This window comes from Papaver somniferum, chromosome 11, assembly GCF_003573695.1.
Source record: "Papaver somniferum cultivar HN1 chromosome 11, ASM357369v1, whole genome shotgun sequence".
Lineage (NCBI taxonomy): Eukaryota > Viridiplantae > Streptophyta > Magnoliopsida > Ranunculales > Papaveraceae > Papaver > Papaver somniferum.
The window spans coordinates 48,566,962-48,639,050 of NC_039368.1; the positions used below are offsets into that span (position 1 = coordinate 48,566,962).

The following is a 72,089-nucleotide window of genomic DNA, read 5'->3' on the forward strand; positions in this document are numbered from 1 at the left end:
GCTTTTAGTTGCAATTAGGGCTGCACATGGGTCGGTTTGGGTCGGTTTTGGCCTCACCCACCACCCGACCCACTGATGGCGGGTAACAGAAGTTGTCACCCGCAACCGACCCAACAACACAATGGGTCGGTTGTCACCCGACCCATTGTGACGGCGGGTTTGGTCGGGTGGGTGGTGGGTTACCCACCATAAAATAAAATGACATTAGTATACATTACATTAACAAGGAACAGAGTTATTGAGTATAAGTGTATAACTGTATAACAGTATAAGTGTATAACAAAGTTGATAAAGCTAACAATAAAAAGGAACAGAGTTCAATTGTTCAAAGCTCAAAAGATAAAAGAGTGCATTACTATTGAGTATTGCGTACTATACTAAAGCCTAATATCATATAAAGCAACCAACCGCGAGTCGCTGCAAGCCTGCAAGTTTGTGGATGTTTTACCTCCGAATGGCTGAAAGCCTGAAATAAAACGAAGTCTGTAAATTAGTTACAGTAACAAAGATGAACTCAGAAATATCAAGCTACTGACAATGACCCTTGGGCCTTGGCGTCATTACCTTGTCTATGAGTCTATGACGATAGAAGAAGAAGCAAGGTCACTGAAACTGAATAGCTCTGCAAGCGAAATGATTCAAATGAACAATTAAACTGAATAACTCAGCTTCATCATAATCTCAACATCCAAATTCAACTATAAGAACATATAAAATATCCTAATACTAAGAACATCAAGATAACAGACAATATACAGATCAAAGCAAAATTTGAAAAGCCAAATTTCAAGATTCTCAAACCATAGAAAACAGTATAACAAACATCAAACAGATAACTGAATTTAAGAAATCCAATTGATATGAGGTACACGACATTGTGACAATGCCTCTGACATGTTGATATAGAGATAACTATGAGTGATCTTCGGATTTCAAAAGATTTTTGTTATAGATTACTAACATAACAGGGCAGTTAACATAACAGGGCAGTTAATCTATTCACATAGCATGCATTATGTTTAATAAACCATGTACTTTCATGTAATAAACATGCTGCAGTAAAACTCACAGTGTCATGAACAACAATAGAGCCAAGGAAAATTTAGACATACCAGACTCAGCAATATCAATCTCCTCCTCCTCGACTCCAAGGGTAGATGAATCCATGTCTATTGGTGTTCGTAACCAATTTTGTAACAAAATTAAGGCCTCAAGTGTCTTGGGCTTTAAGGAGCTTCGAAAAGGATCCAAAATTCTTTTTCCGGTACTAAATGCTGATTCTGAAGCAACGGAAGAAACGGGAATAGCAAATATATCTTTAGCCATAAGTGGCAAAATGTCAAACCTCGCAGCATTTACCTTCCACCATTGTAATATATATCAAAAGTAGCATTTTCATTTGTGGGTGTGTAGATCGGTTCAGCCAAGTACCTTTCTACCTCAGATCTCCCAATGTCCTCCACATTACTCAAGTGATGTATGATACTTCTTCATACCGTCCTTCACAACAAGTGCAAGTACGTGAGCCGCACATCGAACATGTAAATGTTTAGCTCCGAGTAATGCAGAACCCCAACTCTGAACTCTCTTCCTCAAATAGTCAACAGCAACTTTATTTGCAGACGCATTATCAAGCGTCACAGTGAAAACCTTTTCAAGTCCCCAGTCTAGCAAACATTTCGCCAAAGCCTCTCCAATATTTGTACCTTCATGGCTATCAATCAAGCAAAAACAGATAATTCTTTTATGTAGTTTCCAATGATGATCAATGAAATGCGCAGTCACTACCATATAATTGTAATTCTGCGATGACGTCCAAGTGTCAGTAGTAAGGCACACTCTTATCTTGTTTGCTTTGAAATAACTTTTCAGATTAGCCTTCTCTGTCAAAAACAGCTTGCACACATCACGGTATATTGTCATACGACTTGGAAGCTTAAATCGAGGCTCAAGATACTTACAAAAAGCTATAAAACCTTCACCTTCAACAATTCTAAAAGCCATTTCATCGGTAACGATAAATCTAATCAGCGCTCTCCTGCACGCATCTTGAGAAAAAGACACCCCAACCAACTGTGGTTCCTCTCCAAGCTTGCAAGGCTGGAATTCAAGTGTTTGTTGTCCGTCAGCTCTAGCCTCATTCATTTCATTCTTATACTTCTGACACTTATCCAAATGATGTTGGAGATTAGAAGTCCCATGTTTCTTACCATCCAAATTTTTCTTACCAATCTTGTAATTAGCCTTTTTGCAATATTTACATTTCGCTCTCTCACCATTTTCATAAATATCATAGTGATCCCATACCTTTGATCTCTTCACACCAGCATTAGGATTATTATCTAATGTTTCACCTGCGCCACAAGCATGTGAAGGTTCAGAAGCTGGTGTAGATGAGCCAGCGGTACTCCCTGTCCCTGCTGATGGTCCATGCACTTGTCCAGAACGCGGTGGACGTGGAGGGGGAGGTCCCATTTGTGATGCCACTCCATGTATAATTGGAAGATTAGAAGCAGAATCATCTTCTGAGATTTCAACCATGGTAACCTGCACAAAAGAAACAATTGAAAGTACTAACACCATACTGAATTGAACAAAATACTCGTGACTTAGTTCAAATACCAAATAAATTAACTAGGTTGTACTAAAGAACTGAGATTGATTTAAAAAATCAATTAGAACTTGCTAGGTAATCAAATCAGTCCATATAAACTAGGTAATTCTAACATGTAGCTTCAACTGAGTCCTAGCGGTAGGGTTGCCGAAGGCCTTATGTTAACGACAGAAACATCCTCTCAACAAAGAGAGAATGAGCTACAAGTAGCTTTTGCGATTCACCGCTAGGACCATTTTTATCATGCTCAATGAGATTCTATCAAACTTCACCTAAACAATATAAAAGGAACCAAAATAAGCAAAACAGTTGGATATACCTTCTTAGTTTTCCTAAACCAACTCTGATTAGTTGAATTTGTTACATAAGTCACTACCCCACCGACACCTTACAGCATAGATACACAATACAAAAATTCTTAAGTTCAGACCATACAACTTATAAAAACTTCTAAGTTAAGAGATTATACAAAATTTATTGAAGTACACCAATTTAATTCTAACATGTAGCTTCAACTGAGTCCTAGCGGTAGGGTTGCCGAAGGCCTTATGTTAACGACAGAAACATCCTCTCAACAAAGAGAGAATGAGCTACAAGTAGCTTTTGCGATTCACCGCTAGGACCATTTTTATCATGCTCAATGAGATTCTATCAAACTTCACCTAAACAATATAAAAGGAACCAAAATAAGCAAAACAGTTGGATATACCTTCTTAGTTTTCCTAAACCAACTCTGATTAGTTCTTCTTCAAACTCTAATGAACTGAACTTCAGTTCTTCAATCTTGACAAACCCTACCATGGAATAAAAAAAAACATTAGATTCAGATAAACAACAAAGTGAACAAACCATAAAATGGAAAGGACATATAAAAGGAACCTAAATAATCAAAACAATTTCATAGTTGGATATACCTTCTTAGTTCTTCTTAAACCAACTCTGAGTCTCTGACCAGTTCTTCTTCAAGCTCCAATGAACTGAACTTCAGTTCTTCAATCTTGACAAACCCTAACATGGAAAAATAAAATAAAGGGTATTAGATTCAGATTCAGTTCTTCAATCTTGACAAACCCTACCATGGAATAAAAAAAAACATTAGATTCAGATAAACAACAAAGTGAACAAACCATAAAATGGAAAGGACATATAAAAGGAACCTAAATAATCAAAACAGTAAAAATGTTTTCACCTATTATCAAAGAGGAAGTGGTAAATTGATCATCAAAGGTAAAATTAATAGTGAAATTACCTGTAAGTAGGAGAAGATTCTGGCAATGACTGTAATGTGGATGCAGTTTGAGAGGTAAAGAATGATTTATTTACCAACTGAAACAAAGAAATTCAAACTTCATCAGTTGACACTTGACAGTAAATTTGAAATAATTTATCTCAGTGGTTTGGTTTCATTTCCTCAAGTAAGTCCTACTTGTCAAAAAAATGAAAAACACATTTTTAGAAAACAGAGTAAATGATCAACCTATAAATCTAAACCCTGAAATTTCCTCAAATTGCTTAAAACGGAAAGATATTTTGTGAATTTGGGGTTTTGGAAGCAAATAAAATGGATGCATGCCTATGCAAAACAAAGAAAACAAATTCTGAAAAATGATAAAGAGGAACAAACCTGGGTAAAAGAAGATAGCTGGGTTCTGTTCTTCAATCTTGACACATAAACATTCAAGAATAAAATAAAGGGTATTAGATTCAGATTCAGTTCTTCAATCTTGACAAACCCTAAACACATAAACATTCAAGAATCCTTTGAATCTACTGATTAAACTCTTCATTACTGAGTTCTAACATAGTAACATCATACCAATTCATTCCAAACTGAAATTAAAAAACAACACCCTAAACAGATAAACCCTAAATTGAAAATTACTGAGTTCCTAATCTTACCTTCCGTTATTGGTTTGCTTCTGGTGATGCCGATGATCCACAAAGAGAATCTGAGACTGAGAGAAGAAAAAAGAATGGAGTTGGAGACTTGGATGGAGATGAGTCTGTCTGAGAAGGAGAGAAGACTCAGAAGAGGGAGAGGCCGCAGAAGAGAAGAGAAGGAGATTGCGATTAGGTTAGGTTAAGTTAGGTCTTTTATACATAAATTCAACGGCTCTGATAATCCATCCTAGGTTAGATCTAAGGGTCAGGATCCTACGTTAGTTTTGGACGGGTGGGTGGGTCGGTTCGGGTGACGGAAGTTTCTACCCGCAACCGACCCAAAATAGGTGGGTTCTGGCGTGCCTCACCCATAGTCGACCCATGCCTCGGCGGGTTGGGTCGGGTGCGGGTATTTTTGGTCGGGTGCGGGTTGGGTCGGCGGGTTGGGTCGGGTATGTGCAGCCCTAGTTGCAATAAATAAACTCCAGAGCCTAGAAATTTATTCTTATTAAGGTTGGCACTAACCAATCTAAGTGGATGGGAACATCTTGGTTGTAGGAGTTGAGGAACCAATATGATTAGATGGAAACATCTAAAGAGTCTATTCATAAAAGCACAGAGCTCAGGTGTTAGAATTAAAAAAAACATGGTAGTTTCGCCATATCTTGTTGAATCCTAATCCTTATATCTTTATTTTTTTAAGTGATTTGGTGGGGCACACGATTCAAGTTGTTACCTTTGCTAGGGTGGAATAGAGTGATTGAGATACACACAAAAAAAAAGAGACCAGACCATTAGACCAACCGGAATAAATTCAATAAAGTCGACCACTGGTGCCCTTGTATATGCCAGTTGTGTTGACCTAGAGTTAGGTTTATCGACCACTGGTCCCCTTATATATGCCAGTTGTGTTGATATTAGTCAGACCGGTATCTCAGTCCATTAGGATAGGTTCACCTTGGGATAGGCCTTCAGACAGATATGGGAAACACCGTTCACTTTTAACCATCTCTTTATCCATCTTCTTAATCTTTCCATGTGATTGGTTGACTCCGGTTATGATGTACAGAAACTATCTGAGTAGAGCTCTGTCACTTATATATGAATTTTAGTATGCTGAGTGCAAACTCGTGTACATCAACTGGAATTTCGCAACAGGGTACTTCCTCCTGTAGTCAATGAGAGTATGCCAACCAATGAGATTCTTTAGTGCCTTCCAAGGTTCTGCGTAGATATCTAGGGTCTGGAGTAAAGGTTTTGTGGGTACACCTCTGGTGAACCCTCCGGAGACAACACTCCGCCACTAGGGCCACCTAGTGGTTTAACGGCTTGTTGCACGTGCTAAGTGTAGTCATTTTTGTTTTCTAGATTAGATTTGCTTGAGGACTAGCAAATAATAAGTTTGGGGGTATTTGATAGACGCATTTATGTGTCTAATTTGTCCTCAATGTTTCGTATTGTTAGTACTCGATTTCGTACTTATTATGGTGTTTTGTGTGTTTGTAAGTTTTTTTTGGAAATAAATATTGTTGAAAAATTCGGCTCGAAAAGTTGCTCATAGCACCCCGGAGGACAATTGTTATTCGTACTCTCACTATTGGTTAAGGGGTACCTCAGTTGGACACCTGCTATTCACACCCAAGTTCAGGATAGGGGGACACCCCTTCTTCTTCAGTTTGAAAACGTGTTTTGGCGGGAAATATTGGCAGTGAAGAACATAATTTTGATTCGATTTCTAGACATCTTAGGAAGAGATTCAATGGCTGTTATTCATGGGGATGACTTTATGGAGCGTAACAGACATGGTATGATTGATATTTTCGGTTAAAATTGGCTACAATCTCGTGTGGAAGAAAACAGAGGAGTGAACAAAACACGGTTTTTCTGGTGGATGTGGCGTGAAGATATCAGCCCTGCACGGGTATACAGCCTTGTAAACATATTTTGGAGCGTGTAAGGAGTGCGTTTGGATCAAATCAAGGCTCGGAAGTTAAAAAAAAAAGTAAGAAAATATTCCCGAGAATATTTTCATTCAGACAACCTAAACTCTGTACAATCTCTGACATTGTCACGCTGAACCCTGCTTCTGGCTGCAATGTTAAGTTGCCACACATACAGAAGACATCCATTCTGTTCAGTAGTCAGTACTGATTCAAGCAAGAAAGAATACAGACAGCAAAGACTATTGACATGAGGAGGAGCTCAATGGAATCATAAATTGGGAGGGTCAGGGTCATTTTTCTCAGCAAATCGAATTCCTCCCAGAGTAAAAATAGAAGAAGACAACTCTCTCACGATGTTTTGTATCTTCTAGAATGTACAAAAAGCACAACGAAGTTCCTCTTATAGATCATGTTCATGTTAACGTTTATGTATAAAAATCTGCGAGATTTGATAAACTGTACCTGAATACAAAGAGTGACTATATCAGCAAACTGAGAGAGAACCTTAGAAGACAAGTCACAGACAATTCTGGAATCAACCATCTCTACCAAATCTTCTTGTGCATACGACACGATGCCCATCTCACCAGATACTGTTCCCTTTTTGTTCTTGTACTACATCATAACAAACACAGCAAAACACCCTAAGTCATGCCACAGAAGGTGAGAAGGAAATGTAAAGAGGAAGAAAAGAAAGGAGTAAGTTCTTGGTCTTCACCTGTCAAAAGGTTTCCTTCCAGTCAGAAGTTCCAAAAGAATCACCCCAAAGGCAAAGATGTCACCCTTCGGGTTATCCACCCTCCCTGGACCGTTGTCTGGAGTACTATAGCCCAAGTAACTAATTGCCAGTTCAGAGGCCTATATTTGATGCAAACACATTCCTGATCAATGCCATATCTATCATAATAATAGAAGTATGAAAACTTGGATTTTCTTAAAATTAGGTACTTGCCTTAAGCTTAGTATTATTGCCAGTAAAGGGCTTTAAAACAGCCAGACCAGAGTCACATAGACGAGGCATGAATTCATTATCAAGAAAGACATTTGCAGCCTTCAAGTTGTTGTGAGCAACAGGAGGGGAACTTGTAGAGTGTAAGTAACTGGTTCCAGCACATCAAAGGAAAAACCATCAAAACCTACAACATAATACTTGAGGAAAGACTACTTTATCGAAACAAACAAGCTGAAGGGAATACTTACTCCAGGGCCAGGCAATACCAAGTGCAATATTCAAGCGAACATGCCATGGAAGCCGATGTTGGTCATTGTAGTGAAGCTCATTCTCAAGTGACTAATTTTTGACATACTCATAAACAAGAATATGTTGCCCGTTTTCAATACAATAGCCAGTGAGCGTTACAATATTTGGGTGTCTAAGACGGGCAACATTCTGAATAATATTGAAGAAATGTTCCTCCTCGTGAAGAGATAATGCTACTGTATCAACAACCCTTGCAGCAAAAATCTGTGGAAAACCAGCAATGATGTCTCATCATTTGTGTAAACACATAAGAACCTGTGAGTATCACCTTATCCTAAAATATTATAAATCTGTAAAATTTACCTCGCCATCAGTGAACTGGGCCTTGTAGACAGAACCAACTGAGCCCTCTCCTAGAAGATTATCTTTGCAGAAGCTGTTTGTAGCCAACTGTAGCTCTGACAAAGTGTACGTTTTAGCAACTGGTTGATTTCTGCTTTGTCTTCTTCTGTTAAAATCTTCTGTCTGGTTAAAATGAACAGATGCCGCACGCCTTAGATAGGGAACATGAGGAGATGCAACCATCATCAAGCTTGGGTGCTCTTCTGATTCAGCGAAGGAAGATTCTGGATAGAATTGCATAAAGAAGAGACTAAGTGAGTATAGATGAAGTGGAATGCTGAAGGTAACTCAGTGAAGTGAACTAATTTCCCTGCTGGTCAGGGTGAGGGTGAGTTTCCTCGATCCTCCATTATGCCTAGCAACAGTCATTGGATTCTATTACCACTAAATTTAATATTTTTGATTTGTTGCATAGTACAAGCCATCACAAGACTAGCTAAAAACGATTAACTACAAGCAAGGCAAGAATAATGAACTTAGAAAATCCAGAGACAAGGTCAAACACACTGAAGATTTTCTAAGGAATGGTGCACGTCATTCTATTCGTGTATATATATACTTCTAGTTGTACACATTTATATTATGCATGGGTTGTAGACAAGGAAAGTATAAAATATTAAAAATGCATAAGAATAAAAGCTGAAAGTAAGACCTCGCCTATTATCGTGGCTGTACTGACTGGGGTATGATATCCGTTATGGTTGTTCTCCGTTTTCAAGCTTGCAAAGATGAGATCTTTTGATTTGGATTGCCAGGAGGGATGCTGCAAAGGTTGCCACTAGAGCTACTCCACCGACTGTAAATGCTATTGCTGCAGGAGTCAAATTTTTTTGCTTCTGTTTACCTTCTCTGGGAGCAGGATAGTTCTCAGTGGCATTTGACTGAGCTTTTGGGAAGTTCCCGACATTCTGATCAGTTGGGATAGTGTCAGTTGGGAAGCTCCATGGAGGGTAGTCAGCTCCTATTTGGAATGCATTTTCGCTAATCCTGGTAAAAATAAAGGGCACCGAGTACATACTAAGTTTGTATATAGCTATGCTATGTTGTTTAGTAGAGTGCTAAAAGACATACAAAAAGAGATAGAATTTAAAATTCGTAAATCTTACCATAAATTTGGTATTTTTTCAAATTGCTTAGGAATAACACCACTGAAGTGATTATTTCGAATGTCCCTGAAATTCAACAGATAAAAAATTTAAATTAAAATTGCTATGAGAAAAGAAAATGCTTAAGAAGAGGTAAAAGATTAAGTAACAGCAACTGTGATTGTCACGTACAGATCAGTGAGTGGGAGATAAGCTAGAAAGACTACTGATCCTGTGAATTGGTTATTCTGTAGGAATCTGCAAGCATACAACAACTCTCTTATAAGAGTGGAAAATGAAGACAATCAGAAAAAAGTGAATTAAATTAAGTTTGATTATTTGCTACTTACAATCCAGTAAGATTCTTCAAACTTCCAAAGGAGCTTGGGAGATCTCCAGTGAAGTTGTTATATGATAGATCCCTGTAATTACAGCACAGTGAAAATTTAGGTCAAGGGTATATCACTAAGCTCAAATATGTTGTTGTATAAAGAACACTACAAATTTAGGACCACGCACACAGGTCTTTTGTTCAGTTTCATATAAGCACCAAAATAACAAGGTTAAGAGACTGTACATTTCTTTTAGATTCGGAAGACCCATAAACACATTGCCTACTGGCCCCGATAAGGAATTGTGAGATAGATTCCTGCACACAGAAACAGCAATTAGGACTGTCATATGGGTAAACTTAAATGTTGAAGCAATAATAGGTCAACAACTTACAAATGCCACAGATATTTCATTGACGTCAGGGAGAAAGGAATAGTCTGATTGAAATTGTTGAACGACAAGTCTCTGCGATTTTAGTAAACGGATGAGTCAACTATGAAGAAAAGCTGGATATTCAAGAAATGAGAGGTAAAAAGTCTTACATATGTGTGGCATTTGGAGGTAAAGATGAAGGAATTTCTCCCTCTATGTGATTGAAGCTAACATCCCTGTAGGAAAAAACCCAGATAAAAGAAGTATGTAAGCTTACATGGAGGTTAATACAACTCAAAGACAGCTTTCATTTTATATTCTATGAAAACTACTCACAGCTGCTTCAAATTAAAGAGGCTGAAGAGATTTCCTCCTAGACTCCCATTTAGCTCTAGCCCATTTATTTCACTGCTTGACAGTAGCCAGGAAAATGTTATTTTCAACCAAAAAGATACCAAAAGCTACAGGGGCATACAATTAAAATGAAAGAGCCAGGAAAATGTTAGCTTCAAACAAAAAAAAGATTACAAAAGCTACGAAAGGGCATACAATTAAAATGAAAAAATTGTTAGCATTACATGAACATAACGGAGGATCCAGAGCATGAGATCCCTTTCCATGACTCCTCACAGGGATCCCCTCCATTCAGTTTCCATCCATCCAACTGTGGTGGTTGGTTCAGTGATTTATACAGATCTTGGAGAATGGTGACTGAAAATTGTAACAGCAGTTTAAAACAGTGAGTTTCTTCAACAAAATTATAGGGCCAGTTTTTGGTAGACACCAAACCAATCTTCCACTATGAATTCTAAGCAACTATAAGCATATAAACTGTATGTTTCTCACAAATTTCACCAAGAAAACTAATGAACCAAAAATTGCTACATGAACCTTGTTTTTTGACATCATACAAGAAAAGGAATCTTCCCCTCCAAAAAAAAATTATCACAAAGAAACATTTGAAAAAGGCATGAAAGATCGAAGAGTATAAAACGAAAATAGGAGATGAAAGTATCAATTACCGTCAGATGGATCAGTTAATGCAGAAGCTTGAAGTATCAGAACTGTCGAGAAGAGAATTGTAGCAAGTAAAACCCACAAATAGTGTTTAGCCATCTTCAACATTCAGAATGACAGGGTAAGTAACTCAAGAAACTGCAAGAACAAACAAGAAAACAAGAGTGCAATCCATTAATTACAAATACTTGAAGAATCAAACGGAGACCTAGAATTACACACAAAATTGAAGTGGTAATTAACTAAGAATCTTTAAAGCAGTAACTGAGAATTCAGAGAAAATGCAACCAATAAAAATAAAAACGAATCAAAAACACCCAAAATTACATAAAAGATTTCTTGTAAATTCGTACCTGAGTTTTCTAATTGAACCAGACTTGAAGTTCTTCAAGAAACCATGGCGTACACGAGAAACTTCTTCAACTAAAGAAACTTACAATCTAGGGTTTCACCTCGAGAGTTGGGAGAGGGAGAGAAAGAGAGAGAGACGGAGACGGTGAGATGCAATGTTGGTTCAGAGAGTAGGGTTAAGAAAGAGAGAGAGAGATGGAGAGTTGAGAGAAGGAAGAGTTTACAAAGGTGAGTGGTAGTGTAACAGAATTAGTAATTGTCTGCGCTCCATTGCCCGAAACGGTTAGTTGTTCCAAGTGCTTTCCACTATAACTGCTGTAATACTCAAATGTGCATTACTTCCAATGAAATGACGCCACGTCGAAGTCCAAGCCAGAGGATTCCAATCCAACGGTTGGCATCGAATTAATTGCGAGAATGAATAACAGGTCCCAGAAAGTTCACATTATCTCGGAGTTCAGTTTTTATCGGATATATATGCTATATAGGGGAAATGTTTTCAAGAAAATTGGAATGTCGATGGCTTGGAAGGAATTAATCATTGAATTATGTGCCCGAGTTGTCCTCTAAGTAATAATTTCAATGTAATTATAAATCCAACTTACAATTATACTATCACACCCACAGAGATTGGGTGTTTTATTCAACTCATGCGTTCGTTGTTACATTTTGAACTCTTGTTTGAGAACGTGTGATCAAATATGTGCTGTTATAACCGTGCTTTTAATATAATCATCAGACTAATCTGTAAAAGCGCAATCCACTCCAAAAATCAGGAGCATCGGAGTTGATTGGGCTTTTTGATAGATAGATTTTTATGTTTGAATTGTCCTCAGTGTCTCTATTGCTAGTGCTTGATTTTGTACTTATTATGGTATTTTTATGTTTGTGTAGGTGTTTTTGGAGAACTACACTTGTGTGGAAAAAGTTGTTCAAAAAGTGTTATTTGGACCCGGAGGACATTTGCTATACGGACCCCAGATTTGGCTAAGGGGCACCCAAGGTTATGCGTAGCCCAAATTCATTCTCAGCACCCAAATTCATCCTTAACACCCATCTTCTTCTTTTGAATTTCATTTTGGTGGGAAATGAAGAACAGAACTGTGTAATTTTCGATTGAAGTTTGAAGGAGTTCTGAGTAGATTAAAGGGCCGAAATTTGTTGGGTAGTTGTGATATGTCCCAACAAAACTATCATGAGTGATTTAATCGGCTAAATTTGGCTTGATAACTCGCGAGAAGAAAACAGGGGAGTTTATTCTCGGAAGAGGTTATCACAGGATTTGCGCGAGCAGCAGAGGAGTTTGCACGTGTTTGGAAGACCCTAACAACTATTTGGAGTGTGAAGGAGTTAAATATGGCAATTTAGAAGCTTCGAAACGCGTGTAGAGATCAAAAATATGAATCATTTCCTAAACTGGCCGTAAAGAATAATGGAGAATTATATGAAGTTATTACGTGAGATTTTGTTGTTGCTGGGTTATAAATGGGTGTTGGGATATCATAGAAGGTTTACTGAGAGTTTGGGAGAGTTTTGGAGAAGACAGAGGCGATAATCAGTACCACCAGAAATACTTTTCTGATGCTGCTCATCTGAAGAACGCGAAGAACAGACCGTCCAAGACAGTCGTTTTTCAACAGTGGAAACGACACACAGGCGTGGGTCGAGAGCTACAGAATCAGCGACAGTACTGTTCTATCGTTCTTTTCAGTTTGTAACACATATAACTGTTACAAACCCGGTTTTATCATTGTTTCTCCCATTTCATCATTTGTACACCACCTTTGAGCAATAAAAAAAAATGAATTTTGAGCGTGTTTTCCTAATGATGAGCTAAACCCAATCCTTGGGTCGACGGAGGAAGCCATTCTTTCAAGAATTATGTGGTAATATTTATTTTAAAAATTTATGCAATATTTTTATATGATTAATTGCATTGATAAAAAATAAATTAAATGATTCTTATTAATCAAATGTGTTTTCTCTTGATGATGCATGCTTAGTTTTAGACTCTTGATGCGTTATACTTGCGTCTAACATTTGATATTTTGGGAATCTGATTTTGGCAATACTTTAGAATTGAATCAATTGTTTAAACTGCATGATATAAATTAATTTAGAACCACATAAGTATTGATGAATGGTGAAATCCTAGCTCCAGCCTCTCCATAATTTCACAACATATCAACATTTATTTACTTTCTTTGCTTTAAAATTAATTCTAAAATCTATTGCTTTCACAAGTCTCAACGAACCTATTACTACAAAACAACTTGAAATCACATCAATCTTTGGCGCCGCCGACGCGGACTTGTCTTTAGGCTAGAGTTTTTAGATTTTTTTTTTTAGGTTTTTATTTGTTTTTCATTTTTATTTTATTTGTTCATCTTTACGTTTTTGGGTTTTTGTCTTTTCCTTACAGATTTTGGAATTTGGAGCGAAAGAAAAATTTGCCAAAGCTTTTGGTGAATACTTAAAGATTTGAGTAAAAGCAAAGCGAAAGGAGTGAAATAAAAGGAGAATAAAAATTAATTAAAAAAAGAGAGAGAGAGAGACAATTTTTTTTTTAGAATTTCTTTTAGATTATTTTATTTTTTTTCTTTTGCACTTTATTTTTGGACTTTGGACTGTGGACTTTGGGACTTTATTTTTTTAACCCTACGGAAGGGAAGTTTAGATACAAATTGTTTGCAGAGAAGGACGGCGATTACGATATCGCCTCGGACCCTCGGGTTCGTACATGACATAGGAGTCGTGGCCCGAGTCAACTTCAGCGGTTCATCCCCCGTCTGGTACGGGAGGTAAGTTTGTCGAAATACTCGCGAATCCCCTGTCAGCGAGTTATTGTATTCCTTCGTTTGCATATATGCTGAGGATTTGAAAACGGCTGCTTTAATTTCCTAGTAAAGGGCAAGGACTGGCCATACAAGATAAGGTTTCAGATTTAATCACCGTTTCCTTCTTGCCCGCCTTAGGAAAACGAAACCAAACGCGAACCTAAGCCTAAAATTTGACTAGAACGAGACCTATAGGGTAACGAGCTTAATAAGAAAGTCATTCGAAAAATATTGGTTACTCTTTTAAGCATGCTTCAAAGTTCATGATGGTTTCTGTGAGTTGAATACGCCGCCTTGTAACGCCGGTGAGGCCTTGGGTATCAAATCTCCACTGAGTTTCCCTCGTCTTGATTCAACTTACTTTAACTCGGATTGATTCCAGAGGGGTTTGCTTAAATTGTAACGAATTCCCTTTCGAAGGATTAGAAGCTGGTCTAGAAACAATCTAAGTGGAGCCATCATGCTTTTTGTTTGCTAGAAATATTTAGGTTTGCTTTGGTGGAGTCAGCCTGCTTTGTGTTTGCTTAGAACCTCCCTTCCTTTAGGATTATTTTATTTGTTTTTCTAATGTATGCCCGAGGTCATTAGAAAACGGGCTTCGAAAAGAGATAATCTAGGTCGCTTGATTAGTGAAAAACCTAGTAGTTCTTCTTGTGGAAGCGGGGAGCTTGAAGACTCTTCTTTTGAGAGCCATGTTTTTGAAAACTTCAGTTTTGAGAATGTGTCTCTTTGTGAGGAAAATACCCCTAGTACTTCAGTTGTGCCAGCGATGGCAACTTTGAAAGATTACATGTTCCAAACTAGGTCTACTCGAGCCTCGTGCATTAAATTGCCAGCCACTACGGCTAATTTCGAGATAAAACCTAGTATTCTTCAGATGATATATTCTTAGGGAAAGATGATGAGAACCCTTATTTTCATATTAGGTACTTTGAGGAAATTTGTGGGACAATTAGAATAAAAGACCTTACTGATGAAATCTTGAAACTTAAGATGTTTCCCTTTTTCTTGAGAGATAAATCCAAGACCTGGCTGAACAACCTACCATCTGAATCCATTGAAACATGGCAGGAACTTATTGCTGCTTTCTATATGAAATTCTACCCTAAGCATAAAACTGCGTCTGTTAGGCAGAAAATTAGTGCTAGTGTGCAACAAGAGGGAGAGTCTCTTTATAGGTTTTTAGAGAGATTCAATGATCTCCTATCCCAATGTCTTCACCATGGATTTGGTAAGATGAAACTCGTAGAGATTATTTATGATGGTTTAGACTATTCAATCAAAGCCATGGTTGAGTCTATGTGCGCTGGTGAGTTCACTAGTAAAAGTGTTGATGATGCTTTTACCTTCTTAGGAGCTGTCGCTGAAAAATCCCAACAGTGGGAGTCTTGTGTTGAACCCCCCAAAAGACTCTTGGTCAATAGAAGTATCACCAATGTGGTAGATACAAGCTTCGGGTCTGATGCTAAGTTTGCTGCTTTGTCTAGAAGGTTAGAAGCTTTGGAATTGAATCATCTTAAACATAGGTTTCTTGTTGAACCCGATGACAGGTTTAGAGCCTCTCAAGTTTCTAGTTGTGGAGTAGAACCCAATAACTCGTTTTGGGAAGGTCAGGTTAGTGAAGAGCAAGCCCACGTTGTCTATAACAATGCTAGGTTTGAGAACCGTCAGAAGTTTGACCCATACTCAGAGACTTAAAACCCTGGTTGGAGAAACCATCCTAACTTTTATTGGTCTAAGGGTCAGAATCAAGGACAATCTAGTAATTCTCAGCCTTCCCCAGGTTTTGGTTATGTTAAGAACTCTTAGGTCAACCCAGTTTCAGAATGAGAAAAAGATCTCCACCTTAGAAGAAACCCTTACTATGTTAGCAAAGAACCATGAGATGTTATCAAAGAACCACTATGGTTTTCAAGAAGAAACCAGGCAGAATTTTAAGAATAATTCCCAGTCTCTTGCTAACTTAGAACTTCAAGTAGGCCAAATAGATAAGTTTCTTAGTGAAAGAGAAGATGGAAGGTTCCTTAGTCAAACTGATCCTAACCCTAAAGGATATAAATCGTACAATCATGTGAATTCTGTTACAACCCTTAGGAGTGGAAAAAAAGTTGACAATAAGGTTGCCATGCCTGATAGTGAACATATTGTAGTTCACCTTTTTTAGCCAGAGAATGAGGAGACTGATAGAGTCTCCAAAGAGACCAATGAGGGTCCTGTTGTGCCCGGCTTTGTTCCCAGAGCCCCGTTCCCCCAGCTGCTAGTTCCAACTAAGAGGGAGTCCAACTTTAATGATATATTGGAGATTTTTAAGCAGGTTACTATAAATCTCCCATTGTTAGATGCGATTAAGAAGATTCCCGCTTATGCCAAGTTTCTTAAGGATATGTATACGCGAAAGCGAAAACTTAGTGTCCAGAAGAAAGCCTTCCTAGCTAGTCATGTGAGTTCTATTATTCATAATACCACTACTCCTAAGTATAAAGACCCAGGGTCCCCTACTATTTCTTTCACAATAGGTGAATACCGTGTCGAGAAAGCTTTGCTTGACTTAGGAGCCAGTGTGAACTTACTGCCATACCATGTGAACCTTAAGCTAGGACTTGGTGAGATGAAACCTACCCAGATGACACTTCAGTTAGCTGATAGGTCCGTTAAAATTCCTCGTGGTGTGATCGAGGACGTTCTTATTGAGGTCTACAAGTTTATTTATCCAGTGGATTTTGTTATCTTAGATACCCAACCTGTCCCTGACTCAGAGAACCAAATACCGGTGATTTTAGGTCGCCTGTTTTTAGCTACATCCAATGCGATCATTAACTGTCGAAATGGTATTATGAATTTGTATTTTGGTAACATGACTATTGAGCTGAACATTTTTAATATTAGTAAGCTACCCTCTGAACTTGATGACTCGAGCATAGAAGAGGTGAACATGATAGGAACATTAGTCGAGGAGTCATTACCAAACACTTTGTTAGAAGATCCATTAGAGAAATGCTTAGCCCACTTTGGGATTGATTTTGATGATGACGATGTGATTAATGAGGTGAATGCTTTGTTATATTCAACCCCTTTGATAGACACTAGTAGTGGCTGTAAACCTAAGTTCGAACCTCTACCCGTTTCTAAATCTACCCTAGTTCCTTCGTTAGAAAAGCCTCCTAAGTTGGACCTTAAACCATTACCAGATTCCCTGAAATTGGTGTTTTTAGGCCCATCTGAAACTTTACCTGTGATTATAGCATCGACTTGGATAGTGATCGGGAAAGTAGGCTAGTGACCGTCCTTCAAAATAACAAGGAAGCTTTAGGGTGGACCATAGCAGACATTAAGGGTATAAGTCATACTGATTGTATGCATCATATATATTTAGAGAGTGACACCAAACCTTCTAGGGATATGCAACGTCGACTGAATCCTAATATGAAAGAAGAAGTTCGAACCGAGGTTCTTCAGCTGTTAGATGCAGGCATTATCTACACCATTTCAGACAGTAAGTGGGTCAGCCCCGTTCAGGTTGTTCCCAAGAAATCCGGCATTACTGTAGTCCAGAATAATAACAATGAGTTAATCCCAACCCAGGTGACCACGGGTTTGCGTGTCTGTATTGATTATAGGAAATCGAACAAGGTCACTAGGAAGGACCACTTTCCCCTTCCCTTCATCGACCAAATGCTAGAGAGATTAGATGGACGTAGCCATTATTGCTTTTTAGATGGATACTGCGGTTATAATCAGATTGTCATAGCCACAGAAGACCAAGATAAAACCACTTTTACCTGTCCCTTTGATACCTTTGCGTATAGACGCATGCCTTTCGGGCTATGTAATGCCCTTGCGACCTTTCATCGTTGTATGTTGAGCATATTTTCTGACATGGTAGAACGGTTCTTAGAGGTCTTTATGGATGATTTTTCAGTATTTGGTTCGTCTTTCGATGAGTGCTTGCGTAATTTATCATTAGCTTTGACTAGGTGTAAGGAAAAGAATTTAGTGCTTAATTGGGAGAAATGTCACTTCATGGTTCGTTCAGGAATTGTTCTGGGGCATATCGTATATTCGAAGGGTATAGAGGTAGATAGAGCCAAAGTTTACCTTATTAAAACTTTACAGGTCCCAAAAACCGTAAGAGATATTAGGTCATTCTTAGGGCATGCAGGTTTTTATCGTCGATTCATTAAGGATTTTAGCTTGATTTCTAGACCTCTTTGCAATTTGCTTGCAAAAGACGTTAAGTTTGTCTTTGATGATGCTTGTTTAGAGGCTTTTGAGAAGCTTAAGAATTTAATCACTACCTCCCCCATAGTCCAGGAACCCAACTGGAACTTACCCTTTGAGATCATGTGTGATGCTTCAGACTATGCTATAGGTGTTGTGCTAGGTCAGCGAGAAAATAAGTTACTTCATGTGATTTACTATGCTAGCAAAACTCTGAATGATGCCCAGTTGAACTATACCACTACGGAGAAGGAACTATTAGCTATTGTGTTTGCCTTAGACAAGTTTAGATCCTCTCTTAGGTTCTAAGGTCTTTACTGATCATGCTGCTTTGAAGTATCTTTTTCCAAGAAGGATACTAAACCTAGATTGATTAGATGGATCCTATTGTTGCAGGAATTTTCCTTAGACATTAGAAAAAAAAGGTGCAGAAAATGTAGTAGCAGACCACTTGTCTAGGCTTGTTGTGGATACCCTTAATGATTCCTCCTTAGGGATAGTTTTCCTGATGAACAACTGTTCTTTGTTACCCAAGCACCTTGGTATGCGAATATAGTGAATTATCTTGTTACTGGTCGAATGCCCCAACATTGGGGTAAACAAGATCGTTCTAGGTTTTTAGCCGAGGTGAAGCACTTTTTGGGATGATCCTTATTTGTTTAAGTATTGTCCAGACCAGATTATTAGGAGATGTATACCTGAGAGTGACCAGTCCAGTATTATTTCCTTTTGTCATGATCATGCTTGTGGGGGTCACTTTAGTGCTAAGAAGACTGCTGCTAAGATATTGCAGTGTGGATTCTTGGCCTTCGTTGTTTAAAGACTCATAGTATTGTGTTACTTGTGAGCGTTGCCAGAAATTAGGAACCATTTCCCGTAGGAACATGATGCCCTTGAACCCTATTTTAGTTGTTGAGGTCTTTGATGTGTGGGGTATTTTTATGGGTCCGTTTCCTAATTTTTTGGTAACCTTTACATCCTTGTCGCTGTAGACTATGTATCTAAGTGGATTGAGGCGGTTGCGTGTAAACCAATGACCATAGGGTTTTGATTGAGTTCTTGAAAGATAATATACTTACACGTTTTGGTACACCGCGAGCTATAATTAGTGATGGAGAGTCGCACTTTTGTAATGGACCTTTTAGGCTTTTGATGAAGAAATATGGTATTACACACAAGGTAGCTACCCCGTATCATCCACAGACTAGTGGTCAAGTAGAGGTTTCCAATAGGGAGATAAAAAGTATATTAAAGAAAACAGTTAATCCTAATCGGAAAGACTGGTCGTCTAGGATTACTGATGCCTTATGGGCTTACCGTACTGCGTTTAAGACCCCCATTGGAATGTCGCCTTATAGGCTTGTGTATGGAAAGGCATGTCATTTACCTATTGAGTTAGAATATAGAGCTTATTGGGTTGTTAAGAAGATAATTTTTTCACTTGACAAGGCAGGAGCCCATAGGAAACTCCAGCTCAATGAGTTGGAAGCGATTCGTATAGATGCTTACGATAGTGCGAAGGAGTATAAGAAAAAATGAAACTTGTGCATGATAAGAATATTTTAAGAAAGTCATTTTCTCCAGGTCAAAAATTTCTTCTGTATGATACCCGCTTGTATCTTTTCCCTGGGAAGTTACGCTCTCGGTGGACGGGTCCTTTTATTGTTCGCACTGTCTTTCCACATGGAGCTGTTGAGATCGAGACACCAGATGGTAGTAGTTCTTCGAAGGTTAACGGTCAGAGATTGAAACCATTTTAGAGCCCTTTCCTACAGGTGATGTTGAGGAGGTCCCTTTGGAGGACCCTGTTTACCCTTGATTGACCATCGAGGCGATTGTATGTTGAATATTAGTTTTTGATTTCTTTCTTCACCCAGGTACTATCTTTCCGACTTCTCTCTTTACTGATTCCTCATGTTACCTTACTTTTTAGTATTGCTCTTTAATTAGAAACATTGAGGACAATGTTAGATTTAAGTTTGGGGGTGGGGAAGAAACTTTTTGTTAGCTTTTAGTTGCAATAAATAAACTCCAAAGCCTATAAATTTATGCTTATTAAGGTTGGCACTAACCAATCTAAGTGGACGGGAACATCTTGGTTGTAGGAGTTGAGGAACCAATCTGATTAGATGGAAACATCTAAAGAGTCTATTCATAAAAGCACATAGCTCAGGTGTTAGAATTTAAAAAAAAAACATGGTAGTTTCGCCATATCTCGTTGAATCCTAATCCTTCTGTTTTTATTTTTTAAGTGACTTGGTGGGGCACACGATTCAAGTTGTTACCTTTGCTAGGGTGATTGAGATACAAAAAAAAAAAATTAAAAAAAGTTAAAAAAAAAAAGAAAATAATTGAGACCAGACCATCAGACCAACCAGAATAAATTCAATAAAGTCGACCATTGGTGCCCTTGTATATGCCAGTTGTGTTGACCTAGAGTTAGGTTTATCGACCACTGGTCCCCTTATATATGCCAGTTGTGTTGATATTAGTCAGACCGGTATCTCAGTCCATTAGGATAGGTTCATCTTGGCAGAGGCCTTCAGAAAGATATGGGAAACACCGTTCACTTTAACCATCTATTTTTCTCTTTATCCATCTTCTTAATCTTTCCATGTGATTGGTTGACTCCGGTTATGATGTCTAGAAACTATCTGAGTAGAGCTTTGTCACTTATATATGAATTATAGTATGATGAGTGCAAACTCGTGTACAACAACTGGAATTTCGCATCAGGGTACTTCCTCCTATAGTCAATGTTTGTATGCCAACAAGGAGATTCTTTAGTGCCTTCCAAGGTTCTGCGACGATAGCTAGGGTCTGGAGTAAAGGTTTTGTGGGTACACCTCTGGTAAACCCTCCAGAGACAACACTCCGCCGCTAGGGCCACCTAGCGGTTTAACGGCTTGCTGCACGTGCTAAGTGTAGTCATTTTATATTAAATTTGCTCGAGGACTAGCAAATAATAAGTTTGGAAGTATTTGATAGACACATTTTTGTGTCTGAATTGTCCTCAGTGTCTCTATTGCTAGTGCTTTATTTTGTACTTATTATGGTATTTTTATGTTTGTGTAGGTGTTTTTGGAGAACTACACTTGTGTGGAAAAAGTTGTTCAAAAAGTGCTATTTGGACCCCCGAAGGACATTTGCTATACGGACCCCCGATTTGGCTAAGGGGCACCCAAGGTTATGCGTAGCCCAAATTCATCCTCGGCACCCAAATTCATCCTTAACACCCATCTTCTTCTTTTGAATTTCATTTTAGCGGGAAAATGAAGAACAGAACTGTGTAATTTTCGATTGAAGTTTGAAGGAGTTCTAGGTAGATTAAAGGGCTGAAATTTGTTGGGTAGTTGTGATATGTCCCAACAAAACTATCATGAGTGATTTAATTGGCTAAATTTGGCTAGATAACTCGCGAGAAGAAAACAAGGGAGTTTATTCTCGGAAGAGGTTATCACAGGATTTGCGCGAGCAGCAGAGGATTTTGCACGTGTTTGGAAGACCCTAACAACTATTTGGAGTGTGAAGGAGTTAAATATGGCAATTTGGAAGCTTCAGAACGCGTGTAGAGATCAAAAATCTGAATTATTTCCTAAACTGGCCGTAAAGAATAATGGAGAATTGTATGAAGTTATTACGTGAGATTTTGTTGTTGCTGGGTTATAAATAGGTGTTGTGATATCATAGAAGGTTTACTGAGAGTTTGGGAGAGTTTTGGAGAAGACAGGGGAGATAATCAGAACCACCAGAAATACTTTTCTGATGCTGCTCATCTGAAGAACGCGAAGAACAGACCGTCCAAGACAGTCGTTTTTCAACAGTGGAAACGACACACAGGCGTGGGTCGAGAGCTACAGAATCAGCGACAATTCTGTTCTATCGTTCTTTTCAGTTTGTAACACATATAACTGTTACAAACCCGGTTTTATCATTGTTTCTCCCATTTCATCATTTGTACACCACCTTTTAGCAATAAAAAAATGAATTTTGAGCGTGTTTTCCTAATGATGAGCTAAACCCAATCCTTGGGGCGATGGAGGAAGCCATTATTTCAAGAATTATGTGGTAATATTTATTTTAAAAATTTATGCAATATTTTTATATGATTAATTGCATTGATAAAAAATAAATTAAATGATTCTTATTAATCAAATGTGTTTTCTCTTGATGATGCATGCTTAGTTTTAGACTCTTGATGCGTTTTACTTGCGTCTAACATTTAATATTTTGGGAATCTGATTTTGGCAACACTTTAGAATCGAATCAATTAATTGCATGATATAAATTAAATTGCATGATATAAATTAATTTAGAACAACATAAGTATTGATGGATGGTGAAATCCTAGCTCCAGCCTCTCCATAATTTTCATAACATATCAACATTTATTTGCTTTATTTTCTTTGCTTTAAAATTAAGTCTAAAATCTATTGTTTTCACAAGTCTCAACGAACCTATTACTACAAAACAACTTGAAATCATATCACTTTTGCGAATTTTGCTCAGGAAACTTTATGGGGATAGCCAAACAAGAAAGGTATAGGTAAGAAGATGAAGCATATAAGTTTTGGGGGTTGCTTCCTTTTTCCATTTGGTGGACAAACTTGAGTGAAAAGAATAATCGTCTATATATACTAGGAGAAATTGGATTCAGCTCGTGATTGTAGTCAAGTGTATTCTCTTTAATTTGGTTAGACACACTCAATTTTTTGATGATATCTCCTTGAGTATCATAATTTGTAACCGGAAAGTTGTTATTGCCATGAGCTAATATTAAACCATGTTTGTATTTTCTTTTAATCAAATTTATTTTTTTCTGTCAAAAAAAGATTAAAAATTTAAGAAATAACAACGTAAGGCAAATTTTTTCCTTGTGGTTGGTGGTGAAATGGTAATCTTATTGTCTCCTTAGCCTGGTCATAAATCATAAATTCCAAATAAGATCATTTATCATACAAACTATGTACTATTCAATTGAACCCACCGAACGTAGTATGTCAAGTTTGGTTGTCAAGTGTAGTTCCAAAACTCACAGCTTGAATTTGTTAGAGCATTGCTCGGTTGAACTCACAAAATGCTTGAAATATCCGTAGTTTCTTGTTAATAAAATCATCTAGGACTTTGCAATCTGTGACAATTGACATACCTGATATAAAATTATTTCTTAACCAAGAGGTAGCAACGCTTTTGCTTCTGCATGAGTCGTTGTCATTTCTTTTTCGGACTCGCTGAGAGATGCACATATAAATTCCTCTTGATCTACAAGATATAGAACAAATGCGAAGCCCATTGATAAATCTTCTTTCTTGAAAGCAACGCCCATAAATATTATTCAATCCGAATTTATAAATGCTCAATTGGGTTTTGTGAAGTTTTCATTTCGAGATTCAAGAATATGTGGAGAAGTTTTGGATGAAACCTATTTTGAGGCATACCAAATTTTTTTAGGCATACTGAATGCTTACCCTAACTAGTGTAGTTTGATAAGGGGTGTCTAAAGCTAGTTAAATTATTTAGATATCCTTGATCAATTAATTAACTTACTCACTTATTTATTTTATTTTATTTTATTAAAAAAAATGTTTTTTTTTTAAATATTTAATTTTTTGATAAGATTTATTATTATTTTTTCTTAATTTTTTTTCTTCTCTTCTCTCTTCTTTACTCCAACTGATGCTAACCGACTACAATTTTCATCATCGTCGACTAATTACAAAGTGAAGTTCGGCTTGCAATTGAAACGAATTTATCAGACAAACTACTCATTGATCTTCATTCTGAAAGTGTTGATGAACAGTCTGGCTGATAATTACGAAAATGTTAGCCGAGCTTCACTTTATGAAGAACAATCCTCAGTTCGGTTGTCCTATTTTTTGCTCGAATCAGCCGAACTTAGGTTCGACGGTTAAAGAGTGAAGTTCGGCTGATAAGTTATCAACCGAATCTAAGTATGTTTTAAAAAAAATTAGTTCGGCCGATAACTTATCGGCTGAACCTAGATTTAGGTTTTATAAATACATAAAACACTTTTAAAAAAATTTAAATTTTATAAAATTTTAAATTTATAAAAATATTATATATTATTCAATATTTAAGAAGAAAAAAAATAATTGTTTTAAAAAAATTTAAAATTTAAATAAAAATTAAAAAAATATAAATGATAAAGATGTTACTGTCATTATCAAATATAGTATGAGGTTATTGGCTTTACTACCCAATGACTTCATTATGTACTTATCGAGCATGCCTCAAAAAAAAATTGGTATGCCTCAAGACAGGTTTCTTTTGGATGAAGCAGATTGCAAAAACTTATTTATTTGGTATGCCTCAAACTTCCGAATTTGGTGAGAGGTTCGGATCCACAACCCAGTTATTGGCCCAATTACTTATTGAGTCAGTGTAGGTCGAGGGAGTTAATATGGTGCAAGGAGTCTCCAAACTAACACTGATCATATTTTTTTGAGTTTCCCTTCTGAAGCTTCATTAATGGCGGACAAAGGTATAACTGATGAGGATGATTACATGGCCGATCTCTCCATCTTTCTTCCTCCTGAAACTTCTCAAAATCCTTCCAAAGTTCCACTCAGAAAGGTAAGTATAGATATCATAATCACTCTTAGTTACTCTTCCTTTTAATTTGTTTCATCTAATTATCTTCATATTTTTCTCAGAAGAACTTAACCTCTAAATGCATAACTCATGAGCCTTCGAATAAAAAATCTAAAACCCTAAATTGGCAAGAACAAAGGAAATTAGATAGAGAAAGAAAACAACGAGAGGAAGATGAGAAAACCCTAACCAACATGGAATCTGCAATTCCCCAATCAAATATTGGTTTCAAAATGTTGAAGCAAATGGGTTACAATCCAGGTTCATCATTAGGAAAGAGCGGGTTAGGTCTGGCTGAACCAGTTGGAGTTGAGATAAGGCGTTCTAGAGCTGGGATTGGTAGAGAAGATCCAGTCAAGGAGAAAGTTAAGAGAGAGGAATTTAGAGCTGGAGAGAAGAAAGAAGAAGTTGAGGGTTTGATTGTTGAATTTGGTTCTAGGCAGAAATTGCAGTGGAAAAGCAGAAGACTTGTTTATAATTACCATAAGGCTACAGCTGTTCTCGATCAACTGGAGAATAAAGAGATCATTGAACCAATTAAGAAGGAAGGAGAAGATGAACAAGAGGAAGAAGAAGAAGAAGAAATAATCACAGAAGAGGTACATTTCGCTATTTATGTTTTCATGAGTTTGTTTGGTTTAAATTTGGAATTAGTTCTAGTTTTTATGCATGAAACTGAACTTTGGCAGAGTTCAGTAATCAATTTGGATATGTTGAATTCTCGGCTATTTGGTGCATATATCAGTCGAAATCTCAAGTGTTAAGACTACAAAGTTAGTTGTACTGTTAAGCAAAATTCTGGTAACCAGTTTGGAAAGTTAGGTTTTGGTTTGGCCGATTTACTTTCTGTCTGAAATTTGAGTCTCAGTCAAGCTGTATCACTTATCAATTTGGTCTTTTTAGCATTGATCGAGTAAAACTTGATAATGTCCACTTTAAGGAGTTAGTGCCTCATCATTAAGCAATGGTGACTCAGTTTCAAAGCCTATTTTGAACTGATTGTTTTAAGAAAATGCATTAGCAAGTTTGTGCATAATTAACTCCTATAGTGTGAAGAAATGCTGATTTGGCTTTAGTAAGTTTCTGAATTTAGTAGCTAAGAAAACTGTGACTTAATGTTTAAAAGCTAATATTTGGAATTCGACTTGGTTTCCAATTTGTCCATCATTAAGTTATTGGAGGTTTGTTCAGTGTCTCGAGAGCTATAATATAGAGTTTAGACTTACAGTTGCTCTTTATGCTTTTCTGTTTTCTACTAGTTGGTTTATAATGTGTACATCTTCAATCATGATCGAAACCAAAATAAATCTACCATATAAGCAACAGATCGATGCAGTTTGGACCTTGTAGTTGTGACTGTATCATCTCCCTGCGAGTTTTTGTCTTGAGAAGATACATTTGTGTTGATATTTCAAATAGTTTATTCCGCGGGAAGTGACAGTTAAGATTTTCATGTATGCAGGATTTACTAGAGATATTAGTTAAGCTGCGGGACAAGCATCACTACTGCCTCTTCTGCGGATGCCAGGTGAGCTACTTGATTATTTATTTAAATCTCGTAGGTTCAATAGGTGTTTAGAAACGCTTGTGGCCTTCTTTGCTGGAGTTCTTATAAGTCATCCATTTGTTCTGATTGATTCTCTAATACACAATCCCATTTTTATGTTTTAGTATGGATCACTTGAGGCACTGTCATTGAGCTGCCCTGGAACCGATGAAGATGATCATTGAATCAAAATATCAGATAGTTCAGCATCTCCAGAATTCCAGCCACTCGACTGTAAATTATGTACTAAGGATTTGCTCCTTTAGAACCAAGTACAGATCCAGGAGATGTTGTGTTTGTTACAGGCCACCACAGGTCCGCAACAGATGTCATGGTGTACTGAACCAGAGCCAGCTTGGATTTGAGCACTTCTGCATGTCCTAAGAACCAGAATGTAGTTATGGAAGTTATCAAGCTTCATTTCATTGGTGATGCTGCTCTGTATTAAGTTCTTCCTAGAATCATGGATAGAAAATTCCATGAAAATTTTGTCAAATTCTGACAGTTATTCCTGATGCCTGACCATAAAACTAATCATTGCTCCTATTGGCAATTTGTATCATTTTATTGATCAGATGTACTGTGGTAGCTACATCATTCTTGAGCTGCTTTATTTTCCCATATGTATGTCATGGTCCCGATCCATTCCTTACTGAGACCTTTGAAGGTCTAAAACTGCTGCCCAGCATCGTGAAACCAACTCAATTGTTTACTTTGATGGCCAAACCCCAAGTACCTGGTTTCTGCAATTTACTCTATGAAAGTTGGCTTGCATCTCCAGAGCCTTTTCTGCCCTTGATAGTTAATGTGTTACAGACATGTTTTAAATAGAAGATGTTAGTGACATCTCAATCCAACTTCCTTCCATGTTACTGACAAGTAGCTTATGTTTTGATACCCGACTGCTTGTCACGGATGTTAAAAATGAATAAACCCTGAAACTGCCGTGTAATCCAAAGGGAGTTATCACACGCACAAACACAAAAAGAAAAATACTCATAAAAGAAGATTATTAATTAAAGTTCAGCATCCAAGCCCAGGTTTGGCATTTGCTTATACAACTCATACAACCTAAAAAAGAGCACTTCAATAAACAAGGTTTTTGGATTCAAGCAATTGTACCCTGAGATATGCCACAGAAATACAGTCAATTTAGCAATCGCCACAGAAGCGTAACTATCAAGGATGTCTTAGCAAATCTGGTTAATACATGCCCGACAAACTCTTACATTAACCAGATGCATCTCTATAGAGACCAGTGCATCTGTTGAACTGACGATGTGTCATAAGCCCTGGAGTGAGCAAGTTCCATGTACTGCCTATTTTCCACAGCATGATGAGCTAACTCAAGCTCGCCACCAGAAAACTGATGGTTGGCATTCATGGGTTGTGAAGTAACCTGCCCAAGGCCCAAATCATGGTGGTGCAATTCATGAGAATTGCCACGACCACCACCTTCATCGTTACCCTTCAAAGCCCACGAGCTAACTGTGTAGCTATTACTAACAGCACCTTGATTCGGTGCTGTTGATTGAGATACCATTGGAGCCCCTTCGCCGTTCATTAAGTTATTAACAGAAACACTAGACGAAGCTTGGTTATTTCTTGGGTCCCATGATTGGTTTGACAGAAGAGAGAGAGCACAGCCGGAGTCGGAGACTCCAGCAAAACACTCACCCGGAGGTATTCTAGAACTGGAAAAAACGGACCCACCTGCTGCAGATGAACCTTGCATATAAGTGTGGGACCCCTGATAGAAGACATTTGCTGGAGGATACTGCAGTGCGAGAAACTTTCCTGTAGCACTGGGTTGATCAGCACTTGTCCTTGAGGTTGTCCAGCCATCCCTTCCAGACATTCTTGGATATGCTGCAAAGTCCATTACAAAGCCACCGCCTCTGCTGCTATCTTCTGTCACACAATATTTACGGAACAGTTGAAACCAACTCACCAAATAAGTAGCGATCAAAAATAGACACAAGAAGAAGCAATGACAACCATCAGGACTTCACTGCCATGTCCAAAAGTCCTAAATTTTTGTTAAGGTTAATTCTGAAGATGACTCAAAATTTTATACAAGGAAAGTAGTTTATGATAGTTAACGCTTAAACAAAAAAACCTCCATAACAGTTTTCAGACTAAAAACCAAACATGTTTTGACTATCAAAGTATTAAAGCATAACCCATTCCATCCTGGGTTATGAAATCAGTTTTTATATCACAAACTAATGGCGGCTTTATCCAAGGATGCATAGCATATCCAAAGACTTCTAGGTCTATGCATAAACCTGACTGTCAACTAAGCTTGGCTGGCCAGATTACAACTTGGAACCAAAAGCCAACTTTATCTATATTTCAGACCAGCTCAAAGTATCCTTGAGCCTAGTTGAGCTTGTCAGGCTTGGTTTTCCCTGCCCTAGTTTGTACCCATGATTTATATGTTACTATCTCACCTTGAAGAGATGCTGAAAGTCTACCATAGCGTGAAGATAACAAAGATCCAGGTTGTGGCTTCCTGCGACGCTCATTGTGGCCAGCTAGACGTCTACGGCAACTTCGCTTTCCTTGGTCAAATTCAGCGAGCTGATGAAATCTGTGCACAAGCTACCCAATAAGTCATAAACCTAAAAACATAGAGAACGAGGTATATCCAGTGTCTGATCAAAAGATAGCATGAAATACGCAAATAACTTACAACTACATGAATAGAAAAAATCATGATTCGGCTCTTTAAGAAAGAGTCCCAACTAACATGACAATTTTTAATTAAATAACACTACGACAGTAGTCCTTAACATGACGGCAAAAACGTCTGCATTCAGTGTATCAGACTTCAACATATTTGGATAAATGCTAATCCTCATTGATACTTCTACTGGTTGTTTGAATACGGCAGAACGTTATCTGTTTGAAGCATGCTTGTACACCAATTCCAGTACCAATTGCTAAAACAATTCAAAATGATTGAATTACATCCGCAGAAACGATATTTAGCATTCCAACTAATTTGAATGGTTAATTAAATGATTGAATCAATTTACTTTTGAAAGTGTAGGGGTCAAAGCTCATTCCAGTTAATTTGAATCATTTAGCAGCCAAACTAAATATTATTTTTTTAATTAAATGATTGAATCACAGAATATGCACTGGAAGACCATACGACAAAGACATTTATTTATTTTTTCCATCGGTGCATGAAAAAGAGATTTAGTTTTCCAATCCAAAAAGAAGCTCACTATTGATACTACAATTCAGCTTATAGAAATCCTCAAATCGCCATTATACCCTTCAAAAAAAAAAAGGGATCCCCTTCTCTATCACATTGAGCAGTTGGTATGATAGATTGGCAAAAGTTGCACGGTTATGTCAAATAAAATGCTACTTGGCTAAAATCAGTGAGCATGCCATAGACAGTTAAGCAGCGCATTGAAGTTTCTTGACGTATGAAATTAGAAACCATGAAGAGATTGGCTTTAAAAGATCCCAAATGTCTCTGTATAACATGGTGCTAGAGGTTACCAAAATCACTCAAGGCAAGAACATAAGAATAGTATACAGGACCACGCCTCACAACGAGTAGTTTCAAAACCAAAACATTGACTATCCAAAAGTCTATACAACTATTGCTAGACTTCTATATCTTCGAAAATTTCAAATTAGAAAATGATATTTCTATAAAGCATGGATAATTTAGAAACTGGATAGGACTTTCTGTGTCTAAGTACAACTCCTATATTCATCCCGAACTTCTCACATTTCCCATCCTGGCCATGCCAACATCATAGTTCCCTATTGGCTATTTAAGAGACACAGTACAGAGTTAAGAACTCAGTTTGTTTTTTCTTTCCGGTACTTGACTTGTAAACGCCAAGTTTTGGCACAACTTGAAAAGGATGAAAAAGCACTGTCCGTGACAGCTTTAATTAACAAAAAATACCTTGGCTCAGAGTTACTCTCAACCTCACAAGTAATAAGGCAACCAGGACAAGAGAAGCATAATAATCTCCTCTCCTCTACTACCTTGATTTGGGATTTTTCAAAACTATGACGACTCTCCTGCAAACAACTACCAAGTGTTTCCTGCATAATGATTGAATCAAAACCTTCGGAACAACATTATTTTTCTACTTCAATTTTTTTTTTCCTTGCTTACAATATTAAAATGCTGGATATTGATTCTCTTTTATCCTTCCATTAATTTAAGGAAGGGTTTTCTCAACCGTTCCCTTCCACTAGGATATCTGCATTTGACTTGTATACCAGGAATAGGAATAGGAGTTTTGAAACAAATCTATTACAGCCTGATTCATTCACTACGGATCATTGTGCTTGCACTGCTTTCAAGTTATGTGAGGATTATTGGGTGAGCTATTCATCATCATTGTCGCTTCTACCTCATACCAGCAGTATGATCAATGTCTACCGTAATCAATCCTTGTCTAAATATTATAACTACAAGTTCATAACACACAAACTAACTATAAAAGTTTTCTCAACAAAGGGAAAAAAAAAAGTAAAAGACTCCAAAAGATATTGGTGGAGGTGATATTCTAGTCATTCAAAAAAGACATTTAAATTGTATCAACCCAACATTGCCTTATCCACTAAGTCCAAAACCACCACTATGAATAAAAGGTATTATTGCTAGTTTCCTAGTTGTTTTCCAACTATAGAGCCATTTATAGAGTATCTAAGACGTCCCTTCAGAAAGCTGTCAATCTTTTTCCAAATGATCAACAACAACAAAACAGGTCTACTTTAGGCAAAACACAAATTCTAATTTGAAAGTAAACATACCTTAATCAACACATACATGACTTGAAAGATTTTCTCTTAAGAACTTAGTTCTAACTAATCAAAAAGTTCAATAATTAAACTAAATTCATAACAAAAGACGACCAAAGTGGCCAAGAAAATCAAAAGTAACAAGAAAACACATAACACAAACCCTATTTCAGAAATATTTGATCAACCAAAATGAGAACAAATAAGTAGAAACACCCAACAAAAGAATCAAAACCTGATAAAAAAATGATACTCAAGAGATCAAAAATATAAAAGAGATTGAGAAAATAACTAACCTACTACACTGTTGACAAAACCTTTGTTCCAAACCAGCAACAATGACCTTAGGAGACTTAGAATGCATGGCACAAACTTTATGCCTTGAATAATAAGCTTTAATATCACTCAGATCCAGCTTACAACCTTCCACTTGACATCTCGGAGGTTTCCCTCCTTGGACAACATTCCTTCTGTTTCGAGACGTCGCCGGCGTCGGCGGTGACAACGGAATCCCATCAGGAACACAAATAGACGTCGAACCAGCAACTGATTTAGCTGAAACTCCAATACCCACATCTTCAAAATAAATTTTCTTACCAAATTTCAAACCGTTGAGAGAAGATGAATCGGATGAAACCGCCGTAACACCAGCACCTCCCCCAGCACCAGCACCACCTCCACCACCACCCTTGGAAGAGGATGATGATGATGACACACCAAAATTATTATTAGAACCTGAACCAACAATATCCATTGAGGGTTTTGGTATTTCTTCTTCTTCTTCTCTGTTTTAGGTATCTTCATCCATGGTTACTTTTTTGGAACCATCAAATAGTTAACAATAAAAATAATAATAATAGGTTTCCACAGAGAGAAAGAAAGCCAAAGAGGGGGACGGGTGTTCATTATTTTTATCTTTATAGCTTAAAAAGGGGTGAGAGTGAGAGCAGTAAGAAAGCTGGTGGTGGAGAGAGAGAGACATGATAGTGAAAAGAAACACAAGGTAGCTCGGGGTTAAAGCTGTGTTGTTTGTTGTGTTTACTGGTTACTTCCACTGTATAACCATCTCTATCTCTCTCTCCGGACATTTTGGTGGTGCACTATAAAGCCGACTGCTGCTCCTCTGAGGGCCATACCAGCTCCTCTTGCTGCTCTAGTACTAGTACTATTCTCTCTGTATCTCTGTAAAACTTATTGTTGAGAAGAAATATGTAAACAGGTCCAAGACAAAAGAGTAGAAAGAGAAAGAAGACAGTGAGTGAGTGAAAAATCAACACAGGATTCTAAGTACTTTTTGCCTTTTGGGTACTGTTTCTTTGGAGCTTTATATGTACAGTTTAACACCCTATTCCTGTGTTCTTCGGTTTGTAGTTTTCGCCAACAATTCAATGCTGAAATTCCATAGATGCAAAAAATAGACGAGGGTTAAGAGACTTGGACTGTTAGACCCCATCCTGTGGTGATAGACAGACAGCAACCAATAAACAAATAATATGAAATGTTTCATAGGAAGAGGAAACCAAGTAAAGATTATTTGATTTGCTTCTTTATTGTCTACCGTCTTAAATAATACAACTAGTTTAATTTATTATTAGCTTATCAATTGCTAGCTACATTAGAATGTCACTATCTTTAGCTTTTTTTTCGTTCTTTATTCTCAAGTGTGAATGACTATCTTTAGCTTTGTGAAGGCTGTTTATTTCTTTACCAAAAATTGATGGGGAGTTACAGTATATTCTTCTTCTCTTTGGGACTGTTTTTAAGTTTTAAATCAGGATTTTCTCAGGCGTTTTTTTATTTTAAGTAATTAAGGTACTCGGCTTTCATGACTTTCAGTGTTTTTTAGTGGTCCGAGACTCCGGGGGTAACTTTACAAAGTGATTTTTATTTCTCTGTACGATCAAATCCATCGAAAAAAACTCTGATAGATTTGATCGTACACTTCTTCATCATACAAGTATTTTGCCCTACGTTCTGTTGGAACCTAACCGGGAAAACTTTGGTTTAGGTGATAATCAATTGTTACCCTATATATTATAGACTTGTTGTTTAGGTCCAAGTCTTATCAATACAAAACTAAAGTATTGTACTAGTTAGGTTAGACTTTAGAGTGGGGTAACCACCTCCGATTCTCCTCATCCCGGTTGGTGCAAAGTTTAACTCGGCTCCGGTTGCCCTCGTCCCGACTGGAGCCGGAAAATCTTCACCCTTAAAAGCGTCATACAAAACAAGTTTGTACGCTGATGAAATCCTCACTTCCTATTGGTCTATTTGGGCTTTTCTAATTTCTGATGCAGAAACTATGGTAAGGATATTTGACATAATTTTATTGGTCGGGATATTAAAAATTGGGTTACACTTTGTTTACATCACGTATTTAATCGTCCTTTAGTAACGTCATTAACAAAAAGAAAGGTGGACAACACTTCCGTGAGAGTTTTAATCTAATTAATTTCCTTACCCCGTGTTTACACCAAATACTTAACCGAACGTTAGTGACACTGTTTAATGTGCACAACACTTCCGTCAAACCAAAATATCTTAACTTAATTTAATGGAAACGGAAAATTAACTTACCGTGTTTAGAATTTTATTGAAGTCCAAACTCATTTTGGAAGTTGAGTACCTAATATATTAGGACCTTTTTTTTCCAAATTAATACATAAAAGGAAAAAAAAGACCATATATTTTTTGCAAAAATAAAAGGAAAAAAATTAATAAATTCGACATGGAAGGTAGAGTTAGTTCGCCCTCCTTGCGATATAATCACCTCCTTATCCGCTTCGGTTTCCTTGTCTGGTTCCTCATGAGCCTCGCTGGTAGACTAGCACGACAACCTGTTCAACTAATGTAGTAGTACGTTGTTGGAGCTTAACTTGTTAGGCTTCCAACTAGTTTCTTGTAATACTTTTTATCCAATAATCAAAAATAGAAATATATATTTAATAAGATATAATACAAACAAAATAAGAAATAAGTGTTTGGCATGGCTAGCATGATCTGAAAATCAATCTTGCTAGTTTGAGGCCTATCATTTTCTTCACCCATCTAGATGAGAGGGATGTCTAAAGAGGGCGAAAATACTAAGTTACCCTCACTATTAAAACTAAAATCAAATCTATTAAGTTTCACTGTCTCGGGTACTTTTCTATCAACTCATTTATCTTGATTAGGTTTTTGATTTATTCACTCATTGATTTTTTTTAGAAATTTGGATTCTCTATATTTATCCAGAATCGACTGATATACTCCCTCCGTCCTAAATTAAGAGTCCGCTTTGACTTTGTCAAGATATTAAGGAAATCCTATAAAATATCATGACTAGTCCTTGACTAGCCTATTTAATGTTATATTATTACCAAAACTAAATTATTGGTAGAAGTTTTATTAGGAATTTTATAACTATCCATAAATGTTTTTATTTAAAAAAGGAATGACAATTAATAGAAAGATATTTTTTTCCTTATATATGGTGATATTATTTAAGATTTTGATATTAAAAATGATTTTATGATTATTAAAAATAAAGGTTATATTTGATAGTTTAAGGGAAAAGTATATCTATAAACAGAGCGGACAGATAAAAAGGGACATACCAAAGTAGAAATTAGGACAGAGGGAGTAAATGTCTGAGAAGAAGAGAACTTAGTGATTTTATCTATCTCGTTCCCAATCCAAGATTACGAAAACTCCAAAGATTAATAAAAACATGATTCAGAATGAAACTATTAGAAAAAAGAAAGTCTAACCGGACTTCACGAATCCCTAAGTGAACTTTTCAAAGTTGTAACCTATAATACAGTTCTATCAAAAACCTAGGTTATAGAGGACGACTCAAACTTACAACAAGGACACAAGAGTGTCAGCGATTAATAAACTGTGTTGTAGGAGTCTCTATATTTATAAATTTGCAAGGCTCTAGGTAGCTTTGAATTCAAGCTAAGATGGCTTGAGATGCATGCAAAAACTTTCCCAAATTAGTTAACATTCTTATTAGGAATTCATGTAAGCATGTGAAAATTCTGCATTGAAATTACACAGAAGAATATGCATTATGGTCTTGGGTTCTGGAACCATGCACAATGATAGTTCATAGTGGCTAAGTAGCATTTAAACTTATAAGCACTAGAGGTGTTCAGTCACACACTCAAGACTAAACAATAGTCCACAAACCCAAACATCCGTATTTTCTAAGAATTATTGTTGATCCTAATCATAGAATCTTGATCATCTTCGTATGTAGCATGAGAATCTATAGTTGATTTCTGCATAAACTTGTCACCAATATGATCATGTTATCATTAAATGGTCTGGATCTGAATTTGTGGCTTTAAGTCACCTGTTTAAAGTTATATTTGATGCAGAACTGAAATCTAGTTTGGTTTTCCCCAACAAATCTATACTAAAAATTTCTATGAATAGAAATAGTACTAAATGCATGATTACTGTCAATAATAGTTTACATAAATGCGAGGTTTGTTTAGATCTCGAAAATCTGATATAGAATTAAGACATATTCTCATATTATATGTTAATCATCGTTTGATCAATTAATAGAAATAGTATTAAATGCATGATTATTATCAATAATAGTTACATAAATGCGAGGTTTGTTTAGATCTCGAAAATCTGATATAGAATTAAGATATATTCTCATATTATATGTTAATCATCGTTTGATCAATTGATTTTTTTACGTTAATCCTTATGCGGAGTAATTAAGCAATGTTTAATCTATCACAATCAGGTTTTTAATTAACCGATTCAAAAGTTTCGCAACCAAAATTGTATGGCGGCGAAAGTTAGATCTGGTAAGCGGTTCTCATCTTTACTCTATTTTCCATAAAGATCACTTATATAAGAACTTCTATAATTGTGAAGCTATAAAATGGAACGTCAACGCATAAGGTTACTACAACCTCGACCAGATGTAACCTCACCGTTGGGACAAACTTAGATAATACCAAATGTGGAACACCAGAGTATACAAACACCATAGGGACCACAACGAGCACAACTACACCAATATCAGTTGAAAACACAACAACACTTACGCCAGAAGTAACAATTATCCCACAAATCATCACATCATCATAGTGATGGTAGAGGACGACCTCAAGCTGTTCTTATTGAGCCAGTTGTTACAACTGAGCAAAGCAGAAGGTTACCAAGACCTTTAGATCTAAATACAACACTTGTCGTACAAATATCTGGTGACATGTTCCAAGACCTGCTGAGATCAATTGGCTTCCTATATAAGAAGGTCATCCAGCTGACGCCACCTCCACCTCAGTTCTGAACCACACCAGTTGTACCACAGCTTGTACACAAGCGCCTTAGAGCTTACATCCATAAAAAACGAGTTTACATCCTATTTTTCCACCACTCTTAGCTCAGCCATCGACGTTGAACTAGCTACCGAGTCAGCAACAAACAAACCTGAGAAAGAAGTTCAAAAATTACAGCTCACTCGCAAACCAAGTAGGCTCAGAAGGAAATAATTCCTAAACCCACACCATATGTCACAGTTGACTTAGTGCAAGAATCAATATACTCAAAAATTGAGATAATGATGAAAGCTCGTGAGCATAAGATCAGATCAATGGTCAGCGGGTCGAGATCTTGCCCAACTTGTATGTTCAAAGAAAGTCTATTATCCAAGGAAATCTGTGAATTTCGATTACCGGAAAAGTTTCACTTACTGACCTTTAAAGAGTTTAAAGGTGATTCAAATCCAAACTAGCACATATTCCATTTTGAGCAAATGGTGGCTTTATATTTGAATAATACCTACATAATGACGAGGTTCTTCCCTATCAGTCTACAAAAAGATGCTTTAACATGGTTTCGATATCTTTCATCAAATTCAATTCATACATTTGATGACTTGAAATTAAAGTTTGTTCAGAACTACCACTGCAATATAAAACAGGGAGACGTTCTGGACGACATCTGCAAGATAACTCAAGAAAGTGAAGAAAATTTCACCGATTTCCACAGACGATTCAAGATAACAGATACCCCAGTTGATAAAACACATGAGACAATATTGTGTAGATTATTTAGAAACGCTCTTAAAAAAATGAGAAATTTGAGATTCCTTTACTGGCCACATTCTTTAATCTCTAGATGAGGTTGATAGTAAAGCTGGTAAATTTTTCAACAAGGATCAAGACAATTTTAACTTTCCCAGCTCGGACAATTTGAGCATAAGTATGACTTACCGTGCAAATATCATGTGATAGGCGACTAAAATCAGTGTTTGACACTCATAGTAAGTCGAATTTGGCATATGAAATGAAACTGTTGAAGTTGGTCAATGTATCAATGGGATGAATCCGATACCTAATGAAGGTCAGGGATTCCTTTTATGATGATCGCAATGCCTAAAGAGCGTTGTCTGCTTAAATTTAAACTTTGCAACGGCTTTTGCAACATTTACTAAGCGTTTAGTCGCTATAAGCATCTGCAACGCATAAGCGTTGTCTGGTATGGTTTCACGCATTGTAACACTATCTGCAACACTTAACCATTACAAGGCCTTAGCCTTTGAAGTTAAACACTTGCCAGATTCGATTTTCTTGGATCGTCGCATGTGCAGTTGACACACTTCAGGCAGTTTTTCCGGCTAACTTCAGGCTTCCTTTTGGAGCTCATCCGACCATGTTTAAGCAATGTCAGGTGTTAGAGAAAGATGTCCAACCAAGTGTAAGGGATATGATTGGTCGGTCGCGAAAGGTGGGAGGCCGTCCAAACTCGTCGGACTGAGATTGATACGAGACCGACTTAATCAGTCACGGTTAACCCTAGTTTGGATTCTATTGCTTTTCAACCATAATTGGGTTCTTGATATGACCAATCATGGGAGATTCCTACTGCAAGCTTGGGCAAGCTAGTTCTCGGCTAATGGGATCTAAGATAATGTGCCTCGCGCAAAATTCAGTGAAATAGGAAAATTTTGTATGCTCACACTAAATTGAGCAACATAGGAAAATTTTGTATGCTCACATAAAATTGGACAAAATAATCAACTATTGTATGTTGACACAAAATTGAATAAAATAAGAAAATTTCGTGTGTTCATACAAAATTGAGTAAAATAAGTGAATCATGTGAGTTGACACAAAATTGTTAGACTTTTGTAGTTCTTGTGTCTGACACGATAATTACCTGATTGTATGGACATAATTGTGATGCTTCAATCAAGTATTTCTTTTATTTGCAGCTTGTTCAGACACTATAATGAATGTATATATCATTCAGCTGAGAATGAATATTGTTGTTAGATAATTTTTAGGAATTCAGCCTTGGAATATAGCACTACAGAGAACTCAAATTCACTCTATACTAGCGGGCAGCCATATAAGAAGTTGAGATTTATTGTGTAAAATTATTGAATATCAAAGAGTATTGCACCATGCACTATTCTAATAATTTTGTACGTATATAGATACTGAGTTACACAGTAAGTAAAGTTGCACATATATGTATATTTCTGAGTCCAGCATGAAGCAAATAGACATAGTTATATATATACACAGAGAAATAGGCATAGACACCCTTTATAACTTAGTAAATTCTTTTAATCCATTGCGGAATGAAAACATACTAAAGTTTAGTATTTCTGATGCTACGGAAAGTAGTAGATCTTTACAATTTTCGCCTTAGGCAAAAACCCACCATCAACAATTTCCTTAATTAAACCTCTTGTAAAAGACCTTCTGATTAGGTTTCCTTATTTGAATCAAACTTCTTTCTTGCTTGTATTTTCTCTTGATTTCCTTTTGTGAACTTGTTTTCTTATCAAACACTCTATTTTATTTAGTTAAATGTAAATATTTATATAATTAAAATCTTCTTAAAGAATATCCCCATTTAACTCAAACACTTTTATATTTTAACTCAAATTTCTTTTGTATGAATTTTTCTTTTGATATAGAAGAGATGTCATGACTTCATGATGGAAACCCAAACCAGTATATGCTTGATTGGGCGTGCCTAGGCCTTGCCCGGCCACCCCTTTCAAGTAGACAAATCCTTGTCCCTTTAGAATTATTATTTTATCAAATCTTTACTAATTTGATCAAAACTCTTCATATAAATCTCTTTTGTTTAGAGTGAAAAATCCTCTATAGCCAAACTTGGAACCAAAAATCTTGCACACCCCTTGGCTTGTGACGAACTTGCTAGGCGCGACTTTCCCTTTTCAAAATGATTCCTTGTAGCAACAAAACTTTTCCTTTTATCAAATACTTCCTCATTTGATATGGTTTATGAAACACAAGGATACCAAATATACCCAACTTTTTCGTTCGGCAACATGTATAGAAAAAACCTAATATTATAGCAAGTAGACTAACTGAATAATCCTTGAAAATATATATATGGAGTTATCTAATCCTCTCCTCAATCTGTATGCGTATAAATATAGAGTTTGTGAACCTGATTGTTAAGTAGAGTACTTGGACGATCTCAAAAATCAATATCTAAGATCAATATAGTCATATACAAATAATCCATTCAATTCTTCCATGTTATTAAACTTTTTATCTATCTTTCAAGATATGAACTCTACAAGGAACAAGTCTTTTAATAGATTACAATTAAGCATATGTATCTACTTAGATTGAATACATACAAACTTGTGTAAATCCAATTATAAAGATAAATAATATAATGTGGAAAAGGAAAAATACAAGACACCTGAAATTTTATTAAAGAGGAAACTGCAATAACAGAAAAACCCCGGGACCTCGTCTAGATTTGAACAACACATTATATTAAGCCGCTATAGGCACTAGCCTACTACCAGACTTCAGACTGGAATGTAATTGAGACCGAACCCACCTCCAAGCGATTCAGTTATAGTCGCGCTCCTTATGTCTCTTGATCTTCATAAGGCTCTAAGAACTTGATTCCCTTAGCTGACATCCTTTACAACCTAAGAGTTGTTTCAGCCGAAGTGAAGACTTTTGATACTAATCTGCCTATAATAAATAAGCCTATTTGATCTCCATTTAGATCAAAGATGAAGGTGAGGAAATATGTTTGCAATAGACAAAGCTAGCAAACCTCGCAAATTTGGAACTTACGACTTCCGAAGAGCATTCTAGATTCTTAACCACCTGTCATGAACAATTTTCAAAAGATCAACTAAGATCAATTTTCAGATATCTATCTTGAGGAATCACAAAGTCTGAGACGAAAAGAACTTTGTGATTACTATCTTTGCCTGAAAGAGATTATGAGAACCTCGATAACATAAAAACAAGATTAAGATTCACGAACTATCAAGGTAAAGATATTCGGACCTGGCTTCATGAATCCCAAAGCGAAGTCTTTTAGTAGTAGACCTAGCTAATTACGTTTCTCAAAGGAAACCTAGGTTAATACAGGACTCTAGAATCAACTAGGACACAAAGTTTCAGGGATTGGTTTTCCCAGTTGAAATATCATCTTTATATATAGTTTTTCCCAGACCGGGAGTTGCTTAGAATTCAAGCTAAGATAATTTGAGAATCAAGCAGACTCTATCTTTTTAAATACAATAGAAGAATATACACTTTGGTCCGGTTACGAAACCGTGTATTATAACTGTTCGGTCTGGCAAGTCATCCAAAGAACTAAAAATAAATTGATGTTCATTTAAACACCTAAGTTCTATCAAGATAGTTTTAACAACTAAGAGTTTAATCATGATGGCACATAAGTTTTTAAGTGATCAATGAAGTCTTAAAATGTTTAAGATAGTTCTATCAATGCTATACATATTAAAAAATATGTCTTTGAGTATGTATTTATGCAAAGGAAAGCATGGAGAAATCCAGTACTTCACATACCAGGTACAGTTAAATATCTTTGCTAAATCATATTTCGATATTTTTCACAAGACTAGCTTATGTCGAAACTTCTTATTTGTAAATCTACTAGAAGTCATACGACATGGTCTCAACTGATAGAATGGTAAGATAATGAGTAAAATATAATGGTTTAGTACTTCACATACCAGATACCGAAGTTCTCCAAAAGTCTTTGTCGATATTCAGTCTTCAAGGGTGATCTCTGATACTCAACTACAAATTCTAACCTAGTCCGAGACTTGACTTAGTATATTAGAAATCAGGGTATAGTTCTGATCAACTAACATCGAAAACAAGGTTGAGATATCAAAACTTGTGGATTCGACCGAGAAATGCTCAAACGATTTCCTATATGAAATCCTTTTTTTTATCGGTAAATAATTTGATGCTGGCGAGTTTCGAACTCAGGTCAATGGTATCATCACCCAGTGACTTTACCACTGTACTACAGTGGCACCTGCATATGATCGGTAAAGAATTTGATGCTGGTGAGTTTCTAACTCAGGTCACTGGTATCATCACCCAGTAACTTTACCACTGTACTATAGTGGAACCTATATAAACTCCTTATTTACCAAGTGAAAGGCTCCCACGACTTGATTTTGGAAAACCTAAACCGTGTGTATAAGATCCTCTTTGCCATGAGCAAGCCTGAGTCGGATTTCTCTTGTGAATAAAACCCAATCGTACTAAACTCTTATATTAACACACATATATAGCCATGCCACCTTTCTCTCTTGCACGCCATTACAATCTCTGAAAAAGAGGGGGTCTAATAACAAGACCCAATATTTCGCTTAGCAATCTGTATGGACAAACTCCGAAATACTTTCTAGAGAATCAACTAGACAGTCAGACTCAATCTAGGTAAAAGTATCTCAAGGAGTTAATATATCTCTCTTGTTTTGATTTACTCAAGCTAATAGAAATCAGCGAGTCTTTAATCAAACACAAAGAATAACTTGGATGGTACCAAAGACCAATATCCAAGGATCAATCAATGACAAAAGTTGGATTACTCTAATTGATGATCTAACGCGCAACCTGTATTATTTCAATTATAAAGATAAAACAATATAATGCGGAAATTGAAATAACACAGACACCAGAAATTTTGTTAACGAGGAAACCACAAAGGCAGAAAAACTCCGGGACCTAGTCCAGATTGAAAACACACTGTATTAAGCCACTACAGACACTAACCTACTCAAGCTAACTTCGGACATGAATGTAGTAGAACCCCAATTAGTCTCCCACTGATCCAAGGTATAGTTGTACTACCTACGCCTCTGATCCCAGCAAGATACTGCGCACTTGATTCCCTTAGTTGATCTCACCCACAACTAAGAGTTGCTACGACCCAAAATCGCAGGCTTTGACAATAAACAAATTTGTCTCACACATACAAGTCTATCAAAGGATCAATCTGTCTCCCACAGATAAACCCTAAAGGTTTTGTTCCGTCTTTTGATAATAATCAAGGTGAACGGGAACCAATTGATAATCCGGTCTTATATTCCCGAAGAACATCCTAGAGTTATCAATCACCTCACAACAATCTTAATCGTATAGTAGCGAAACAAGATGTTGCGGAATCAGAAACAATGAGACGAAGATGTTTGTGATTACTTTTTATATATTTCCTATCAAAGATATCAATCTCAAGCCAATCAATCTGATTGTAATCGTACGATAGAAGATGCAAGATCAGATCACACAACTACGATAAAAGTAGTATCGTTCTGGCTTCACAATCCCAATGAAGTCTTTAAGTCGTTAACCTGGTTTTAGAAGAAGAAAACCAAAGGTTAAAGGAGAAACGACTCTAGCACGCAAACTAGTATCACGCGTAAGGTGTGGGTATTAGTTTTGCACAATACTAGATGTCTCCTTTATACAGTATTTCAAATCAGCGTTTGCAATCAATGTTAGCTTAGTAACAAAACATTCAATATTCACCGTTAGATGAAAAATTGATTTAGATTCAAGCTAATATTTCTCAACCGTTAGATCGAAAACTTAGCTTGTTACACACACTTGACAATGCACGCTTCTAGGTTTGTTAACCATACCCAAACGTATGCACTTGTTGGTTCAACAATAGTTAACCAAAAGGTTAGCCATATGAGCATTTTATATCAACCAGGTTCTTCTTCACCATAACTAGTTCAAATGACTTCAAATGAACTAGTTAGAGAGTAGTTCAATTGCAAGGAAATCTTATGTACTACACAACACACAATTGAAGCAAAGATGATTTGATTCACTTGAATGGTTCATGAACTTTTGTAGCCACGGTTTGCAAACTGCATTCCTTAGTCTTTTTAAGTTTAAGTTCAGAAATCATATTCAGATATATAACCTTCTCAAGTTCGCATACTAGGTTCGCGGACTTAAGTTACTGGGAAGAGTTTACAAACTCCAGCATAAATTCTCGGATATGAGAACTTCGTTGGTTCACGGACTGGGTTCGCGGACTGAGTTCGCAGACTTAGCTTCACACAAGTAGTTTGTCAACTCCAGCAGAAATTCTCGGGTTTGAGAACTTCGGCAGTTCGCGGACTGAGTTTGCGAACTCTGCTCACGCCATTCTTCCGGTTCCCTTGATCAAAAAAGTTCGCAAACTTTGGTTCAAGGAATAGGACTTATACATAAATGTGTTTCCACAACAATGCTTATGTCCACCATTGGTTATGTAATCTAAACTCTCATTTCAATCATTGAAATATTCTTAGAGGACGTTATACAGTTGTTACACCATTTCTCGTCAAAGCAATTTTCAAGATGATTGAAACATGTCATGACTTTCGTCACATGGTAAAGATAAACTTGATCGAAGCGAAAATCTTACCAACACATATTTCGAGATATATATAGGCGAGGTATACTCGACTCGAAATACCAAATGTGTAAGTCTATATATATATATATAGCATACGACTTCTTGTCTCAAAGAGTAGGTGATATAGTAGATAGACTTTTGAGTGATAGATAAGTTCAAGTCTTCACATACCTTTTTGTGGAGAAGTTCCACCGGTTCCTTGAGTAGTTCTTCTACTTGTATGATGAATCGCCGTGAAGTCCTTGAGCTCAACTACACTTTCTATCCTAGTCCGAGACTTAGCTATAATAGACTAGAAATCAAGACTTATAGTTTTGATCACTAACATTGACAAACATGCTTGAGATAGCAATACATGCGAGTTCGACCGAGCAATGCTCTAACAATCTCCCCCTTTGTCAATTTTAGTGACAAAACTATCAATACATATGGAATACAAAAAAAAAAGATAAAGAAACTTTAGTAGCTCCTATTCCACATGTCTAATATTCAACATTCCTCGAAATCTTCGTCACTTCCAAGTACTCCAATGATCCCAAAGGTCGTAAGTTTAGTATCACCGCTGTTGAAGATCCATAGCTATAACAATGAGAAAACATAGTTCTCGATCATTGTTATACAGGGTCATAGTATTATTACACAGTGTCAAAGTTCAATTGTATCACAACTTCAACAATAATACTATGGTGATATGTATCACTCCCCCTTAGTCAATACTCCATCTCACATGGAAACCACTCCCCCTTACATAATGATCCGAAAACCATATGTATTTGTAGTATGAACTACATATTAATTCTCCCCCTTTTTGTCAATAAAATTGGCAAAGGTACAAAAACGGGATTATAATGAAATTTCCGAGAGAGACATTTCATGACAAAAGAAAAAAAATACATACCAACTAATTTAGATGCAATCATAAAGTCGAAACTAAATGCATTCATCAAGGAGTTTAAAGATACAAGATAACCCCTCTAAAATTCCACAGCCGCACACCCCTCAAGATATGACCATTAAGCACAAGTTCAAAAGAACTCTCCCCCATTTGATGTCATTCCCGAAAGAACAACAAGAGAGACCTTAATTTCAAAGAAAAGAAGGATTTTTATTGGACACAAAAACCATAAGAATGATTTTCTATATCCAAAAACTCAATCAAATTATTCACAAGTAAACCCATGATTAATTTAATCGGAATACGCAATCAAATTAACACACAAAATGATCAATTCAATTGATTGTGCTCAACATAAGCGAACTTATGGAGACACAAAAATACTCAACTAGATTAATTACAAGAGAACCTATAATTAATCTAATTGGAATACACATCCAAACTAATCATAAAAGTAATCAATTTAATTATCATTTGTTTTGCTCGACATAGGAAAACTTACGGAATAATAACTAAATAACCAAACAAGAAGATTAATTTAGTTCAATATGCTCAACATAACATATATCACGGAACACCAACTAAGCTAATAAATCAACTTGATTGTATAGTGCTCAACATAAGATGCATTACGGAGCCTCACAGTAATACATAAAAATATGGATCATGGATGATCAATACTGCGGAATACAAAAGGATTCATTCTATCTTCAATCACTATTTGCATAACGACAATTAATAGACATAATCCTTGAAAACAAAACATTTAACCTATCTTCCATCAAATATTTGACAATATAGGCTTAACTTTTGTATTTGTCAAAAGTCCATTCATTATTTTACCAGTACGTGAATATCAATTACGAACGACTTTACTTTTGACAAAGTATGGGACAAACATAGTTCACGGAGGTAAACACCAGTATCCCATAACAAATTGCAATATATCAAATCATAAAGATTAATACTGCAAAAACATCATCCTCCAAACACCTTTAGAATTTAAACAAATAAATCTAAAAAAATGAAGATGAAAATGTTGGACATAGCCATGTGTAGTCACAATAATTTCTATTCCAAACTCTAGTAATCCTTCTCAAAAACAAGAATAAATTCTCATAAGAAGTTTCCTAGGCATCAAGACAAACTCGTAATGCACATATAAGATGATTTGTCCTTAGAGAGTAGAATCAATCTTTTTCGCCTGGATTTATACCAGGAATAGATACCAAAGGCATATAAAAAATATTTTCAAAGAATAACATACAAAGTCATTAACGACAATGCACCATAGTTCACATAAAATGATTGTGAACATTCAAGAATCCCATAGTAATGCGTACTACTGCCAATTCTTGAACTTCCTTCTTTGTGATTCACCAACAACGTTTTTTGTAAAAGCTACAAATGATCTTAGAAGAGTACTATTCCATGAATCCAAGTTCCCAAGTCCAAGAGAAGGCGAACAAGTGCAACGAAACGGAGCAAAACACTCAAAAACAAGATACAGGACAAATACCAATCTTAACTCATCCAAAATCAATAATTCTCATCTCCATTTTAAAGATAATTCAAAGAGGAATAGTATGCAAAAAGAATGAGTTCATTCCGAGTTCGGACGAAAAAGTTACGGCCAAAACAAGTCGACCGAATATTGACGTCTACAGGAAAATATGCATAACGGGTTTGCAAACAAATTTTCAAGTCCGCGAACTTAAACCCCTGGATTTTGTTTTTAAAAGATGTTATGCATATCTGGTAGGTGTACCATGAAGTCCAAACATCCCGAACTAGTATTATCAAACCTAAACGTTTAAGAACCTTAAAGACATATCAAGTTAGGTAGAAATGAACAATAGGCAAGGTACATGGATCGTTATAGAAACACAAATCTTGCTCAGGTTTATAGACATACCTTTTTAGAAGAATCCAGTTGATTTCTATAGCCTTACCGAACATAATCTGTATGCCCCAATTCTCATGCTTCCCTCACCGTATACATAACAGGGCATTCCTTGGTGAGGATACACTTACAACACAATCAAGTTGTGTTGGGGTGAACAACGTCTTGCTCACCACAAGTGACCTTTGGATTAACATAAAAGAGATCGCTTTTAGAACCTTTCACATCCAATTCCATTTTTCCAAAAACCTTGTTAAGTTCCAACATCATGGATACTGCCTTCTCCATAGTCATGGAATTTTCTGGAAGACCTTTCCTTTTCACACTCAAAGCATCATTGGTTTTCTTTGGTACCCACTTCTGAGTGCGTTTAGGAATAACCGGAACGTTCTTCCCATTACTCTCTTCTAGAATTCTCGGAAGAGAATTGGATTGACTATTATTTTGCAAGTTAGTCTTTCTCCAATTGGGAGCATCGGATCTTGTCTTTGTCTCTACGAAGTTATCCTTTTGATAACCATTACGATTGGAAAAGGATTCGTATGACGTTTATAGGCAAAACTAGGATTATCACAACACTGATTCCTTTGCCTAAAGGTTGGACAGTTACAACCTGTAACGTTAAGGAGATTAGTCTTAATATATGATCTTGGTTTCACAACTTCTTGTGATGCCCAAACAAGAACATCATGAAGTTTCTCATTCCTTATACGGAAAACAACATCCCCTTTCTAGGTGACCTTTATTTCCGCAATAGTGGCAAACATAAGGAATGTTCTTACCTCGATACATGTGTGCTGACTTTGGGGGTTGATATACTTTGTTATTTCGAACTTTAACTTATGGTGAAGGTATTTCACTTTTGCCATCGGTGGAAACATTTGGTTGAGAAGAATCACTAGCCTTAACAAATTTTACCTCTTTGCTAATACTTGGAGCATCTATTTCCTTATAACCCAATCCTCATGTATCACGATGATTTTTACTTGCTCCTAGCATAGTGGTTAATTTGCTTGAACTAGTATTGAACTTTTTCAGGTCATCTTCCAACATATTGATTTTATCAAGAGCAGCAGCTAAATCAACCTCAAGGCGTTTTTCTCGAGTGAGACAAGCACTTTCTCTGTCATCAAAACTAATTTGTTGAGAGTTAAACCTTGCTTCAGATTCTGCAAGTTTCTCTTCCAACAAAAAATGCTTTTGATAAAGATTATCACATTCAAGTGACTTCATACGTAGGTTTTCCTTAGAATCCTTAAGGATCGATTCGTTAGAACGATTCGAAAAATAAACACCTGCGTACATCTTCTCAATTTCTTGTTTTCTCGACAGAGAGGAGTCAGAAGAGGTGTAACATGAGAAGTTGTAATCTTTTTCATTTTCCATGAATCCAAAAACTTAACATACTCTGAGACTTCCTCATCAACATCTCAATCAATATCTGAATCACCTTCATCAGAAAGTTCATCCAACTTTTCTTCTAGGAGAGTTTCCCAATCAACAGTTTTTACATCAAGAGAATGTTTAGATATTGACTTAGATGTGACAGTTATCTCAGGTGAATCCAAGCTTTTAGAATCATCTGGTAATTTCTGAACTGGTACGTTATTAGAGATAGACTTTTCGATAATCAGATCGCTACAAACACAGACTTATAAGGTCTTTAACGTGTTTTCCTGCTCTGATACCAATTGAAAAAGCGAGGGTCTAACAACACCACCCCATATTTCACTTAGCAATCCGTATGGACAAACCCTGAAATACTTTCTAGAGAATCAACTAGACAGTCAGACTCAATCTAGGTAAAAGTATCTCAAGGAGTTAACATCTCTCTCTTGTTTTGCTTTACTCAAGCTAATAGAAATCCGTGAGTCTTTAATCAAACACAAGGAATAACTTGGATGGTACCAAAAACCAATATCCAAGGATCAATCGACGACGATCAACAACCAGAGGTTGGATTACTTTAATTGATGATCTAGCGCACAACCTGTATTATTTCAATTATAAAGATAAAACAATATAATGCGGAAATTGAAATAACACAAACACCAGAAATTTTGTTAACGAGGAAATCGCAAATGCAGAAAAACCCCGGGACCTAGTCCAGATTGAACACACACTGTATTAAGTCGCTACATACACTAACCTACTCCAAGCTAACTTCAGACCGGAATGTAGTTGAACCCCAATCAGTCTCCCACCGATCTAAGGTACAGTTGTACTCCCTACGCCTCTGATCCCAGCAGGATACTGCATACTTGATTCCCTTAGCTAATCTCACCCACAACTAAGAGTTGCTACGACCCAAAATCGTAGGTTTTGACAATACACAAATCTTTCTCACACGGACAAGTCTATCAAAGGATCAATCTGTCTCTCACAGATAAACCCTAAAGGTTTTGTTCCGTCTTTTGATAATAATCAAGGTGAACAGGAACCAATTGACAATCCGGTCTTATATTCCCTAAGAACAGCTTAGAGTTATCAATCACCTCACAACAATCTTAATCGTATGGTAGCGAAACAAGATGTTGCGGAATCACAAACAATGAGACGAAGATGTTTGTGATTACTTTTTATATCTTGCCTATCGGAGATATCAATCTCAAGCCAATCAATCTGATTGTACTCGTACGATAGAAGATGCAAGATCATATCACACAACTACGATAACAGTAGTATCGATCTGGCTTCACAATCCCAATGAAGTCTTTAAGTCGTTAACCTGGTTTTAGAAGAAGAAAACCGAAGGTTAAAGGAGAAACGAATCTAGAACGCAAACTAGTATCTGATGTATTTTCAAAGTTGTTGTAGTAATAAATAGAGTTCGTTCAAGACTTGTGAAGGTTGTGCTTTTAGATTTAAATTTTAAAACTAAAGAAAATAAGGAAAATTAAAACTGATTATATTAGAGAGACCGGGGTTCAGGATTTCACCATTTACCAAAATTCATGTAATTTAATGTTAATTTTTATCATGCAATTCTAGACAATATAACTCCAACCAAAAGAAATTGTGATTATAATCATTTTCTAAATTAGATTTTCAAAACATCAATTGTTAATCGCAAGAAGTATCAAAAGCCCTAAACTAAGCATACTTCATCAAGAGAAAACACAACTAATTAATAAAAATCATTACTCAATTTTCATTCGGTGCAAATAATCATAAAAGAATTGCATAAATAAATTCAAATAAATTTTACCACATAACTTTTGGAAGAATGGCTTCCTCCATCGCCCCGGAAGATTGGGTTTAGCTCATCATGTTGGAAACACACCCAAAATATGTATTCATGGCTCAAAAAGTGTTTACAAGAAGAGAAAATAGTGAAACAGGAAATATGCAACAGCACATGCGCGTTGCAGACCGACTGTTTCAACTCTCAACTGTTATGATGAAGATAACCGTTACAAATATGAAGATAAATGTCGCAGAAGAGGATGAAGAAACTGTTATAACGAAGATAAGTGTTGCAAACCTGTTGAAGAAACTGTGACAAGCATTTGAAGAAACTGTTACGACGGATGAAGAAACCGTCGTTGTTTCCCTGTTCTTCACGAGCAGCAGCAACAGAGTTCTGAAAACTCTTGATTCACGCTTCCTGAGCTCTCCTCTCGACCCCAAACTCTCCCCAATCCTTCTATGTGATCCTAGGAACCTAGTTATACATCATTGCGACATTGAATCTCCCAAAATCTCTCTATTTAATCCCATTATTTCTTTTATTCTCGAAAATATATTGTTTCCAAAAATGGTTTTCCTACGCGTCTGCAGTTGTATTTCTTTCCTTCTATACCTTCTTCACGCTCCAGAATATCGATCAACTCTTCCAAGCACGTGCAGTACCCGTTTAAATTCCTCACAACTCATGCAAGCTCATGTTTTTCCTCCAACTCCCTGTTTGGATTAAACCAAGTTATCCAGCCAAATTTGATCGAAACAAACACCCATACTAGCTCTGTTAGGACATATCACAACTACCCATGAAGTTTCAGCGATTGAATCACACAAAAACTCCTCCAAACATTCGATCGAAATTCTTCCAGTGAAGTGAAATGTTTTCCCGCCAAAATTGGTTTTGAATTTGAGAAGAAGATGTCCTCCCCCTAATCCTGTACGGGTTTCCCTTTAGCACTTGCCTTATGGAGTGCAAATAGTAATTTTTGGGCGTCAATAGTAATTTTTTGGGGGTTTCTCCGGCACATTTTTGGGGTGCTTCCGGTGCATTTCTGGGGTGCCTTTAGTACTTTATCCCGGGGTGTAAAACACCACTTTTCGAGCAAATTTTGATGCAAGAGCTTATTTCTCTATAAATACCTACAAAGACATAAAATAACAAAATAAATACAAAATCAAGCACTAACAATACATACAATTGAGACATATTAGACACATAAATGCGTCTATCAACACCCCCAAACTTATTATTTGCTAGTCCTCGAGCAAATCAAAACTACAAAATAAAAATGACTACACTTAGCACGTGCAGCAAGCCGTTAAACCCCTAGGTGGCCCTAGCGGCGGAGTGTTGTCTCCGGAGAGTTTACCAGAGGTGTACCCACAAAACCTTTACTCCAGACCCTAGCTATCTATGCAGAACCTTGGAAGGCACTAAAGAATCTCCTTGGTTGGCATACTCTCATTGACTACAGGAGGAAGTACCCTGATGCGAAATTCCAATTGTTGTACACGAGTTTGCACTCAGCATACTAAAATTCATATATAAGTGACAGAGTTCTACTCAGATAGTTTCTGTACATCATAACCGGAGTCAACCAATCACATGGAAAGATTAAGAAGATGGATAAAGAGATGGTTAAAAGTGAACGGTGTTTCCCATATCTGTCTGAAGGCCTCTGCCAAGGTGAACCTATCTTAATGGACTGAGATACCGGTCTGAATAATATCAACACATCTGGCACATACAAGGGGAACAGTGGTCGATAAACCTAACTCTAGGTCAACACAACTGGCATATACAAGGGCACCAGTGGTCGACTTTATTGAATTTATTCCGGTTGTCCTAATGGTCTGGTCTCTTTTTTTCTTTTTCATTTTCATTTTTTTTTCTTGGTATCTCAATCACTCTATTCCACCCTAGCAAAGGTAACAACTTGAATCGTGTGCCCCACCAAATCACTTAAAAAATTAAAACAAAAGGATTAGGATTCAACGAGATATGGCGAAACTACCATGTTTTTTTTAATTCTAACACCTGAGCTCTGTGATTTTATGAATAGACTCTTTAGATGTTTCCATCTAATCATATTGGTTCCTCAACTCCTACAACCAAGATGTTCCCATCCACTTAGATTGGTTAGTGCCAACCTTAATAAGCATAAATTTCTAGGCTCTGAAGTTTATTTGTTGTAGCTAAGAGCTAACAAAAAGTTTCTTCCCCACCCCCAAACTTAAATCTAACATTGTCCTCAATGTTCTAAAGATGAAATTAAAATCATGGACAATAAGAAACTGTTACCACTTGATGGATGGAAAAAGAAATAAGGAAGGATATTACCGTAAGCATGAGTACCTCCCAGGAAATGCTAAATTTAAAGTATTTAGCTAGACATCAAATACCTCAAAAAGGATTGTCACCTTCCAAAGTCATATATCAATAGTCGAAACAATTGTGGGTCCATAAGACCAAATAGAGCTGACACCAGTATGAGACAACTGCACAGATTCAGAAAAATGAAAAGAAGGAGCACGTCCTCATCTAAGGTTTCTGTCAAGACAACTGGTTTATCTGCAGCGTGTAATTAAATTCATACGTATGTCTCGATAAATAGATTCATCCGAAAGAAAGGTCTCTAATACCTGGGTTACCTCCTGGACAGTATCAGGAGGATCGGGTTGCGGAGTCTGAAAAGACTCAAGTAATATCTCAGATGTACAAGGCTCGAGTCCCAAGTTAGGGACTCTAATTAGGGATACGATACAATCACAAGAACCATCACTACTCCCGAACTTAGGGTTCACAGACAAACCTCTAACTATTTCTTGAATTTCCGGATCTTCAGAGTCCTTAAAATACTCAAGAGATTCTTCTAGTTCTCTACCCCCAAACTTAGGGTCATCATTATTCTCAGAAAAACCTAAAACTATTGCCTGAATTTCTGGGTCCATAGAATCTTTAAAATACTCAAGAGCTTCTTATAAAGATTGATCACATATCTGATCTAAGAGAATGGTTTCCTCAAAATCATCTAAAGAATCTACCAGTAAAGTGTCAAGCCAATTATCCTGAACCAAATCCTGAACTAAAGTGCTAATCATATTCAATTCTTCTAAATCATCGTTCTCAGAAGTTTGTATAGTAATATTAAATACATTTAGTTCAGTGGTAATATTACCAAAGGATATGTTCATAAGCCCAGTCCTACAGTTGATGACAACGTTAGCTGTGGCTAAAAATGGGCGACCTAAAATCACTGGGATTTGACGACTTGGGTCCTGAACAGGTTGGGTGTCTATAGCAACGAAATCCACAGGATAAATAAACTTATCAACCTCAATCAGAACATCCTCTATGACACCACGAGGGACTTTGACAGACCTATCAGCTAATTGTAGTGTCATTTTAGTCGGTTTCAACTTACCAAGACCTAGCTGGGTGTACACATGATACAAGAGTAAGTTAACACTAGATCCTAAGTCAAGTAAAGCTTTATCGACCATGTGATTACCAATCGCACAAGATATGGTGGGGCATCCAGGATCCTTATACTTAGGGGGTGTTTGGTTCAGAAGAATGGAACTTACCTGACCAGCTAAAAAACTTTCTTATGGACATTAAGCTTACGCTTTCGTGTACAAAGATCTTTAAGGAACTTGGCATAAGCAGGCATCTGCCTAATTGCTTCTAATAGCGGAATGTTGATGTTCACCTGCTTAAATGTTTCCATTATCTCGTTGAAAGTCGACTCCTTCTTTGTTGGGGCTAACAAATGTGGATATGGGGCTCTAGGCACAAAGGTAGACCTATCAGGAATTTCTTGGGAATCCTTAGAGACTGTTTCAGTTTCCTCGTCTACGGGCTCCTCTTGGGAAGTAGAAGGTGGAACTACAGTATGTCCACTAGGCATGGCTACCTTATTGTCTACCGTTTTACCACTCCTAAGCGTTGTTATCGAGTTCACATGGTTTGATGATTTCTCACCAGCTAAAGCTATTTGATGGACTCCCCTAGGGTTGGGTTGTGGTTGACTAGGAAACTTTCCTTTTTCTCTCAATGTCTCATTTATCTGACTAACCTGGGTTTTCAACTCGGAAATAGCCTGAGAGTTAGCCTGACCTATTCTCTTATTTTCTTCTAAACCTTGAGCAACAGATTGCTGAAACTGCACAGTGTTACGAGTTAACAAAGCAAGAGACTCTTCTAAACTCATAATCTTCTTATCCGAAGGGTTCTGAAACTGTGCGGAGCTGAAGGATTCTTAGTATAGCCAAAACCTGGGGGAACCTGAGCATTACTAGACTGACCTTGATTCTGGCCCTTGGACCAAGAAAGGTTTGGATGGTTTCTCCAGCCAGGGTTATAGGTTTCTGAATATGGGTCAAACTTCTGTTGGTTATCAAACCTAGTGTTGTTATAAAGAGCATTGGCTTGCTCTTCAACAACATGGCCTTCCCAAAAAGGCTCATTTCTTCCACTACTACCACTAGAATGACCTAATTCTAAGGCTTCTAACCTTTTGGCTATAGCTGCTATTTTGGCATCTGACTCATAAGATCCTTCTACCCTATTAACATTTCCTATACTTAGAAGAATTGTTTTATGGGGTTCCTTACTATTTTCCCATTGTTGGGTATTATCGGCGATTTCATTCAAAAATGTCATCGCTTCATCAACAGTTTTATTTTCAAACCCACCTGTGCATAAGGACTCAACCATGGTTGTTGTTGAATAATCTAAACCCTCGTAGAGGATCTGAACTAACCTAACCTTCTCCAAACCATGATGAGGACATTGAGATATCAAGTCATTGAACCTTTATAAGTACCTATATAAAGGTTCTCCCTCTTGTTGGGCAAAAGTACATATTTGTGTCCTAATAGACGATGTTTTATGCCTTGGGAAAAACTTATGTATAAAGGCAGAAGTAAGTTGGTCATAGGTTTCAATTGACTCAGAGTCCAAACTATACAACCAAGATTTGGCTTTATCTTTTAAGGAAAAGGGGAATAACCTAAGTTTCAACGCATCATCACTTAGGTTCTTAATTTTCATAGTACTACAAACTTCCTCAAATTCCCTAACATGAAAATAGGGGTTCTCATTCTCCTTCCCTAAAAACATTGGGAGCATCTGTAAAGTCCCAGGTTTCAGTTCATAATTTTCCTCGGTTTCAGCTAACTTGATACAAGATGGAAGAAAGGTCCTAGTTGGGTTTAGCAAAGCTTTCAAAGTTGCCATTTCTGGCACTACCAAAGGACTAGGGGTACTTTCCTCACAAAGAGACAGATTCTCAAAACTGAAGTTTCCAAAAACGGGGCTCTCAAAAAAAGAGTCTTCGAGCTCCCCGCCTTCACAAGAAGAACTACTAGGTTTGTCACTAATCAAACGACCTAGAGTGTTTCTTTTCCAAGCCCGTTTAAAACTTCGGGCATACACTAGAAAAACAAAATCAAAAAGAAAAGTCCTAAAACGGAAGGGATGTTCTGTGCAAACACAAACAAGGCTGACTCCACCACAGCAAACCTACTGATTTCTAGCAAACAAAAAGCATGATGGCTCCACTTATATTGTTTCTAGACCAGATTCTAATCCTTCGAACGAGAATTCGTTACAATTTAAGCAAACCCCTCTGGAATCAATCCGAGTCAAAGTAAGTTGAATAGAGGCGAGGGAAGCTCGGTGGAGCTTTGATACCCAACGCCTCACCGGTATTACAAGGCGGCGCAGTCACGCATTCAACTTACAGAAACCTTCAAGAACTTCGAAGTATGCTTAAAAGAGTAACCAATATTTTTCGAATGACTTTCCTGTTAAGCTCGTTACCCTATCGGTCTCGTTCTAGTCAAAATTTTAGGCTTAGGTTCGCGTTTGGTGTCGTTTTCCTAAGGCGGGCAAGAAGAGAACGGTGATCAAATCCGAACCCTTATCTTGTATGTCCAGTCCTTGCCCTTTACTAGGAAATTAAAGCATTTGTTTTCAAGTCCTCAACATATATGCATACGAAGGAAGACAGTAACTCGCTGACATGGGATTCGCGAGTGTTTTGACAAACTTACCTCCCGTACCAGACGGGGGATGAACCTTTGTAGTCGACTCGGGCCACGACTCCTATGTCATGTACGAACCCGAGGGGCCGAGATGATATCGTAATCACCGTCCTTCTCTGCAAATAGTTTATATATAAACCACCCTTCCGTAGGGTTTAAAAAATAATGTCCCAAAATTTAAAGTCCAAAGTACAAAAATATAAAGTGCAAAAGAAAAAGAAAGTCTAAAAAATATAAAAATCTACAAAAATAAAAATGTCTCTTTTTTTTTTCTCTCTTTTTTTATAAAAATAAAAATCTTCTTCTTTCGCTCCTTTCGCTTTGCCTTTTACTCCAGTCTTTAAGTATTCACCAAAGCTTTGGCAAAATTTTCTTTCGCTCCAAATTCCAAAATATGAAAGAAAAAGACAAAAACCCAAAAACGTACAGAAGAACAAACAAAAATAAAAACCTAAAAAAAAAATCTAAAAACTCTAGCCTAAAGACAAGTCCGCGTCGGCGGCGCCAAAAATTTGATGTATTTTCAAAGTTGTTGTAGTAATAAATAGAGTTTGTTCAAGACTTTTGAAGGTTGTGCTTTTAGATTTAAATTTTAAAACTAAAGAAAATAAGGAAAATTAAAACTGATTATATTAGAGAGACCGGGGTTCAGGATTTCACCATTTACCAAAATTCATATAATTTAATGTTAATTTTTATCATGCAATTCTAGACAATATAACTCCAGTCAAAAGAAATTGTGATTCTAATCATTGCCTAAATTATATTTTCAAAACATCAATTGTTAATCGCAAGAATGAAGTATCAAAATCCCTAAACTAAGCATACTTCATCAAGAGAAAACACAACTAATTAATAAAAATCATTACTCGATTTTCATTCGGTGCAAATAAGCATAAAAGAATCGCATAAATAAATTCAAATAAATTTTACCACATAACTTTTGGAAGAATGGCTTCCTCCATCGCCCCGGAAGATTGGGTTTAGCTCATCATGTTGGAAACACACTCAAAATATGTATTCATGGCTCAAAAAGTGTTTACAAGAAGAGAAAATAGTGAAACAGGAAATCTGCAACAGCACATGCGCGTTGCAGACCGACTGTTTCAACTCTCAACTGTTATGATGAAGATAACCGTTAGAAATATGAAGATAAATGTTGCATAAGAGGATGAAGAAACTGTTACAATGAAGATAAATGTTGCAAACCAGTTGAAGAAACTGTGACAAGCATTTGAAGAAACCGTTACGACGGATGAAGAAACCGTCGTTGTTTCCCTGTTCTTCACGAGCAGCAGCAACAGAGTTCTGAAAACTCTTGATTCACGCTTCCTGAGCTCTCCTCTCGACCCCAAACTCTCCCCAATCCTTCTATGTGATCCTAGGAACCTATTTATACATCATTGCGACATTGAATCTCCCAAAATCTCTTTATTTAATCCCATTATTTATTTTATTCTCGAAAATATATTGTTTCCAAAAATGGTTTTCCTACGCGTCTGCAGCTGTATTTCTTTCCTTCTATACCTTCTTCACGCTCCAGAATATCGATCAACTCTTCCAAGCACGTGCAGTACACGTTTAAATTCCTTACAACTCATGCAAGCTCATGTTTTTCCTCCAACTCCCTGTTTGGATTAAACCAAGTTATCCATCCAAATTTGATTGAAACAAACACACATACTAGCTCTGTTAGGACATATCACAACTACCCATGAAGTTTCAACGATTGAATCACACAAAAACTCCTCCAAACATTCGATCGAAATTCTTCCAGTGAAGTGAAATGTTTTCCCGCCAAAATTGGTTTTGAATTTGCGAAGAAGATGTCCTCCCCCTAATCATGTACGGGTTTCCCTTTAGCACTTGCCTAATGGGGTGCAAATAGTAATTTTTGGGCGTAAATAGTAATTTTTATGGGGTTTCTCCGGCACATTTTTGGGGTGCTTCCGGTGCATTTCTGGGGTGCCTTTAGTACTTTATCCCGGGGTGTAAAACACTAATTTTCGAGCCAATTTTGCTGCAAGAGCTTATTTCTCTATAAATACCTACAAAGACATAAAATAACAAAATAAATACAAAATCGAGCACTAAAAATACATACAATTGAGACATATTAGACACATAAATGCGTCTATCAGTATCACACGTAAGGTGTGGGGATTAGTTTTGCACAGTACTAGATGTCTCCTTTATATAGTCTTTCAAATCAGCGTTTGCAATCAATGTTAGCTTAGTAACAAAGCATTCAATATTCACAGTTAGATGAAAACCTGATTTAGATTCAAGTTAATATTTCTCAACTGTTAGATCGAAAACTTAGCTTGTTACACACACTTGACAATGCACGCTTCTAGGTTTGTTAACCATACCCAAACGTATGCACTTGTTGGTTCAACAATAGTTAACCAAAAGGTTATCCATATGAGCATTTCATATCAACCAGGTTCTTCTTCACCATAACTAGTTCAAATGACTTCAAATGAACTAGTTAGAAAGTTGTTCAATTGCAAGGAAATCTTATGTACTACACAAGACAAAATTGAAGCAAAGATGTTTTGATTCACTTGAATCGGTTCATGAACTTTTATATCCACGGTTTGCAAACTGCATTCCTTAGTATTTTTAAGTTTAAGTTCGGAAATCATCTTCAGATATATAACCTTCTCAAGTTCGCAGACCAGGTTCGCAGACTTAAGTTACCGGGCAGAGTTTACAAACTCCAGCAGAAATTCTCGGGTATGAGAACTTTGCCGGTTCGCGGACTGGGTTCGCGGACTTAGCTTCATGCAAATAGTTTGTCAACTCCAGCAGAAATTCTCTGGTTTGAGAACTTCGGCAGTTCGCGGACTGAGTTCGCGGACTTGGCTCACGCCATTCTTCCGGTTCTCTTGATCAACAAAGTTCGCAAACTTTGGTTCAAGGAATAGGACTTATACATAAATGTGTTTCCACAGCAATGCTTATGTACACCATTGGTTATGTAATCTAAACTCTCATTTCAATCACTGAAACATTCTTAGAGGACGTTATGTAGTTGTTACACCATTTCTCATCAAAGCAATTTTCAAGATGATTGAAACATATCATGACTTTCGTCACATGGTAAAGATAAACTTGATCGAAGCGAAAATCTTACCAACACATATTTCGAGATATATATAGGCGAGGTATACTCGGCTCGAAATACCAAATGTGTAAGTCTATATATATAGCATACGACTTCTTGTCTCAAAGAGTAGGTGATAGAGTAGATAGACTTTTGAGTTATAGATAAGTTCAAGTCTTCACATACCTTTTTGTGGAGAAGTTCCACCGGTTCCTTGAGTAGTTCTTCTACTTGTATGATGAATCTCCATGAAGTCCTTGAGCTAAACTACACTTTCTATCCTAGTTCGAGACTTAGCTATAATAAACTAGAAATCAAGACTTATAGTTTTGATCACTAACATTGACAAACATGCTTGAGATAGCAACACATGCGAGTTCGACCGAGAAATACTCTAACAATATCAATCCATCCTAAGTAGAACAATCAGTTTCTCTTCATATTTGGCTACGATCTTCAAATTGTCAAGGTCAGAGTTGGCGAGGTTAATTAAGATTACCGTCTTGCCATCGTGAGATCCAAATATCCTTCAGTTATTGGAAATTCAGTGGTTAGTCCCCTCTATTGTATAGTATTCATTCTTGTCTTCGTGAATAATCTAGAGCGGTGACTCACTTCTTACTTAGGTGGAGCTCTCGACACGCCTTCGTCTTAGGAACAACGTTTGGTTTGGCGAGTTTGGAGTCGAACAAGGATGAAAGCTCTTTACTTGATACCGAAAGGATTGAAAATGACCTTGATGTCGAAAACCCTTTGATAAATCTTATTTCCATATTGCTTCACCCCTTATGGTTACGACCCCGTGTTAGAGCATAGATCGGTTGAACTCACCAAGCGTTGGTATGTCAAGTTTGGTTGTCATATTTTAGTGTGTCAAAATTCATCTAAAGTCGCTTGATTAAATACTAGAGTCAACATCGTTTAGGTTAGACTAGAAAGTATAGGAATGTTGAGACATACAAGTATTACTCCGAAGACCTGAAGAATGTGAATAAGTAGCGAACTACAACGACGATATCTGTCATGTAACGGGCTAGCCCCAGCGTTTAAGGATGGGTGTACTTATATGCATGGTTAGGGCTATGAAATAATTATGGAATAAGTAGTTTAAATAATACTTTGATTAGTCATTTAATTAAGTGGAAATTTATTAGTGACGAACTTTCAGGATCTGTGCATCTTGTCCTGTCAAATTAGGGTTTTTGTATGCCACTATTTAAGCATAAGTTGTACTTCTTTGTTGGTAAAAAATAAGAAAGAAGAGATTGTACTCTCAGGAATGAGTCAGTGGGTTACTTGTTAGGGTTTCACCATATTGAGTGTTCAATTTTCTGCATGTTTTCTATACCAACTTGTTAAATCATAACAATTGGTATCCGAGCAGGTTGGACCTATCATGACAGGTCCAACGATTAAAGAATTGGAGAAGCAATTTGATAATAACACAAGAAATATGAAATCTTTCCTTACATAGATGATGGCAGACTTAAAGTCCATGTATGAACTTGAAGCAGCATGCAGAAAAGACACTCAGGATAAGACCGATTTGTTGTTATCACGGTTATTAGAGTAGCTGAGTGTTCAGAAGAGTAATGAGGAAGAGTCACAGAGGAGTACTGTTGGTGTTGTGAATCCTCATGAGGCCTCTGAATCATACCACCTCATTAATAATTCCAACTATCTCTCTCATCGACCACCGAAACTGGACTTCCCACGATTTAATGGCGACAACCAAAGGGGATGGTTACGTAAGTATGAGAGATTCTTCTCTATCAACAAAAATATTGAAGAAAAGGACTATGTGGGTAACACATCATTATACATGGAGGGTAAAGCAGATTCCTGGTTCTTCGACTATCAAATTGGTAAGGGTCATATCTCTTGGTCTCATTTCAGTCTTGCAGTTTCTACTAGATTTGAGGACATTGCAAATGACAATTATGTGGGCATGTTTAATAAACTTATACAAATACCAATTGTAGAAGAGTATTTTGAGAGGTTTGAAACACTTAAGGCCTTCATGTTAAGTAAAAACCCGCATATGACTGAGTCTTACTTTATTATGAGCTTTGTTAGTGGGTTAAGGGAGTACCATACAAATGTTTAAACCTGCCACTCTGTCTGAGGCCTACCAGTTAGCTAGATTACAAGAAATGACTGTGGATGGTCAACAAAGGAAATTCAAAAACACTTACAGGTCACAACTCACTACCTCTTGCTTTCCTTCCACCTCTACCACCACTTCAAGGAACACATTCATCACACCTCAGTCAAAAATCACTCATAAACCACCTCCCCAACCTAGATTTGTTAATTCAAAACCCAACTACCCTCCAATTAAAAGTTTAACTTATGAGCAACTTAAGGACAAGAAGGAAAGGGGTTTGTTGTGATAACAAGTTCGCTTTTGATCACAAATGCAAACAATAACAGCTATTCACGCTAGCTTTGGATGAAATAAAGAGAGAAGAAGAGGAGGACGAACAACAAGTGGAGGCAGAGGAAAATGGTAAATCTTCAATTGAGTCATATATGGAGATATCTCTTCATGATCTCACATGTCTCACATGGTGCTCTAGTAGTGACACCATCAGAATTCTAGGGTATATCAAAAAAAAGATTTATCTCTATTCTCATTGATACAGGAAGTACTCACAGTTTTATAAAATGGAGTATACAACTCAACTATTAGTCATCGTGGAAAATGGAGATAAGACAATCAGTTCTGAAGTGTGCAAAGAGCTACAATGGTCAATGCAAGGGAGTAAGTTCAGCTGTGACTTGAGATTACTTCCCTTGGGGGGTTGTGACATGGTTCTGGGTGCTGATTGGCTTAGAACCTTAGGGGATGTGGTCTTCAACTTCAAAAAGCTTTACATCAGTTTTGTCCATCATGGTAAAAAGATCACTTTGTCTGGTTCTAAAGAAAACTCTTCTCTAAGGATGATGAGCACCAATGTTGTCTCAAAACTGTTTAAGAAGGGTTCATGGTATTGTGGGGGAATTGTTTTTTATCTCACCTTCCACACCCAAACAAGAGATACCAAAAACAATTCAGATACTACTTCAAGAGTACATGGATGTGTTTGAAGAACCAAAAATCTTTACCACCTACAAGGTCATTAGACCATAAAATCCCTCTTAAGCCAAATTCAATACCCACCAATCAAAGGCCTTACAGATGTCCTTATGTACAGAAATCAGTCATTGAATCCTTAGTCATGAAAATGCTTCAGTCTGGAATCATTCAAACTAGTCACAACCCATTTGAATCTCCCATTCTTTTTGTGAAGAAGAAGGAAAACTCTTGGAGATTTTTTGTTGATTATAAGAAACTCAATGACATCACCATAAAGGACAAGTTCCCAATACCAGTCATAGATGAACTCTTGGATGAACTTAATGGCTCAGTGGTATTCACTAAGTTGGATCCCAGATCAGGCTATCACCAGATTCTCATGGATGTAGCTTATATCTACAAGACAACTTTCAGAACTCATGAGAGGCACTATGAATTCAAGGTAATGCCTTTTGGGCTAACCAATGCTCAACTACATTTCAAGATCTCATGAATTAAGTATTCAAACCTTATTTGTGAAAATTTGTATTGGTGTTCTTTGATGATATTCTGGTTTACAGTCCTTCTCGTGCTGAACATGTTAAGCATTTAGAAATAATGTTGAGCCTCTCTGAGGCAACACAAGCTATATGCCAAGCAATCAAAATGTTGTTTTGCACAAGAATAGTTGGAGTATTTAGAACATATTATTACTTCTGAAGGAGTTGCTGCTGACCCTTCTAAAATATCAAGCATGGTTTCATGGCCTTTCCTACTTGCCTTAAGGAATTAAGGGGGTTCTTGGGTCTAACAGGATATTACAGGAAGTTTTTTAAGGGGTATGGGACAATTTGAAAACCATTGACTGATCTTCTTAAGAAGAATGCTTTTAATTGGTCTGAAAAATCTGAAGCAACCTTCAAAGAGCTCAAGCAAATCATGTGTAGCACTCCACTCCTGGCATTACCAGATTTTTGTAAAACATTTGTCCTAGAAACTGATGCTTGTGCAAGGGGAGTTGGAGCAGTACTGGTGCAAGAAGGTAGGCCAATAGATTTTCAAAGCAGGCCATTAAGCCCAAAATCATTGGGGATCTCAACTTATGAGAAAGAGTTACTAGCAATAGTAATGGCAGTCACTAATTGGAGAAATTATTTATTGGGAAATCACTTTATCATCCATACTGATCAGCAGAGTATAGAGTACTTCATGGAACAAAGGATGTCCACTATGTTACAACAAATGTGGCTCATGAAGTTACTTGGGTATGACTATGAAATCAAGTATAAAAGGGGAATGGAGAATAAGACTGATGATGCCGTATCCAGATTACCTACTTCCACTTGCAGTTCTATCATCTCTTATCAACCTACTTGGGCCCCAGAGATTATCAAGAGTTATGAGGATGATGAAACTGCAAATTCAATCATTCTTAAACTACTTATCTCTACTGATGATGTGAGTCATTACACTTACATTAATGGAATTCTTAGATATAAAGATATGAATTATGTAGGGGATGGTAATGGGGTTAGATATTCCATCCTTACTTCCTTACATGCATCATCTATTTGAGGACACTTTGGCATTCACGGGAGCTACATGAGGGCTAAAGCTTATTTTCAGTGGCCTGGAATGAAGAGTGACATCATAGAATTTGTGACATCTTGTGATATTTGTCAAAGGAATAAGGGTGATCACAACTATCCAACTGGATTACTTCATTCATTGCCAATTCCTGATCATGCTTGGCAACATATAACCATGGATTTTGTGGAAGGTCTACCAAAGTCTGGAGGGAAGGATGTTTTTATGGTGGTAGTAGATAGGCTTACTAAGTATGCACACTTTATAGCTCTTAGTCACCCCTTCACTGCCTCAACAGTAGCTCAACACTTCCCCAACAATGTATTCAATGTACACGGGCTACCAGTCTCCATCATTTCAGGCAGAGACAAGATTTTTACAAGCAACTTTTGGCAGGACCTCTTCACATCCATTGGAACTAGTTTGAACCTCTACACGGCTTACCATCCATAAACTGATGGGAAAACTGAGAGGGTTAATGCATGTTTGGATATGAGGTGCATAACAGGGAACAAACCTAAAGCTTGGAGTAAATGGCTTCCTTTGGCTGAGTGGTGGTATAACTCTAACTACCACTCTAGCTTGAACATGACACCCTTCAAGGACTTATACGGATACTAACCTCCACATCTGGTATTCCCAGTCTCTGTTACTACATCAGTGGTTGATGTTGAAGTATATATCAAGGAAAAGGATCAAATGCCCAGCTTACTCAAAGAGACTCTCCAAAAGGCTCAAGACATAATAAAGATTTTTGCTAATAAGAAGAGGGAGGATAGATCATTCCAGGTAGGAGATGAAGTTTACCTGAAGTTGCAGCCATATAAACAGACTACTGTATCCTCGAGGAGAAACCTCAAGATGTTAGCCAAGTACTATGGGCATTTTACAGTGATAGAGAAGATTGGTGCAATGACTTATCGTCTCCAGTTACGACCAGACACCAAGGTACACCCTGTATTCCATGTATCACATCTTAAAAACAAAATAGGCGTTACCGTTATTCCTTATCCTCTACTTCCTCTAGTCGATCAACAAGGGCAATTTAAAGTCAAGCCAACAGCCATATTGGAGGAAAGAGTTACACTGCTCAACAACATCTCAGTCCCACAACATTTGGTACAGTGGGTTAACTCAAACCTGAAGATGCTACTTAGGAAGATACAACCAATATCAGGGCAAGTTTCCCAAAATTCTATCCTTGAGGTCAAGGATCCTTTGAGGGGGGGAGGTATTTTCATGTAACGGGCTAGCCCCAGGGTTTAAGGATGGGTGTACTTACATACATGGTTAGGGATATGTATTAATTAGGGAATAAGTAGTTTAATTAATTCTTTAATTAGTCGTTTAATTAAGTGGAAAGTTATTAGTGACGAGCGGTCAGAATTTGTGCATCTTGTCCTGTTAGATTAGGGTTTTTGTATGCCACTATTTAAGCATAAGTTGTACTCCTTTGTTGGTAAGCAATAAGAAATAAGAGATTGTACTCTCAGGAATGAGTCAGTGGGTTACTTGTTACGGTTTCACCATATTAAATGTTTAATTTTCTGCCTGTTTTCTATACCAACTTGTTAAATCATAACAACATCATCCTTCCACTTGAGGTTAGTAATGTTGACTTGAACTGTTTCATTCCTAACATATCTTTTAAGTCGTGTTAATTATATTGAAAACATAACTGCGAAGCTGTATATACTGTACATATTGTATAATACTCTAATGACGTGACATGATCATAATAGTATGATCATAGTATTAGGGAATTAGACTACGAAGTATAATGCTTATCTTTAGAACTTCGTAGATATGACATCGACATAATCTTATATATATTGTTATGATTATGTGAGTGGGTTATGGTGAAGATTTCATCCTAGGAAACAATGTTTACATTCGTTTAAAGGAAGTACATTCATGAACTTGTTTCGTGAATCGAAAGGGAAATCATTAGGCTAATTAGTTCGGCTATTGATTACAAATATTTGGATGACCAATATGTGTGAGATGGTAGAACCGATCGTAACAATGTTATGTATCTTGGTATAACTAATCCCAATGCCTGACTTATGATTTGGTATGACTGGTTTTTATTAATTGGTGTAACCGATCTGAAGTAATCACCATGTGTTGGTATGATTGATCCTTGTAATTGGTGTGACCGATCCTAGTAATTGGTGTAACCGATCCTAGTAATTGGTGTGACTGATCATGAGTATGTGTAATCGATCCTTGTAATTGGTGTAACCGGTCATGGTTGTGACGCCCCAACCTAATCACCTACTTAGATAATAGGATTACCACCTAATGGAAGCATCATACCTGGACTATCTATTTTAAGAATCATAGTTTCATAAACTAATCCCAAAACAGAACCCATACACACTGATATTATACAAGTGAAAATCTCTCGAGTGATATAAATACACCAATGTGTTGTTTTACTAAGAAGGAAAGAATACATACATAAAAGATAAACAAACATCTTTAATTTACTAAAACTTTACGCTACGAAAATAGATATCTTCACGCGCACCTTTTCTTCCGAATACTGAAACTGAAGTGGGAACGAGTGAGCACATCATCCCAAAGGGGTGCCCAATGGAAACAAATAACTTTCAAGTAATCACTAACATGCTACTAAAAGATAAACAATTAAAGTGTAACAATATAGAAAAGCAATTAACACTTTTGCACCAAACACTGAGCACAACATCAGAAAATATAGCATTTAAGGAAACAAATGCATATTTAGCAGTCCACAATATGTAATCTCTAAGATCAAACAGTTATGATATGCATATGACCGTTTTCCTCAAACACCTCGTAGTAATATTTACACTTCCCATGCTGAATAAAAACATAAATTTACCATATAAAATAAAATACTATTTACACTTCATGTACTGACATAGCTATTAACACTTCCCGTGCTATATAATATTTATACTTCCCGTGCTGAATAATACTTATCAAGGAGCCATGGGGAAACCATAGACACTCCCTGCGGGGATACTAGGTAATACATATCATAACTCATACCCACTCAATTACACACAAAATCCACTTAATTCCTCAATCGACTCAAGAACCCTAACTTCAATTTACAACAGTAACCAGTTCTTCTCCTTACGATCTAATACAACCATAGAACCAACATAATCACCTTCGATTCATCTTACTAACAAGCTTCTATGAATTTATCAAATGAAAACAAACTTAATTCTTCGAATTGAGATCGAAAGGAAGAGGAAAGAAAAGGAAAGAAGAAGAACGGAAGAAGAAAAAAACGAGAAGAAGAAATAAGAGAATGAAATTCTCTTCGATCCGTTTTGGGATAAGGCCGACGAGATTTACTAGACCACCCAAAAAAATGGATAAGGGCAGCCAGGGTGGTCTAAGGCAATATTATTATTTTCCTTTCATAAGAATCCGATGGTTTCTGCTCCGTCCGATATCCGAATGACACGTTCGAGTAGTCCATTTAGCCTAAATTTTCGAGACCTACTCAATGATACTAGTTTCATATCTAAGTTAGTATTAGATTAATTTCTATTAATTAAAAACTACATTTACTGATCGAGTCAATAACGGCTAATTCGTCTCTTTTGATCGTCTCAAAATCGTCTCTTGACCGGTCTAATAGCGTTAACGAGCTTGAGGGTCCTTACACTGGTAACTGGTGTTCCCAATCACAAGAATTACCATGTGTAGATGGAATCGATCCTTGTAACTGGTGTAACCGGTCCTGGTAACTTGTGTGACTGATCACAAGTATTTCCATATTGAGGTATAACCGATCCTAGTGATTGGTAGAACATATTGAACCCATGTGTGTGATTTGGTATTTGATCAATCACATAGTTGTTTTGGAATACAGGGAAATAAATTCTAAACTTGTTTAGAAGTGTGGTATGACCGATTCCAAGAATGTAAATCCATGTGAATATGAAGTAAGGATTTACAATGAAAAGATGTCAACATACTTTGAAACGAGCAGTAATTCTTATCATTTATTGTTCAAAGATATTCCTTACTACTCAAGGAGATCCTATGCCGAAATAAATTGAGAATATTTTAATTAAGGTTTTTGATTTGGAGATTTTCTATTGAGAGATTTCGGAAGTATTTGGAAAAGCTTTTATTGGAATTATGAAAACTGAATCTTCATATTCATTGCATATCTTGAGAATATTTTCGGTTTTGGAAATTCCTTGATGTCCAAACATCCTTGGTCTATAAATACCTAAGTTTGCATTTCTAGCAAACTATCCTAAGAGCCAGGCAAACTTCATTTCTCGTTGTTTCTGGTGGAGCCATCTATTCAGAGAGGAAAGTATCCTAATTAGGTAAAATCTCTTACGACCGCTCGTTTAAAGACTTCTGTGGGATCAAGAAGCTCAACGAGTACCGCTAGTGGGAAACTATATAATTGCAGTGTTATTAGTTTTCGATTAATTTAATTGACTAACGGTTGTTGAAACTTTGATTGCACCTAGTTTGTTTATTCTTGAAAAATCTTCTCTTCTGATATAAGATTCACTCAAACTAGATCGAAGTATCGACAGGATATTTAGAACTGTTGTTAGATCTAAAGACATCCTTTGATAGTCTATTGTTAACAAACTCAGTTATGTGCATGATTGATCACAAGATATTCAAGTGGTGTTGTGCAGGTTATTGAAGATTAAAGAATATTTGAAGACGAAGAAGATTTCTTATTGGTTTTCGTATCTTTTTGTGTGCACAAACCTTGATCGGCTGGGATCCAACTAGAATTGGATTTATTCAATTGATTAGTTGTGTGATATCGACATCGCTTTATAGTTTCTCTTTGAGATCTATACTGATTGATTGCGAATCTAGACTTGACTATTTCGATAGTTGAAGTTATATTGATCTAACAAGGCAAAGGAGTTTAATAGATTAAACGGAAGAGCCTTTGCATATGACTAAAGATATCTTTATCTTGAAAAAAATCTAAGAAGTTATTACTAAACAGATTCGTTGTTCCTTTGCTATTTGGAATACAATCCAAAGGAATTGTACCAGTGCGTGACTCTTGAAGTCGGAAGCGCATGGATATTGAGGGAACTAAGTACCCATGGGTAGTCTGCTTGGTCTCAACTATACGAAGTTGGTTTAGATTTTGTGTAGAGGCTTAATTCCGAGAGTATTCAATTCTATACTAGGTCTCGGGGTTTTTCTGCATTTGCAGTTTCCTCGTTAACAAAATCTTGTTGTGCCATTTACTTTACTTTTCCGCATTATAATTGTTTTATTATAATTAAAGTAAATTGCACTTTACGTTAACTATGTATTACTTGATAGTGATCCAATAGAGTTTGGTTAAGTCCGAACATATTATCAAGTTACATACTGCGTTGTTGTATTGTCTCGATCTTGTATCCATAGTCAATCACACAAGTTATCTTGTTGTTGTATTGTATCGATCTCGTATCCATAGACAATCACACAAAGTGTGAACCAATTAGTTGTATTGTCTCGACTCTGTCCATAGATGATCACTTTTGATAGAGGACTTATAGGTTGAAACAAAAAGATTGTGGTATATCTGGGTACCCTCGTCTTTTCAATTGGTATCAGAGCAGGCAAACACGAATAGATCTAACAATCTGTGTTTGGTGCGATCCAACCTATAATAATATATGGTTGATGATTAGTTAACGTACCACCAAGATTTAATGGGACAAATTACCCATTATGGAAATTTGCTATGAGATCTTTCCTTCAATCCCGAGATTTTAATACTTGGCTATTAATCGAAGAAGGATATGAACGACCGAAAGTGGAATATTCGGAAACTGAGTTTAAACGCTTAGCGTGCTATACGTATGAACAAAGAGCTCTTACAAATCAGAATTCTGATGGTTTTAATGCCATAATACATGTAGTGAGTCATGATCTTTTACATCATCTCTCTTCATGTAAAAATTCTAAGGAAGCATGGATAAGATTGTATTTGAAGGGAATGATTCAGAAAGAAAATCTCATCTTCAATACCTCTCTTCTGATTGGGAATTCCTTAGAATGGATGATAACATACCTTCGAGGAGTTTAACACTAAACTTTCTGAGATTGTCAATATTTATTTCTCTCTTGGAAAGGCTATACCTGAAAAGGAAATAATATGCAAGATTCTCAGGTCGTTACCATCCAGATACGAGTCTAAGAAACATGTTATAATAGAAGCTAATGATCTTTCTATACTTTCTCTAAGATCTCTTGTAGGAAAGTTAAAGATCTTTGATAAAGAAATTCTGCTGAAGAACATAAGTATTGGATTTAGTGTCTCAGATAATCCTAATCAATCATTGAAAGAAGTAAGTATAAATCAGACTGAGGAATGTTGTCAAAAGGATAAAACACTTGTTGAAAAATAGATTGACTCAAAAATTGTACTCCTAACACAACGGATTAAGGATGTTTTATTGAAAAATAAATCAAGTTCTGATACATCATCTTTTTTGTCATGAAAAACTTAATGAAGAAATCCAATGTTTCAAGTGCCGAAGGTTCGGACATACGGCAAAATATTGTTCTAGCAAAAAGGCTCAGAATTGCAACAAGGCTTATTTCACTACCCTAGATGATATCCCAGAGGAGAAACCCTATGAAGGAATATCAAGTTGCAACGCACTTTTCTCCAAAACTAACAATGATCTATCTAGTAAGTTTAATCAACTCCTAAGGAACTGTTTTGAAAAACTTGAGTTGGAGATTAAGGAAAATCTAAAGTTAAACATGGAACTTGATAAACTTAGAAAATCCTTGTCAGATAAAACTCAAGAGGCAAAATAAGAGCAAGAGAAACTGGTTGACATTCCTAATCAATCAAAGTTGTCAGAAGTTAACAAAGGAAAAGGTAATTCGTTTTCAGGATCTTCATCCAATATGTTGAGTTCTTTACGTGGAAGAGATAGCCACTCTGCAAACTTCTATTGGAATCTCCAACAAAATAAATTTATCAAGGCACTTCATAAGGGCATACAATTTTTGAAGTCTGTTGAGTTTATTAGATCCGGGAAAGAAGTGTGACGAGTATTAATAGTGTGATGTTCTTTTTATAGGATCATAATGATGCAGTTCGTCTTATTCGTCTTCAAAAGGCGGCCAAATGGGATATTTCCAAGGAGTGTGACGAGTTTCAGGCGAAGGTTAAAGAATGTGTGTTATGGAATGCCATTAATTACGCACATGAAGGGTATCAAAAACCAATGTTCAAGTGTCAACTCAATCAAGGAAAAACATCCAAGAGTTATATCTCAATTTCTCAACACAATCTGCAATCGAACAGATAGATATTTGTGAGCCCGATTGATATGAGAAATAACTTGAACGGTATCAAAAACCAATGTCCAAGTGTCAATCAATTTCAATCAACAACTAAAGGTAAGATTCATATAAACAAATATAATGCGAAAAAGAAATAACACGGACCCAAGAAGTTTTGTTAACGAGGAAACCGCAAATGCAGAAAAACCTTGGGACCTAGTCCAGATTTGAACACCACACTGTATTAAGCCGCTACAGACTCTAGCCTACTACAAATTAACTTCAGATTAGAATATAGTTGAGCCCTAACCAAGTCTCCCACCGATTAAGGTACAATCGCGTTCCTTACGCCTCTGAATCCCAGCAGGACTCTACGCACTTGATTCCCTTAGCCGATCTCACCCACAACTAAGAGTTGCTACGACCAAAGTCGAAGACTTGATAAACAAATCTGTCTCCCACAGAAAAGTCTATTCTGATAGATAAATTTGTCTCCCACAGAAATACCTAAGAAGTTTTTATTCCGTCTTTTAATAAATCAAGGTGAACATGAACCAATTGATAATCGGGTCTTATATTCCCTAAGAACATCCTAGAAATATCAATCACCTCACAATAACTTAACTATATTGTAGTAGAACAAGTTATTGTGGAATCACAAAGAATGAAATGAAGAGCTTTGTGATTACTTTTTATATCTTACCTATCGGAGATAAATCTCGAGCAAATCTTAGAGAAGATAGTACTCAATACGATAGAACAAGTAAGATCAGAACACGCAACTACAAAGAAAATAGTTGGGTCTGGCTTCATAATCCCAATGAAGTCTTCAAGTCGTTAACCTATAATGGTTTTAGGAAAAACCTAGGTTAAAGAAGAATTGACTCTAGTCGCAACTAGTATCACACAGGAAGTGTGGGGATTATGCTTCCCAGTTGCTAGAGTTCTTCTTTATATAGTCTTCAAATCAGGGTTTGATAGATTTGAAATAAAGCAATCAATATTCACCGTTAGATGAAATCCTTATTTAAGATTCAAGCTAAGTTTTCTTAAAACCAAAGCAATGTCTCTCCACCGTTAGATAGTCTTAGCTTGTTACACACAAATGAAA

The 72,089-nt window shown here is 36.8% G+C and overlaps 3 protein-coding genes and 1 pseudogene across 5 annotated transcripts; 2 read left to right on the forward strand and 2 right to left on the reverse strand.

The window, feature by feature from the left end:
- Positions 1-289: 289 nt before the first annotated feature.
- On the reverse strand, positions 290-12,121 carry LOC113324392 (annotated as a pseudogene).
- A 12,197-nt stretch (positions 12,122-24,318) lies between these two features.
- LOC113320834 (G patch domain-containing protein 11-like) lies at positions 24,319-27,064 on the forward strand. Of its 2 annotated transcripts, none has more exons than XM_026568727.1 (4): positions 24,319-24,848; positions 24,932-25,465; positions 26,329-26,394; positions 26,538-27,064. In XM_026568727.1, exons 1-4 carry the CDS (start codon positions 24,744-24,746, stop codon positions 26,595-26,597), a joined length of 765 nt encoding a protein of 254 aa, XP_026424512.1. In that variant the 5' UTR covers positions 24,319-24,743; the 3' UTR covers positions 26,598-27,064. The 2 variants fall into 2 exon arrangements, with proteins under 2 accessions (XP_026424512.1, XP_026424511.1); XM_026568726.1 differs by having other exon boundaries at positions 24,337-24,848; positions 24,929-25,465.
- Positions 27,065-27,406: 342 nt separating this feature from the next.
- Positions 27,407-32,354, reverse strand: LOC113320722 (squamosa promoter-binding-like protein 14). Of its 2 annotated transcripts, none has more exons than XM_026568615.1 (3): positions 31,494-32,354; positions 28,866-29,005; positions 27,407-28,320 (listed from the first exon to the last, which is right to left on the reverse strand). In XM_026568615.1, the coding sequence occupies exons 1-3, from the start codon at positions 31,949-31,951 to the stop codon at positions 27,659-27,661; spliced, it is 1,260 nt and encodes a 419-aa protein (XP_026424400.1). In that variant the 5' UTR covers positions 31,952-32,354; the 3' UTR covers positions 27,407-27,658. The 2 variants fall into 2 exon arrangements, with proteins under 2 accessions (XP_026424400.1, XP_026424399.1); XM_026568614.1 differs by having other exon boundaries at positions 27,407-28,323.
- Positions 32,355-63,700: 31,346 nt separating this feature from the next.
- On the forward strand, positions 63,701-64,930 carry LOC113324393. Its single transcript, XM_026572714.1, has 2 exons — positions 63,701-64,106; positions 64,329-64,930. The coding sequence occupies exons 1-2, from the start codon at positions 63,701-63,703 to the stop codon at positions 64,928-64,930; spliced, it is 1,008 nt and encodes a 335-aa protein (XP_026428499.1).
- The last annotated feature ends 7,159 nt before the right edge of the window (positions 64,931-72,089 follow it).

Coding starts and splice junctions, on each gene's coding strand:
- LOC113324393 (XM_026572714.1), top strand. CDS start 63,701: ATGAGGGCTAAAGCTTATTTTCAGTGGCCTGGAATGAAGAGTGACATC. Junction 64,107..64,328: donor CTTCACATCCATTGGAACTA/GTTTGAACCTCT, acceptor TGGTATTCCCAG/TCTCTGTTACTACATCAGTG.
- LOC113320834 (XM_026568726.1), top strand. CDS start 24,744: ATGGCGGACAAAGGTATAACTGATGAGGATGATTACATGGCCGATCTC. Junction 24,849..24,928: donor CCAAAGTTCCACTCAGAAAG/GTAAGTATAGAT, acceptor TATTTTTCTCAG/AAGAACTTAACCTCTAAATG. Junction 25,466..26,328: donor AAGAAATAATCACAGAAGAG/GTACATTTCGCT, acceptor TCATGTATGCAG/GATTTACTAGAGATATTAGT.
- LOC113320722 (XM_026568614.1), bottom strand. CDS start 31,951: ATGGATATTGTTGGTTCAGGTTCTAATAATAATTTTGGTGTGTCATCA. Junction 29,006..31,493: donor TTTTGTCAACAGTGTAGTAG/GTTAGTTATTTT, acceptor GCTTGTGCACAG/ATTTCATCAGCTCGCTGAAT. Junction 28,324..28,865: donor ACTTTCAGCATCTCTTCAAG/GTGAGATAGTAA, acceptor ATTGTGTGACAG/AAGATAGCAGCAGAGGCGGT.